At 34.2% G+C, this 72,089-nt stretch overlaps 2 protein-coding genes and 4 long non-coding RNA genes across 7 annotated transcripts; 3 read left to right on the top strand and 3 right to left on the bottom strand.

Annotated features, from left to right (window-relative positions):
- Positions 1 to 1,204: 1,204 nt before the first annotated feature.
- Positions 1,205 to 3,284, bottom strand: LOC124448217. Its single transcript, XM_046999213.1, has 7 exons — positions 3,232 to 3,284; positions 2,966 to 3,080; positions 2,438 to 2,618; positions 2,251 to 2,340; positions 2,063 to 2,139; positions 1,831 to 1,948; positions 1,205 to 1,581 (listed from the first exon to the last, which is right to left on the bottom strand). The coding sequence occupies exons 1-6, from the start codon at positions 3,282 to 3,284 to the stop codon at positions 1,856 to 1,858; spliced, it is 609 nt and encodes a 202-aa protein (XP_046855169.1). The 3' UTR covers positions 1,205 to 1,581; positions 1,831 to 1,855.
- Positions 3,285 to 31,831: 28,547 nt separating this feature from the next.
- Positions 31,832 to 32,347, top strand: LOC124448211. Its single transcript, XR_006948978.1, has 2 exons — positions 31,832 to 32,104; positions 32,231 to 32,347. It is a non-coding gene; the product is annotated as an uncharacterized LOC124448211 (long non-coding RNA).
- Positions 32,348 to 45,548: 13,201 nt separating this feature from the next.
- Positions 45,549 to 48,619, top strand: LOC124448214. Its single transcript, XR_006948981.1, has 3 exons — positions 45,549 to 45,574; positions 45,995 to 46,133; positions 48,592 to 48,619. It is a non-coding gene; the product is annotated as an uncharacterized LOC124448214 (long non-coding RNA).
- A 694-nt stretch (positions 48,620 to 49,313) lies between these two features.
- LOC124448206 lies at positions 49,314 to 50,133 on the top strand. Its single transcript, XR_006948973.1, has 3 exons — positions 49,314 to 49,343; positions 49,713 to 49,760; positions 50,049 to 50,133. It is a non-coding gene; the product is annotated as an uncharacterized LOC124448206 (long non-coding RNA).
- Positions 50,134 to 56,760: 6,627 nt separating this feature from the next.
- On the bottom strand, positions 56,761 to 60,651 carry LOC124448202. Of its 2 annotated transcripts, none has more exons than XR_006948968.1 (4): positions 60,516 to 60,651; positions 57,413 to 57,484; positions 57,266 to 57,331; positions 56,761 to 57,011 (listed from the first exon to the last, which is right to left on the bottom strand). It is a non-coding gene; the product is annotated as an uncharacterized LOC124448202 (long non-coding RNA). The 2 variants fall into 2 exon arrangements; XR_006948969.1 differs by having other exon boundaries at positions 60,524 to 60,651.
- Positions 60,652 to 70,275: 9,624 nt separating this feature from the next.
- LOC124448193 lies at positions 70,276 to 71,013 on the bottom strand. Its single transcript, XM_046999202.1, has one exon. It carries the CDS (start codon positions 71,011 to 71,013, stop codon positions 70,276 to 70,278), a length of 738 nt encoding a protein of 245 aa, XP_046855158.1.
- Positions 71,014 to 72,089: the final 1,076 nt, after the last annotated feature.

The raw sequence follows: 72,089 nt of genomic DNA, 5'->3' as shown, positions 1-72,089 counted from the left end.
ACACAACAGTTGTTACATATGTGTTTTGATGGACAAAAAATATTTTTTCAAAAACCCCCACTTTTTCATCACTATTATCCAGAGTACGTACGTTGGGCGGCTATTATCCACGAATATATAACATCAATTTTCACCATATACCACATTGTATAACTACCAAAAAATTACATATGACTGTTCAAAAAGTATTTATTCAACAAAAAGCTTTTTTCAACACCTTTATTATCCAGCGTACGTACGTTGGGCGGCTATTACCCATGTATATAAAACATCAATTTTCATCATATACTACATTGTATAACTACCAAAAAATTACATATGACTGTTCAACAAGTATTTATTCAACAATAATTGATATTTAGCTGTTTCTTATTTGACTTTTTTTATTTTCTATTAACTAGTTCTGTAAGATTTTTTACATAAATAGGAGACCCTCGATATAGGGCCAACCTCTGGGTTTCCTTTTTCTTAATAATTATGTTTTTACATGTTGTTCTGAAATAAAGTATTGTCAAATAAACTTTTTTAAAAGGATTTATAAGCGTACGTACGTTGGGCGGCTATTACACATGACTTCTTAACAACTTTTCAAGTACCCTTTACGTAAATTGATTTTATAATTAAAGGATTTTCAAGAGCTTGAAGTGCCTGCACAAACCTGTTATACATCATCGCTGGCGCTTTCTTTGTCGTCTTCACTTGTTTGATCGTCTTCAGAATCCACTTCTTCATATACAACCACTTCTTGACACCAGATCACTTTGAAGCATGTCAACATTCCCATGAAATAAATACTGTGGTTTGTCTTTGTTGATGTACAAAGAAAACCCCTTTTTTTAGATCTATTATCATGCTTTCAATTTGAAAGACCTTCCTGTGTAAAAATATCGCTTTACCATATTGAACATCAAATACGTTTTCATGATTAATATAACTATTCAAAAAATCAGTAATCTTGCCGTGCTGCTGAAAGTAGTGACTCCACGTATTTTCCATTTCTGACTTCAACAGGATTTGCTCTTTCTTGGATCGGTCAAGCAAATGGCATAAATCTATAGCCTTCCGTTTAACAGTAAATGGAACTGAACAATCTTCATCAGTAGGTGCAGCTAGATATTCACACCAAAAATCATTGTCGGGATCTTTAACAGCATCAAATGTTAATGCGGTATGTGAATGATTAGATTGTGAATCTTTTGCCTCGTTATAAGCTGCGATATCTTTATTGACATCCTTTGTTACTCGAGTAATTTGCTTCGAAAGTCTGGATGCCAACGCTTGACCATGTGAAAAACAGAACAAACATACAGAGAACATTACAAAGAAGGGAACATATAAAGTAATTTACAAGCATTGCAAGTGGTATGGAACATTTATGAGATACCTATAGTTACCACAGTATTTAGACTTAAGATTTAGGAGAAACCATCTTTAAACAACATTTTTCCTCATTCGAGACAAAACACGTTTTTCTTTCCTAGACCCAACCTTGCGTTTTGCATTTTCGTACTCTGAGTCAGTATTTTGCCAGTGTGCAGAAATTGAGTTTTCCCTTTCCATGATCTTCAACTGCTCGTCATTCTAAACAGTAAATACCAAATCATTACAAATATTAGGCACGGTCAGACAAGCACCTGCAAGTTGCATATACATCTCTACTTGTACGTACGTATAAAAACAAGAAATAATTTTTTGTTCGATATTCCAACTTATTATTCACAATGTTACGACGTACATTCATAGCTTCAAAATTTCCCAGTTCATTTTTCTAAATTCACACTGTTTAAGACTTTAATATCTCTAGAAACAAGTTGAACTTTTCGAACATACTTTTTCATCTGATTAAATCGAACAGTCAGTTCACTTGGATCAGTGCAACCATTCCATCGATGGTAAAGATCAGTGTACAAGTCCAGGTATATAACGTACTTGCATTTCCAATCTTCTTCTGTAAGTTGTAAAAAAAGTTTCCTGTGCGTAAAACATTTCCACATAATCAGCATCAATAATTATGTGTCAAATCTGTTCCTTAGCTACAAGCCGTTATTTCTGAATTACTAACCAGTCTCAATTTCACGACCAAAAAAGTCGATTCGTCCTTCTTCCACTCACGAATATCATCTATTGAAATCCTGTGAGCTTTAGATAATGAAAAAAAGAAAATCTACTGCTTTCATGTGAGTCGTAAATATTTCATATCCAAAATCGGAATCAAATATAATCACACAGCAAATACAAACATATACTCACACGGAAAACACCAGCATAACTTTTCAATATCTAATTTTGCAGTTTCTTTCACGTCAACAGCTCGCTTCATCCTTGCCATCAGCAAATTGCCACAAAAAGCAAAATTTAATTCATACCTGCTATTACATAATATGATGACATGTTAGCTGTGTATATTTTCAAACAAAGAAAGAAAAACTAGCTATACCTAAATTAATCTTCGTTTTCTTTCCATAATGTAAAAGAGCATAACTGAGGACATCAACTCTGTGACTTGGACGTATTTCTTTAGTCATTCTGCTAAATTTGCGAATGTAAGCCCACAATCTCTCCAACATCTCACCGTCAGTTAGGCCAAATCCTTCTTTACGACGGGGACTAAATTTAACCTTTTACAAGAAAGATTTAGTAAACAATTATTGAATTTTCATCATTTATCATCTACAATACCAATAGTTATGATAGCATAAAAACCCAGGTATCACCATCTGTTTATACGTATGAAAAATAAAAACAATAACAACTAACTTGGCATCGTCCAACATAGCCATAGCAGTGAAAAATTGGAATTGAAAATTGAAAAATGTTAACAATCGGATAGTCCAAATTCTTTTTGTAAAAAACAAAACAAAGAAAAACATGTGAAAGACTACCTTTTCAAAGAAAAAAAGTGTTGAGGGAAAGTTATTGACTAAGGAAACAGGTAACAAAGCAACTATTGTCAATTGAATATTACCTGTAAGTGTTTCACCAACATGCATGCAACATCATACAATATGTTTATTTTGAGTGAAGGATTATCAGCATTATCTTTCTCTAATTTTTGGAGAACATAAACTGCATAGCTCAACCTATAAAATATGTAGAATATTTTTTTAAATAATGCAACCACATGTATGCAAAAAGCTTCAGCACTTGCACAAAGCATTGAAAGTAGCAAACCAACTGAAAAAAATAAATTTACACCATCAAATGCATGCATCCTAACCACCTCTTTCAAACCAAGAACATTTAGGTAAAATAGACAAAAATGTGTGTAACAGACCTATCTCCATGTTTCAAATTTAAGAATTTTTTAGGAAATTCATGTCAACAGTCTCGTCCAAAGATTGCTGTTTCATCAAGAGCTTTGTAGTGACTCATTGATCAAACAGCATTCCCAGCAAGAAAACCATGACATTCTTATAAATATCAATATGCAACAAACAAAAAAGTATACAATAGTTTTATTTCCTAAAGCCCATGGCAAAAATTTATTGAAAATAAAAACTATGTGGTAGAAAATGGAAAAAAAATCAAATATTCAATAAAATAATGAAGGATAAAATCATGCAATGTATTTGAGTTCAATGATGCTATCAAAAAGGTGTTTGAGATAGCATTGCTAATGTTCTTTTTCCTAATTTTTCTTGTTAAACAAGTAATACGAATATACTCACTTTGGTACAAGCAGGACAGATATTTCCTTCATCAAGCTCAGGAATAACACAGCTCAACATGTTTAGTTTATGTGTGTAAATTCTGAAAAAAACAATGACACAAAGAAAGCAATTATGCACTCTTAAACAAATGACATAAACAAAGTACAGTGCAATATAATAATACTTGAGGAAAAATCCTTTCCCATCATAAACTTTAGCATTTTGATTTTCTCCAATTAAATACATCTCTTAAGATGAGATTCTTAGGCTATAAAACTTTCTACTAGACTACTGCAACTCTTAGACTACTGCAACTTTCCCAGCAATTCATACCTAGTACAGCAGTGTAATAAATCAGTGAACTACATGCAGTTACCTATATTCTTCAAAAGCATCTATAATGACAGGATACCTTTTTGGTGTTGCATAAGAAGGGAATATGTGGTTATGATTGGAACACAATAACTTTGTTCTTGTTCCAATACCATGATATTTCAATGTCGATCAGAACATTAAAGCGAAGGCTTCAGTCATACGGCTTGCAAAAAGTGGACCAAGCTGTCTCAGAAGACACCGTTCGGCAAATCATTGAGAACGAAATTAAGGGATCATCATCGACTCTTGGTTACAGGGGTATGTGGAATAAGTTAAGAACAAGTTACAATATAACAGTTCCTCGAGACACAGTTATGAGAATCCTAAAAGACGTCGACCCAGAAGCATCGGCACTCCGTAAAGCTAGAAAGTTGCTTCCGCGAACTTACGTATCTGATGGACCAAATGCAACCTGGCATGTAGATGGATACGATAATCTGAAGCCCTACGGTTTACCAATTCACGGTTGTGTTGAAGGGTTTTCTTGACGAATAATATGGCTAAAAGTTTGCAAAAACAATAACAATCCAGTTATTCCAGCTAATTTTTTTACGGTCAGTGGAGGAATTTAAGTTTCGCTCCATCCTAGTACAGACAGATTGAGGAACAGAGAATACTATTTTTGCAGCGATACAATGTAGCCTTGTTGGTGGTGAGCAAGGGCATCGTTATTCATCATCTCATGCTAATCAATGGATTGAGAACTGGTGGTCTCACTGTAGAAGAGGATTTTCTGGATGGGTTATCAATCATTTTAAACATCTTGTTCATAAAGCAAAGCTTGCATTGGGAAATCACTTGCAGATGGAATGTATTTGGTTTGTTTATTCAGAGTTTTTACAGTCAAAACGTAACAAGGTAAAGCAACAATGGAACACACATTTCATACAGCATTCCAGAGACAACTTGATTTCGGGTGTACCTGATGATCTTTTTTTTCTTCCTGAAAGCACTGGACATAGGAACTACACAATCACTGTTTCTGATAACAATGTTTGTGGTATATTGAACTCGAGAGACGTATACACAGAATCAGAATTTGCAATGGATGAAAATGATATAGAATTGATGGATTACTTCAGGTATGTCGTCAGAGAAGAATACTTAGAACATCTACCCTGTGATTAAAATCATGACAAAAATATGTATTTAATGATAATACAGGTAGCAAATGCCTGATTTGGCATTGTGTGAAATACAGTAATCTTTGCTTTGCTTTAATAAAACTTTATATGTAAATGTAGTCATCTCATCTTAACACAACTTCTCATTAGAAGTGGCTTTCGGATGTTTTTTCCAAGAGGTTCTTTTGTATAAACTTAAAAATCAAATTTTATGTAATAAACTCTGCAAAACGAATTTATCTATTGCTGAGCTGCAATTTAATTTTATGAAAAACTTCTCAAAGCACACTTCAAGCACAACTTATCAAACATTGTTGGTTCTTCCAAATCAGTCAAATAACCAGACATACTGTAATAAAGATATGTGAGCATAGCAGTAGAAAAAACACCCAGTTAACGACATTAAGTAACATAAAAAACTATGATTAACTTATCTGCCTTGTTTCATTACAAAGTAGGGTGTCTTTTTGTTTAACATAATGTCTGTTAACATCTAACAAATTCTATTGAGGAGGAATAGTACAAGCACCAACAGAGAATGTGGTGGATTCTCAGTGAAATTGTAGAAGGATTAGTTCACGTTCATTCACAGGTAGGGAAAAATGTTAACAATTTTCATTTAGCTTAATAGATATGTATAAGGACTTATTATTTGCAATTTTTATCAAATTTTTGCCAATAGGGTATTATGATTCAAGTAAACGCGTTTGAACATTTTTGGGTTTTTTTTTTGTTACATTTTTTAGGTGTTTTCTTTAGAAAGTCAACTAATGTCGAGGAAAAGAGTTTGGTCTTTGGATACATTGAAAAGCTCGTTTTGGACCTGTAAGTTCCTTTTCATTGAATAGCAGTGTCAAAAAGAAAGTTTTATCCTTCTCGAAATATGTATTTGTTAATATAATGATAGGCATGCTTGAAAACTGCCACTCAAGGCTTCCACTTGAAAATATGAAGATCGTAAGAAAAAACAAGCATTAAAGTGACGCAGAATTTATAGCTACTGTTTTTTAATGTCATATACTTTGTATAGATGTCTATATCCGGAGAGCCTTAACCAATGCTTAGCACAGCAGCTTCTTGGACATCGTTTTATCTCTCCAAATCCCATGTCATACGGTTTAGCAAATAACATCACTTCAAATAAGCTTGACGCTGAAAAAGATCAAGGGAGAAATCAAAATAGCTGTTATGATGGAGATGAGTATCCTTATTTGATGCCTATTCCTTTCGGCTACGCTGCGAGAAATTCAAGAGTTCGAAATGAATTTGAGGTGTTGCAAATGCTTAAAAAAAGGAGGGTTTGCTTCCGTTGTCAAGGTAACTTTTTATTACATACAACATCGTTTAAATAGATGGTAATTTGGTCATGTGAAGGAAATTTTGTACGTGATTTGAAAATGCTTTATATACGCTTAGGTACGTAATGAATTGGACGGCTGTCTCTATGCGATCAAAAGAATTGCTTTGATTCCGAAAAGTGTGCTGTTTAATCGCAAAATTCCTCGAGGAGAGAAGTTACTTCCTAGATTGAATCATGAAAATATTATAAGGTAAAAAAAAGTTTAGTATCCAAAATGATTCGAAATTTTATAACATAATGGTTCAAAGCGAGGCTCAATTTAGACGATACAAATTGCTTGGCTTATTAAATGTTATCTTTGTAGACACTATTATAACAAAGTACATAATCCCTTTTTTCCGTGAAGCCCATGGATGCGTTCGTTCATGATGAAAGAGTCATATTGTATAAGGAGGCTCTCGTTCATCACGAGAGAGTTATGAGAAAGTTACATTGCAAAAGGTAATGAGTAAAAAACGTATAAACATGCTTAGAGTTGGTTTAAATTATAAGTGAAAAAGGCAGAAGTTGTTTGAACATGTGCAGTATCCTTGGATGTTCTAGTTTCTTTTATGAGAAGAGTTCTTGTAAAGAAAAAAAGACAAATTTTGGAAACAAAAAATCCCGTTTTCGGTCCATGTTTCCGGAGACCCCGAGATAGTTTAGCACTAGAGCGTCTCATATTAATTAAGGAAACCAGATAATTCTGTCTGCTACAAAGTCGATGGATGGTTTGCTTGTGATACTTAAGAAACAGTAAATGAGAGAGTTAAATCAGAAAATATAAACCAATAAAAATTTTATGAAACATGTTTAATGTTGTCTTAAATTATAAGTGTCAGAAAAAGGCACAGTGTCAACATTGCTTGGTTTATTTTATGAGAAGAACTCTTGTTAAAAGAAGAAAAAGATAAAATTCGAAAGCAAAAAACCCCGTTTTCGGTCCATGCTTCCCGATACCCTTAAGCGTAAGGTACTAGAACGCCGCATGTTAACGTTTCGGTTGGAGGTTTCGGCCCCTCCACACTATCCTACTTGGGGATGCCATACGTAGCAAGCTTCCGCCCATCAGACCCCGAGATCGCCTGCGATAGGCTTTGCTCTGGTTACGCAGGGAGAGTGCGGTCGCGACCGAAGTCTGGGCCCCTAAGCCACTGCATACCTAATTGCACCCAACTTCCACTGCTAGTTGACATCTACTAGTTGAAGTTTCAGCTTTATATATATATACAAAAATTCAAAGGTTTGCAAAAGTTGTGGCATCATTAAAGTCACTACTGCGCATGCCCAGATTATTTCTTTCATAATTTGCGACTAAGTTATCTAATTGCCGCAAATGTAGTGCAAGTACATATAGTTAGTCATTGCCATGGCTATGAACAATTAGTCGAATGGACTACGCATGCTAGAGCGCATGCCCAGATGATTTCCATATTAAATTGTTACTAAGCATGCTGTTTACTTAAAAATCGGTGCTAGTAGATGCAGTTGGTCGTTGCTATGACCATGAACTTGGACAACTGGTCAAGTGGACTGCGCATGCGCAGAAAATTTTTCAGTAAATAAAGCTCTTAACTACTTTTTCACTACACTTTTTGCAGTTAAAAAGTAGTTAAATTTAACCCCGCGGTTAAGTCGGTTGTATAAAAAAGTAGTTAGTGCTAAATGCAGTTAAAAGGTAGTTAAAGTGGAGCATAGTTAACTTTTCAAAACACAGTTAAATATGGCGGCTTACCTTCTCAAAGACAATTATGGGCGAGATGTTGTTGATCAACAAGGTTTTACGTTGAGTTTTTTGTCACATATGTATCTTCCATGGCAAAGGCTTTTAGAATAAGAGCTTTATGGACAATGTACTACATTCGTCAGTGCTGTAAAACATCCCAAGTTTTGCTGACGAAAAATAGCCAACAATTTATCCACGTAACAAATCCTTTTTTACACAAGAGCAATTGCATTTTTGTATTATCTTTCTTGCGTCCGGTAGCTCTTTGCAACTCACAAGCGAGACTCTCAATTGAGATAGAGCCACTTCTTTAAGATTAGTGCACATAACTCGCTGACATTGTCTTACAAATACGTAAAATTCGTTCAATGACAAGAAAAACAAAGAATGTTATTCGAGCAATGAATCCTATAGCCTTGGATGTATCAAATATTCAAATTGCGGGTTTTTCCCTGTGCATTTTGCTTGATTGAATATCATATGCATCATATAAACTCTTTGCTCTATGGAAAATAAGCTAGATTATGTTAAAACAAATAGGTACTACAGTATAAATGGTGTTCTAAGTATACCAATGATAATACATATAGATACATGACCTTTACACCAGTTTTTATTCATGACTACTCTTTTGTGTATCAGCTGCATGAGATACAATGATTTTAGTTTCTTAAATACATAAAACATTTCATCAGCATGCATGGTGAAGGTCCATGTTGTTGATATATGTACATTATCCATTGCATATTGTTTATTATACAAGAAGAAAATATACATGACAGTCAATTAGTGGGTTTTATTGATATTTCATCAAGTATTTCCTAATGTAAAATTGTTATTTTCAATGTACATACAATCTTGCCTGCCAATAAAGATCTAGCTACTGATCTAGCTGTGAATATAAAATGTCACAAGCAGAGAAGACAGTTGCTGGATTACATGGCTACTAACTATGATGACTCAAAGAAATGTTTTCTAATAATAATTCTTCGCCTGTGAATTAAGTTCAACACAATGCACAAATAGACTTTATAAACTATTCCGACAAAAATATTTTTGAGAATAGATTTTAAATTAAATAAGTTGAGAGGAAATATTCTATGTACCTGGGGACACTCAAAATCTATAATAAACAAAATGGCATGAGTTTAACAGGATAGAAATGACAATGAAGACTAAAATGAATACAATATTTATTCTATATGCTTATGTTACATTTTAATGACAGAGGAAAGATATGTCATAACAGTCGGAGATTACATTGTAACTATGATGACCTTTAAGAAATGTTTGCTAACAAGTCTATCAATAAAAGTCTATGACTGTCTTCTTTTGCTCATACAATCATACCTGTGACTAAACAATGATTACAAAACAATCACTCACAAAACAATGATTAATTTTTGGTTAACAACATTTCTTCCAATGATTAGCAAAACAATATCTTTCTCTTTTATACACTATTACTGATAGTGTCAATGGCTGTTTAAAGCTATTCAAATACTTACCAAGATGCATACTACATATATTTCCTATGTAAAAATGTTTATTTTTAATGTACATACAATCTTGGCTGCCAATATTTTTCTAAGAGGCAGAAAGCTCTAGCTACTGTTTGATGATTTAAAAAGTAGAAAAAAAAATAAAACTCCCAAGCTTTAGACAAAAAGAGGCTAATAAATCACAAAGGCATGAATAAAAGTTCCATAGCTAAGGCTCATTAACAAATATACCCAATAGTTTTTATAACTCAGTTTTTGAAAGGTAGAATTAAGAACAAATAAGTATTTTGTGTATAGCTGTGAATATAACATGTCACAAGCCGATAAAAGACAGTTGCTGGATTACATGGTTACTAACTATGACAACTCAAAGAAATGTTTTCTAATAATAAAAAAGTCCATCACTGTCATCTTTTACAAATATGTGTGACTTATGTCTGTACAAACACATTTCTTTCAAGCATTTTACTCTGCTGTTATAAAGAGAAACGAAACGACTCTTTTCCTTTGTTACCCTCAATCTCTCAGTTTTAAATTCTGTAAAAGCGAGGCCATTCAATTATTTAAATACTTGCACATAGAACACAATATGAATCAATTTGAGAAGAGTTCATTGTTTCGTTTGCCCAAGTCCATTACATGTAATTGGTACATGAAAGAAAGCAGTCCTTGCCGAGATTCATATCATTCGTCAACATCGTACTGTATTACACAGAAGATAAGGGTCGATTTTCTTGAGAAAAGTCCAAAGTATATGCTACAATTTAATCCGGTTACCATGTCATCGTTAATCGTTTATTAAATTTTATTTTCGCATCATCAACATCCGTAAAAACGACAATAGTTTGCCATATTTTAAGATTTTTACAAAAGCCAAGAGATTTTTCTTGATTTTGAAGTCATTTTATAGTTCACTTGCCCGCCATTACAAAGCATAAATTGATTAAACTTTATGTCATTTAACGTAAACAACATTCCACGCAATTTCCACGCAAATTAACTACGCAGTTACTTAACTATTCGACTAACTACGTTTTGTGCAACGCAGTTAAGGAGTTAACTACGGTAGTTAGCGCTAACTATAGTTAAAGTTAACTACGTTTTTATACAACCGGCCCCAGAATTTATTGCTATGGTATTTTAAATCTATGATGAGGTGCTATAATGTATTCTGACTTAACCTTGATCTCCCACTGTGAAAAAAGTATCAAATGTTTTTGTTGTTTATTAACACATTTTCTTTTTTAATTTAGGTTCATAAAACCATCTTTTATTGCTACAAACACTTTATCTGACATCATTGAGAAATGGCAAACTTGTGATTCAAATATGGACAACTTTGTGTAAAGCTTAAGGTACCAAACACTTGTCTTTCATATCTGTGCATGCAAAGCAAAAAAAAGACTTTCTTTGGTGAACTTATTTGAATTGCACTTTGTTAATACTGATGTGTGCTACATGTTTGGCTTAAACAATTTTAACAACTTACAAGACATTTTAAGTCCAATAACTATGTATTTTTCATGTTAAGATATACGATTTGTCTTATCAGAATATGCTATAAAGATATTAAACTGTCCGAGGTGCCTTAGAATTTGTCAATAATTTTTCTGTACGTTTGATAATGCTATCGAACAAACTGACAAATCATCTAAATATAGAACTTACCCATTTGAGAAATATGTCTTACGAAAGCACAAGGAATATTATTGAAATTTCTAAACTGTCAACGGCGGTACTGTCGAAACAGCGAATTTATGTGGATGGCTGTTTATTAGACAATATTTCGAGCTCTTACCGATGGTTTTTATACACACGCACCTATAAAATCCTCGCTATATTTAGTCAGTTTATATGTTGGATTAATCAAAAATAAAACGTACCCTAGCGTTTGTAAGTAATTCGTAGCTAAGATGTGATTTGCATGATTTCCGAAATATTTTCTTGGAGAAAGATAACAAACTTAACAGGCATGATAGTAATATATCTGCGCTTACCCAGATACAAAAGCACAACGGAAGAAAGCATGCATATGTCACGTCTTTCATGTCACGTGTCTAAGATATGAATATTACAACTAATCAATTTCTTTTAACACTCCCACTTAATAGTCATCATTTCAATAAAACTTACAAATCATTATAATACAAACTGAAGTTCTATGATTGTTTTATTGACTTTAACTTCTCTCAATAGTTTATGAAAGTCTTAAAATTAAACTTTCGATATTCTTTTGGTCTTTGTATCACCTAGGATATTCTTTGTTCATCAATCCTTAACAGTAATATTGTTATTTTTGACTTGTTCTCACACATAATGATTTAACATATTATTTGTTTATAAGATTTCTGCTGAGCTTTATTGTATTGTTCATTCGTTGACTTCACGTAAAGTAGTAAAACAATCTTGTTTTTTTAGAACATTGCCAAGTAGTCTTCGTTGCCTAACTACTTCTTGACTGGCTGTGCTTATACTCTACTATATACTCTGCTTGAGTTGTTGATCTAGCTGCACTTTCTTGTCGTTTACTACTTTAACAAACTATACTTGAATCGTTAGTGGAACTTAGAAGACCATACTCTAACGTTCCTTGAAGATAACGTAGTACTCGTTTTACTCCATTTCGATGCTTAACTCTAGGATTTGACATAAACTTAGGTAACTAAGCCGGGTAACTCGGCCCTTATATAAAATGAATGCATTTCCCGGTGAATCGTTTATATGACACATCCGAGTAACTCGCCTTGCCGGGTAAGTCGGTTTGTGTAAGCGAGTTACCCGGCTAGGCGGGATGAATTTTTCCATATAAACGCATTTGCCGGGTAACTCGGCGAGGCGAGAAATTGGATCTGTTGGTACGCATGCGTACTAAGCCTTGTACTTGCAGCATTATTATACACAAACATACACATATCATAATTTTCAATTTTATATTCACCCATTCCATTTTTGCTGCGAAACTGTGAGGCTTTTTAAAATCTCGCGCCTTTACTCGAAGTTAGCCTAGCCAAACTTCATTTAAGAAAATTGAACGGAAGTACTTGCCGAGTTACCCGGTGCCATATAAACATATCACTTTTTTAAACCCGGTTGAGCGAGTTACTCGCCTAGCCGGGTAACTCGGCTCCATATAAACAGGCCCTAAATGAACTATTTAAATACATATAATTATATTATACGAACAGGGGCGGATCTAGGGGTGGGCACCATAGGCAAGTGCCTATGGTGAATTTACCAAAATATACTTCGACTTAGATTCGATACGAATTTATCGAATTATGAGACTATGAATAGCACTTTATCGCAGTCAAATCATCTGACTTTTGTTTAGAAATGTTGTTCAATTAAATGACGTAATTTTGATATGAATCGTAGTCCAGATGCGTATGATTATCTATAAAGCTCCGTGTCGTTAGGCAAAGCCATTGAACTAAATATAACTGGAAGGCTACCTTCTGATATATCGGTAACACACGAAATGAAGCCAAAATTTTGCGTGATCTGACCTCCAGACACGCGTTTCTGGTAGTCAAATCACGCGAGTTCGGCCTCGCGATGCGTGATTGGAAGGAGTGAGTAAAGAGTCTGAACGAATAAACTACATGTTTTGGCCAAGCTTTAGAAAGGAAAATTACTGAATTTATTTAGTTTTGCTGCGTTTTCTTTTGATATTAATACAGGAAATTTAAGTTTCTTGCCGACCAAATAATTTTTTACCCAGAAGGCTTACCGATGGCAAAGGATTGTGCTCGGATATTGGCGAAAACTTTCAAATGTAAAAATCCCAATGGGTAAGTGTTTATTCATTGTATTCATAAAGTGTTTACACAAGATTAGCTTATTGAGTCGGTGCCTGTCGCTTGTTTTGCCTTTATTTACGATCTCCCTCGTATATTTTTTACCGTAGTTGAAAAGACGCAGTGTGAAATATTTGTCTGCGATATGCTTTGTCAGTTGAGTGCTGTGATCGTCTTCGATAACAGCCTCGTTAACACCATCTTCGTGATCTCTGAATAGAGGAAAGGTCGATTCCAGATTAAAATGTTGGCAAACTGCAATAATCATACTGTTCTTCAACTTTGCCCTGTTACTAATATGCTGATTGTCGTTGCCTGTCACCGTTGCTTTGAAAACGTGTTCGCAGAACTCTATACAACGATACACCGCTGTGGATGGAATCTGTAAACCACCGTTGTTCACGAAGTTGACGAAAGCTGACGCTTTTCCAGCTTCATGATATTTTGTGGCAGTATAATCATGGTCATCTACGGATAACGATTTTGGTAAAGGACAAAGGCATCGTTTGCATTCTGGGCAAGATAAATTGTTGACTAACTTCGAAACTATGTATCCTGCAATATAAAATATAACGTTCGAAGTAAATTCGCTGTTGCCTTCTTGGAGATGTTGCACATTTTGAACATGCAAGCTATTGGACATGGATGGTATGGCATACTTTTTTAGTCGGCATTTGCCATTTTGTGAGGGGGGGACAATGTAGTCAGTTAGTTGAAAATGGTCACTGCATATACGATGTGCACTTTTTGCTGTCCATGGTACTTCAAGATGGTTTACTTGTTGAACAAAATGCTCCCATAATTTTATGGCTGCCTTGTTTTTCATGGGAAATCTGTAATACATATAAATATTCATGATCTAGTATTTTAAATATTATACTTCCAGTAATTTCACTACAAATCCTTGTCCAGTTAAATAAAGTTGTAAGCCCTGTACTAACAATATGATACCAGTTATATCTACTTTACACTTTTACTGTGAAAAAAGTATTATTTTATTGCAATTGTGACCAGCGAAACAAATAAATACTGTATATGACTAAACTGTCAAAATATAGAATTTATATATGTTAGTATTTATCTGAATTTTATTAAAATTTCATTTTTTGTAGTTGAAGCATGTTTAATCTTTCCAAATTGCAGTTTTGTTTGATGTCATTTTTTCAACTTATGTATTGGAATTTTACCTGTGAAAAGCAACAGTTTCTGCACCTATGTGGTGAGAAATAGCCCTGTTCCTGCACCCAATTATCACACATGTAAGTGGCATGTTTACTGAACAATCCTGAATACTTATCTTTGTCCTAAAGACGACAATTATGCAGTGAAAAATAACTTTTGTTTGCAAAATCAAGGAAATATACGCTCTAACGTTAAAAAAAGGACTGGGGTGAGAAGAAGCTATACTTGTTTTTCTTCGTAAATATTACTTTAAAACATAATTTTGCTAACGTTCTGTTATGTTAATGTCATTATTGGTTTATCGTTTTTTAAGAAATTTTTAAAACAATACCATGCAAATTTGCAAGATGTCAAAATCGCATTTGTCGAGGCTTGTTAAGTTTGTTTTTTTTTTCAAAAAAGGCACGATTGCTTGATTGATCTATTACCGTAATCAAACTTACTATAAATGACCTGGAAAATTTACATTTTTTGCAATTTACTTCCAGTTTTTTTTCATAGTTTTTGCAAAATCCGCTGTCAAAATGACTAAAACACTGACATATTTTGTTTTGGTCGTGTTTATCACAAGCGTGGAAAGACTGGGAACGATACTGTCGACTTAGGCTTCAAATTTCCGGGCGAAGGTAGCCTTCCAGTTATATTTAGTTCAATGGGCAAAGCAGCCATTTTGCCTAAGTCAAGAAGGCGATCTAGCCATTTGATTGGTTGTTAGCAATTTGCCTAAACAAGATGAATTTGCCTAACTTGACATCGTGTATAGGTATTCTGATTGGGCAATTTTTTGCAACCGTATGCTTTCATTGGTCAATTTTTTTTGCCTATCTTGAGCAATTCCAACCAATCATTGCTGTTGATAAGCATAGTTGAGCTAGGCAAATTAGGCAATTGAAAATTAACATACACTCGTATTGTTTCTGAACAGCCTCTGTGCTCAGTTTACGGTTTAGCACTGAATGACGTCATAATGTTTTGCCTATGGTATCCAAAATCCTAGGTCCGCCCCTGTATACGAAGAAGTTTTACCGCTACAAACCAATCTTTAATCCAATGTAAAACACGGTTATGTGCTATCCAAAACATTTGTCATTTGTTACTAATTGTTACAAAACAAGTACAGTCCAAAAGTCGTTTCTAAATAGGTGCATTAGACTCAAGAATGCATTACTAAACAATTTAAATGTATGGCAACAAGATCAGCCTTAGTCAATTCAGGGAAAAGCTATGAGTATGTTATAAATTATCCTTAGAAACAATACATGTTGACATTGACGGTTCAAGAACATGGAAAAGTATATTTCTATCTTGTAACAAGACACGTCAACTGTCCAGTGGAATATTGTGTTGTTTTTAATGTTTGTGACGTAATGTTGGCCTCCAAAAGCTGTAGTTGTTTTCTGTCATTTAGTTATCTATGTATTGTATTTATAGCAAGTTTAATTAATAAATAAAAAGTAAATAACATTGATTTCGTCATGTATATTCTCAAATAAGGCCGAATTTGTTGTTCGATTTTGAATGTTATGCGTATAGTTATTAAATCAAAATAATGTGAAAGTGCTGAAGAACATTCATCGGATGCAAAATTTTAAATCTTTTCCATTTGCCAAAATCCTTTAACGCTTGGCTGAATCCCGGCTACCCGGGATCATGTAAACAGCCCCTAAATTTTCTCGTATTGTAACTTAACACCAGTATATGTATACGAATTATGTATATATATATGTACAATCAACTGGCAACAGGGGCGGATCTAGGATTTTTCAAACATCAGTCATAAAACGTCGGAGGCGCTCCGCACCTGGGGGGTTCTGAGGCATTCTCCCCTGAGAAATTTTGAATTTCAGAGCCTTGAAAAATGCCATTTTCAGCGTTTTAGAGCAATACAAAATGTATTTTGTGGGCATCGTTCTTGCGTAAAAACAACACATTTTGCTTACGTTTTTTTAAAAAAAAATGAAGTGAACAATACTTGAATGTTTTGCCAAATATTTAGAATCATTATCATGCCAAATACATGGCTCACTAGCATGTCTAGGAACGTAAAGTTTATTTTACAATAATGCTATTCAAAAACAGATATAGTCTTTAAAAATTTCTACCAAGTTGTTAGGCATAGACCCCCCTAGAGATCCCCCTTTAAACCTCTATGTAATGAGTTAAGTTAGAAATTTGGTACTACAAGTGACAGTTCATAGATATAGAAAAGCTCAAACTTCAAGCCATGCAAGTTTATCGTAACCCTTTACCCATCTCCACATCAGTGCCAGCAAATTCACCTTTTGAGAAAAAACTCAAAATTTTTTTCTGCCAAAGATTAAGCAAAAATTATCAGAGTGAAAATTTGCAGTTAAGGACAGCTTAATGCCATAAATGTTTTTTAGGCATTTCACTAGACTATTATTTTCTGTAAGTATATGCAAGGTGTGCTATATAGCAATCACTAGTAGCATTGTATTTGCAAATACAAACAGAATGTAACCAACATGTCTTTAATTATATAATTACATGAATGTTAAAATTGGTTCATGTGTCATGCTTACTGGTTATGATAAATATCTTTTCATATGATCAAAGCTTGTTCAAATGTAAATCTGAAATAATTTAGTTTAGAAAGTATAATGATCATCAGAAAAATTACCTAGTGATCATGAAAAATACTTTGCTGTTTTGCCAAATTTCAAGGTTTATCTGCATACATAGAAAGACATTTTTACTTTATAGAAAATGCTTTTCATACATCAATAGCCCTTTGGAATTTATGGCAAACAATCTGGTATGAGCCATAGATTAACACACAGATTTACATCTCTACATGAGGTGTTCAGTTAGAAAAGGGGACAATATGTGACATAGGACAACATTTCATATGTGAAATACTCAGGTTTAATACCATTCTAGTTAAATTGTCAAAATAAAAAGGTTCATGGATCAGAAGACTCAAAATCACAGGTTATAGTAAACAGCTTCTCATGTAATCAATGTTATTTTTCTCAAATCTTAAACAATATGTAGTATAACTGTCCAATGATTGAATGATCAATGATCATAAACTGAAAAGCCCCAAACAATTGTTTATGATAAAGTAAATAATAGTATGGCGCCTTATGGCTACAGATTTTTTTCCATTGAACTATATTTGCAGGAATGTAGGATTTCGCTGCCATTTAACGGCCAAGATTCCCCAAACACTAAAGAAATCATAGCTAAAAGCCCTTAGGCAACAACAATTTTAGAAGGATCAATCTGCTTACCATACGCCACATTGACATAAATCGCATCATATTCTCGCATAAATTGACTTTGATATTTTACATTCATGCATACACTTGAGTTGTCCTTTACTTACGATTTTGGATGTAAATTTCTGCTGAGAAAACTCAAAACAATGTTGGCTTTCTTTTGAACATCAATGACTGAAATGTCGCTCGCGAGATCAACTTTGTCAAGCATTTACAATTTATCCATAAATTTTTCACCCTCTTGAAAAAATTCACAGTTTGGACAGCAGCATTCATGTCAATATATGAATTTGTAAAAGATTTCTATAAATTCCATCTGATTGTAGTTTAGTTTCTATCATGCTTATAAAAATTACTATGAAACGATCAAACATTCAATTCAGACAGTGAGCTTGACTATGTTAGTTCAGTTGGCTATCAGTCGAAATCCGTCAAACCAATCACAATGAAACAAAAATTCAAATGAACCAATTGTAAGATAGCAATTGGACTCCCTTGTACGTCCGGCCACCCCTCTTATCAGTCGAGACCATTCCAGACTGTCCACTGATCTGGCCATTGACCAATAAAATAAGCGTTTTTGGCGTTCATAGACTCCTTTATCCGTCGAACCAGTCAAGCCATCCCGCTTATCAGTCGGTTATTCCAGGTCAATTAAAATTCAACTGATCTGGTTACCAACGAGATATTCATTGGATTAGTCATTAGTTTTCAATAATAAATAAAGCTGGATTTTTATCACAAAGTAAATGCGATAATAAAGAAAGAATAATTAATGATTCTTAATTAATATGAATAGGTAATTTTTGAATTTCAAACATCAGTCGCGCGACGGATTTGACATACTCTAGATCCGCCCCTGACTGGCAACCTGTAAATATGTTATTCTTTCTGATGATGGTTTTAAATAAAACCAAAATATTGCAGCGGAATTGTCTTGTTTTATAACTTTGTGGTTATATTATGAGTTACGCTACTTGAGGTTACAAGATGACTTTTACGGATTATGCTTATTTTTAACTTATTGTTTCCAATTAGCTTTATGTGCCTCTTTCAACCATTTTATCATATATATAGTTGTCGAAACTCTTAGGCTCCATATTCAAGTCATTTATGTCTTAAACGTTGGAGCAGCTAGAACCAACATATTCAGTGTTTGTCTTCGATAAAAATGGCCCAGGTTTTAGTCACACTAATTTTTTCATCCTCTCTTAGCTTATGGACAGATTTTTGTGTTCACTATTCAATAAAAACACGATTCAATTAGCAAAAATTTCATTTTGTGGCAACTTATTAAAGTGCTATACTCACGTTTGCTGCTGTGGAGGTTTCAAATTAACGTACGTTTCTAAGGAGGAAACAAATGTTTCTGTTCGGTGTACTTTGCAAGATTTGCAGATGTTCAATTCAGAAATAAAAGATGTTTATTGTGGAAATATTAAAACTGAGGAGACCTTTGGGAGTACTCGAAAGCAGATCAGGGCAAAAACATCTTTTATAAAATAACAATAATGTAATAAAGATAAATTCAAAGCAAAGGTTTTAATATTTCCTCTAACATGTATTCATGATTGACTTGAAAATACTCTTTGATTGATTTAATTGATGAGGCTCAGCTATCAACCAATCAACGCAGGCGTTTTATTGCTTTTATTTTATATAATGGAAATTTGTCAGTTGTCATTCGGGGAAGAAAAGAATACGAACTTGATTTCTTTCACTATTATATTAAAGTAAAATGAATAAGATGTGTTTCGAGGAGAACACACTGAAAACTAAGATGGAAAACATTTTAACGTAATTTTTTATAATAGAATATAAGATTGCTAGTTGAATTTTCAGGCTTGCATTAGCTAGTTCTTGTGGGAAAGACCGCATTTAGTGCTCCTGTCGTTACGAATAATTTATGTGTGTAAAAGTTTTATCGTGGCTTGACATTCTTCACTTGCAGACTATTTAAGTTTATAAGATATGCTAGTTCTATATGTCAAGGAAATGCTAAATACAAATGAGAGGACATAATTTCGGAGAGTTTAGATCAAATGGGTGAACTACAAATGTAAAAACGACTGTCCATTTACTGAAATCCACTATTTTTATTTAAAATTTTTTTTTGCATGGTAGCAACAGTTGCTAGTAGCATAACTAATTATTTGCCAACCAATAAGATTCGTTCAATTTCATCAACATTCCTTCTATCTTAGCAACCTGCATTGTTTGACTGCGACTCTACGTCTGCTATGATAAAGAGCTTCACAAATTCTAAAAGCAATCGCATTGAAACAGATAGCATCATTTTTCTCCAGATTTTTTATGGGATATTGACAAATTTCTGACTTTAACAAGCTCTTCACTCCTCTCGACACAGGTACGTCTGATTTACACAAATTTTGCCATATATAAGTAGAGACGTTTGCTCAAAGAACAATTTTTTTTAATTGTTTGGTTTCTGATGTCTGATAAATGACTAACAAAGCGTTCAAAAATATACTGGCGATATTGCCAAAGTGATTCTTGTTGCTCTTATAATAACTACTAAGTTCGTCTATTCTTACAGGATAAGATTCGTACCGTTATAAATGTCACTATTTTCAGACATGGGATTTCTAGAGAAAAACTGCTGTTATGTGAGTCATAGCAGGTCCCTGTTAGTGTTAAATATTTTCTATCAACCGAAACTTGTACTTAACGCTGTAAGGGCCATATGTAGTGAAATGCATCATAATAAAACTACTCCATGCGGTCTGCGTTAAAGAACTCGAGATTGACAAACTTTTAGGCGGATACACATAATGTGTGTAGCATCGTGTTGTGACTCCCTTTGGGCCAGATGTTTTTGTCAATTAAGTTTCGTTTCGTGATTATTGCTCGCTCAAGCAAAGGCCGCTAAAGGCTTGAATTGTTCGACACGGCGGTTGCTACATGAAAAATGCAGACATGCAAACAAATAGAGAAAATTGAAGCTGTAAAGCAGCACATTTGTTTTGATGTAAAGGATGTCTTGTGTTTGGTTCATTTTAACCTTTTACTTTGTTCCCCATTCACTGATATATGTGCTTTAATTCCCCTAGTTATTACTGTATTGTAAATCTACATTATTTAGTCAATCTTAGCACAAATCGTCGAATAGAGCACTTCAAGTTATTGTAACAAAAAACAATAAAAATGGCTAGCAGAAGTTTTAGCTAAGTAAAGAACCGATTACATGAAGCACTTTCAGCCCAGGCCCATTATTGTATCCTATCAAAATAGCGTACGCGATTTCATGAAAACAATTCTATGTAATGTGCCAGATGCATCGCTAGATCCGTTACTTGTATCCATCACGTTGCAGTTAGGACGGCTTATAGCAAGTTTTTCTTTAAAGTCGATGAATCTTTTTTCTCTAGGTTTTTTCTGTGTCAATTTCTCGCAAAATTGACTGCACAGCATGTTTAGGAACTTATGTGGGTTTACTTGTGTTTAACTGACGTTTAAGCTAAACAGAACAATGTCTTTTAATCAAACATGTGCGTCAACGAACTCCTTAATTTATTTCTCAAGGTCATCATAGTTGTAGTCAATATTTCGCGTTTTTAGCTTAAAACTGGCCATTAACCTTTTAATTGTAGCAATGTTAAATGCTTAACATACTGTATGTCACGATGTTTTTTTGAAAACACACGAATTTCTTCATATATTAATACTTTAGTGAAATTAAAGAAGATAAGTGTTTCAATGTGAAAGTCTTCTCTTGCATTAGCTAGTTCTTGTGGGAACGACCGCATGTAGTGCTCCTGTCATTACGAATAATTTATGTGTGTAAAAGTTTTATCGTGACTTGGCATTATTCACTTGCAGACTATTTAAGTTTTATAAGATATGCTAATTCTATATGTCAAGGAAATGCTAAATACAAATGAGAGGACACAATTTCGGAGAGTTTAGATCAAATGGGTGAACTACAAATGTAAAAACAGCTGTCCATTTACTGAAATCCACTGTTTTTAATTAATTATTTTTCTTGCTTGGTAGCAACAAATGTTAGTAGCATAACTAATTATTTGCCAACCAATAAGATTCGTTCAATTTCATCAACATTCCTTTATCTTAGCAACCTGCAGTGTTTGACTGACTCTACGTCTGCTATGATAAAGAGCTTCACAAATTCTAAAAGCAATCGCATTGAAACAGAAAGCATCATTTTTCCAGACTTTTACGGTATTTTGACAAATTTCTGATTTAAACAAGCTCTTCACTCCTCTCGACACAGGTACGTCTGATTTAAACGAATTTTGCCATATATAAGTAGAGACATATCTTCAAAGAAAAAGTTTTTTAATTGTTTGGTTTCTGATGTTTGATAAACAACTAACAAAGCGTTCAAATATACACTGGCGATATTGCCAAAGTGATTCTTGTTGCTCTTATAATAGCTACTAAGTTCGTCTATTCTCACAGGATAAGATTCATACCGTTATAAATGTCATATTTTCAGACATGGGATTTCTAGAGAAAAACTGTTGTGATATGAGTCATAACAGGTCCCTGTTAGTGTTAAATATTTTCTATTAACCGAAACTTATACTTACCGCTCTAAAGGCCATGTAGTGAAATGCATCATAATAAACTACTCCATGCGGTCTGCGTCAAAGAACTCAAGATTGACAAACTTTTAGGCGGACACACATAATGTGTGTAGCATCGTGTTGTGACTCTTTGGCCAGATATTTTTTCAATTAAGTTTCGTTTCGTGATTATTGCTCGCGCAAACAATGGCCACCAACAGGATGAATTGTTCGCATGGCGGTTACTAAATGAAAAATACAGACATGCGAACAAATAGTGAAAAGGGAAGCTGTAAAGCAGCACATTTGTTTTGATGTAAAGGAAGTTTCTTGTTTGGTTCATTTTTAACCTTTTACTTTGTTCCCCATTCGCTGATATATGTGCTTTAATTCCCCTAGTTATTACTGTACTGTAAGTCTACATTATTTAATCAATCTTAGCACAAATATTCGAATAAAACACTTCAAGTTATTGTAACAAAAACAATAAAATGGCTGGCAGAAGTTTTAGCTAAGTAAAGGACCGATTACATAAAGCATTTCAGCCCTAGTTTTAGCCAGGCCATTATTGTATCCTATCAAAATAGCGTACGCGATTACATGAAAACAATTCTATGTAATGTGCCAGATACATCGCTAGATCCGTTACTTGTATCCATCACGTTGTAGTTAGGGCGGATTATAGCAAGTTCTTCTTTTACGTCGATGACCCTTTTTTCTCGAGGTTTTTTCTGTGTCAATTTCTCGCAAAGTTGTCTGCACAGCATGTTTAGGAACTTATGTGGGTTTACTTGTGTTTAAATGACGTTTAAGCTAAACGGAACAATATCTTTTAGTCAAACATGTGCGTCAACGAACTCCTTAGTTTATTTCTCAAGGTCATCATAGTTGTAGTCAATATTTCGCGTTTTTAGCTTAAAACTGGCCATTAACCTTTTAATTGTAGCAATGTTAAATGCTTAACATACTGTATGTCACGATGTTTTTTTGAAAACACACGAATTTCTTCATACATTAATACTTTAGAGAAATTAAAGAAGATAAGTGTTTCAATGTAAAACTGTTCTCTTGCATTAGCTAGTTCCTGTGGGAAAGACCGCATGTAGTGCTCCTGTCATTACGAATAATTTATGTGTGTAAAAGTTTTATCGTGACTTGGCATTATTCACTTGCAGACTATTTAAGTTTTATAAGATATGCTAATTCTATATGTCAAGGAAATGCTAAATACAAATGAGAGGACACAATTTCGGAGAGTTTAGATCAAATGGGTGAACTACAAATGTAAAAACAGCTGTCCATTTACTGAAATCCACTGTTTTTAATTAATTATTTTTCTTGCTTGGTAGCAACAAATGTTAGTAGCATAACTAATTATTTGCCAACCAATAAGATTCGTTCAATTTCATCAACATTCCTTTATCTTAGCAACCTGCAGTGTTTGACTGCGACTCTACGTCTGCTATGATAAAGAGCTTCACAATTCTAAAAGCAATCGCTTTGAAACAGAAAGCATCATTTTTCTCCAGACTTTTTACGGTATTTTGACAAATTTCTGATTTAAACAAGCTCTTCACTCCTCTCGACACAGGTACGTCTGATTTAAACGAATTTTGCCATATATAAGTAGAGACATATCTTCAAAGAAAAAGTTTTTTAATTGTTTGGTTTCTGATGTTTGATAAAACAACTAACAAAGCGTTCAAATATACACTGGCGATATTGCCAAAGTGATTCTTGTTGCTCTTATAATAGCTACTAAGTTCGTCTATTCTCACAGGATAAGATTCATACCGTTATAAATGTCATGATTTTCAGACATGGGATTTCTAGAGAAAAACTGTTGTGATATGAGTCATAACAGGTCCCTGTTAGTGTTAAATATTTTCTATTAACCGAAACTTATACTTAACCTTCTAAGGGCCTTATGTAGTGAAATGCATCATAGTAAACTACTCCATGCGGTCTGCGTCAAACAACTCAAGATTGACAAACTTTTAGGCGGACAAACATAATGTGTGTAGCATCGTGTTGTGACTTTCTTGGGGCCAGATATTTTTTCAATTAAGTTTCGTTTCGTGATTATTGCTCGCGCAAACAATGGCCACCAACAGGATGAGTTGTTCGCTATGTCGGTTACTAAATGAAAAATACAGACATGCGAACAAATAGTGAAAAGGGAAGCTGTAAAGAAGCACATTTGTTTTGATGTAAAGGATGTCTTTTGTTTGGTTCATTTTAACCTTTTACTTTGTTCCCCATTCACTGATATATGTGCTTTAATTCCCCTAGTTATTACTGTATTGTAAGTCTACATTATTAAATCAATCTTAGCACAAATATTCCAATAAAACACTTCAAGTTATTCTAGCAAAAAACAATAAAAATGGCTGGCAGAGGTTTTAGCTAAGTAGAGGACCAATTACATAAAGCAATTTCAGCCTGGGCTAAGTTTTAGCCAGGGCTCGTTATTGTATCCTATCAAAATAGCGTACGCGATTACATGAAAACAATTCTATGTAATGTGCCATCGCTAGATCCGTTACTTGTATCCATCACGTTGTAGTTAGGAGGGATTATAGCAAGTTCTTCTTTTACGTCGATGACCCTTTTTTCTCTAGGTTTTTTCTGTGTCAATTTCTCGCAAAGTTGACTGCACAGCATGTTTAGGAACTTATGTGGGTTTACTTGTGTTTAACTGACGTTTAAGCTAAACAGAACAATATCTTTTAATCAAACATGTGCGTCAACGAACTCCTTAATTTTCTTTCTCAAGGTCATCATAGTTGTAGTCATTATTTCGCGTTTTTTGCTTAAAACTGGCCATTAGCCTTTTAATTGTAGCAATGTTAAATGCTTAACATACTGTATGTCACGATGTTTTTTTGAAAACACACGAATTTCTTCATACATTAATACTTTAGAGGAATTCTAGAAGATAAGTGTTTCAAGGTAAAACTCTTCGTGCAACTAGTCTGAATCAGTGAACTCAATAATAAATTGGTAAAAATGAAATAAAAGAGTTCTGAATCCACCGAATCGAATCGTTTGATGCCATTTTGAATTTAATTTTTTGGCGGCCTATTATATATGTTTACAAACATATTGTATAATGTCTAGTATATTTCACTTCCACCGTGGAGTTTTGTTTATTGCCGTGACACTTGTGGGCCACCGTGCATAGCAATCTTAATAAATACATTGGCAATCTATTCATATCACACTTAACTTCCAGTACGTTAAATATCAAAACCTGAAAGTTTCAACCGTCGACCAGTAAAAGGTTTGTAATACAAAAGACAAAGAATTATCATGCGTGTTTACGATATGTAAATGTGACTTTTTTAAATTATTCACTAACTGTTAATTCATTTTGCGATTTGAAAAAAATTTTAGTCTCTTTCATTACCTACTGCACTCTAAGAATCGCTCTCTCTAATTTTTTTCAATCTACACATGCTTCAGTAGTTTTTCTATATACACATGTTTCAGTAGTTTTTCTATCTACACATGTTTCAGTAGTTTTCCTATCTCCTCATTCTTCAGTAATTGATCTATCTACACATGCTTTAGTAGATTGTCTATCTACACATGTTTCAGTAGTTTTTCTATCTACACATGCTTCAGTATTTGTTCTATCTACACATGCTTCAGTAGATTTTCTATCTACACATGCTTCAGTAGTTTTTCTATCTGCACATGCTTCAGTAGTTTTTCTATCTACACATGCTTCAGTAGTTGATCTATCTACACATGCTTCAGTAGTTTTTCAATCTACACGTGCTTCAGTATTTGTTCTATCTACACATGCTTCAGTCAGTTTTTCTATCTACATGCTTCAGTAGTTTTTCTATCTACATGTTTCAGATTTTCTATTCACATGCTTCAGTAGTTTTTTCACACATGCTTCAGTTTTTCATCTGCACATGCTTCAGTTTTTTCATCTACACATGCTTCAGTAGTTGATCTATCTACACATGCTTCAGTAGTTTTTCAATCTACACGTGCTTCAGTATTTGTTCTATCTACACATGCTTCAGTAGTTTTTCTATCTACACATGCTTCAGTAGTTTTCATTCACACATGCTTCAGTAGTTTTTCTATCACATGCTTCAGTAGTTTTTCTTATCTACACACATGCCTTCAGCAGTTTTTCATCTACACATGTTTTAGTAGTTGATCTATCTACACATGCTTCAGTAGTTTTTCTATCTACACATGCTTCAGTATTTGTTCTATTCACATGCTTCAGTAGATTTTCTATTCACACATGCTTCAGTAGTTTTTCTATCTGCACATGCTTCAGTAGTTTTTCTATCTACACATGCTTCAGTAGTTGATCTATCTACATGTTTAGTTTTTTCAATCTACATCGCTGCTTCAGTATTTGTTCTATCTACACATGCTTCAGTCGTTTTTCATCTACACATGCTTCAGTAGTTTTTCATCACATGCTTCAGTAGATTTTCTATCTACACATGCTTCAGTAGTTTTTCTATCTACACATGCTTCAGTAGTTTTTCTATCTGCACATGCTTCAGTAGTTTTTCTATCTACACATGCTTCAGTAGTTGATCTATCTACACATGCTTCAGTAGTTTTTCAATCTACACGTGCTTCAGTATTTGTTCTATCTTCACATGCTTCAGTCGTTTTTCTATCTACACATGCTTCAGTAGTTTTTCTATGTACACATGCTTCAGTAGTTTTTCTATCTACACATGCTTCAGTAGTTTTTCTATCTACACATGCTTCAGTAGTTTTTCTATCTACACATGCTTCAGTAGTTTTTCTATTTACACATGCTTCAGTAGTTTTTCTATCTACACATGCTTCAGTAGTTTTTCATCTACACATGCTTCAGTAGTTTTCTATCTGCACATGCTTCAGTAGTTTTTTATCACACATGCTTCAGTAGTTGATCTATCTACACATGCTTCAGTAGTTTTTCAATCTACACGTGCTTCAGTATTTGTTCTATCTACACATGCTTCAGTCGTTTTTCTATCTACACATGCTTCAGTAGTTTTTCTATCTACACATGCTTCAGTAGATTTTCTATCTACACATGCTTCAGTAGTTTTTCTATCTACACATGCTTCAGTAGTTTTTCTATCTGCACATGCTTCAGTAGTTTTTCTATCTACATGTTTCAGTAGTTGATCTCATTTACACATGCTTCAGTAGTTTTTCAATCTACACGTGTTTTATTTGTTCTATCTTCACATGCTTCAGTCGTTTTTCTATCTACACATGCTTCAGTAGTTTTTCTATGTACACATGCTTCAGTAGTTTTTCTATCTACACATGCTTCAGTAGTTTTTCTATCTACACATGCTTCAGTCGTTTTCATCACACATGCTCAGTAGTTTTTCTATTACACATGCTTCAGTAGATTTTCTATCTACATGCTTCAGTAGTTTTCTATCTACACATGCTTCAGTAGTTTTTCTATCTGCACATGTTTCAGTAGTTTTTCTATCACACATGCTTCAGTAGTTGATCTATACACATGTTTCAGTTTTTCAATCTACACGTGCTTCAGTATTTGTTCTATCTTCACATGCTTCAGTCGTTTTTCTATCTACACATGCTTCAGTAGTTTTTCTATGTACACATGCTTCAGTAGTTTTTCTATCTACACATGCTTCAGTAGTTTTTCTATCTACACATGCTTTAGTAGTTAATCTATCTACACATGCTTCAGTACATCATCCTTTATATTGACTATTCTTTCTGTCATATTTATCTTAATAACTTTAGAATTGTTGTCTATTCTTTAGGTTGCAAACCTCTGATTCCATTGTATTAAATTTGCACTTTCTTTGCAGCATACATCTTCTCTTTTTGAATGACTTTGAATTTATATAGTGTTCTACACACCTCACCAACTAGCAACATTTTAGAATTCTTGGAGATATTGTCAGTATTCACTTTTTTTAAACACAACAGTTGTTCCTAATTTACTCGTAGCTTGAACAGACAGCAAATTTCGCTTCAGTTTGGGAAGATAGAGCACATTTTCCATTCCTTTACGTTGATGTAACTTATTTAACCCAGTGTTCAAAGGATAAGTTTCTTTCCCATAAGACAATATGACACGTTCATCCTTATGATTTACTTCGTTGTCTTTCTAAACTCTTCATAGTGCGATAAATTGTTACGTTCACACTTCATATATTAAATTGCACCAGAATCAATTATGCAATAAAATCTATTCTGTTTACATTTGTGATAAACGCCACGTAATTCTTTTTTGGCAGAATGTTCTGACTTTTTTCCTTCGTAGTGAAAATAACAGATTAAATTGTTATTTCTTTGTAGAACATATCGTGTAAAGTGTCTTCATGAGTGATACATTCATTTATAAGAATGCTGGTTTTCATTTTTGTTTTTGCTGTAGTCCTTTTTTACCTTTCACCTTAAATGATCAGTGAGCACCGTGAGTCTTTTCATATTTTTTGGTGTTTAGTATTAGTTCTGCATCATTCAGTAACATTCCTTTAACGTTTTGCATCTTTGCATGTTTTGCAGTCAAAGTTACGTCGAATTCTTTGAAGGAAAAAAGCTTTTGTGTTTCGTAATTTACCTGCCTCGCCGGTATGAATCTGCGAAAAATCTCACGAAATTTATAACGTAAAGTGTCGTACGTTTAAAGAATATAATGTATCACAACTCGCTACGACAGTCAACTAGATTACCCTTGAAAAAAATGAAACTTTTCGTAACAAGTCCTGCCCAATTTTTTTATTGGTTAACAGTAATCAAATTTACTTCACGTCAAGCGAACTGAATTATTATGATGGTTTATTTTCTAACATGTGCCAGTTACATGGATATCTAAAATAAACTCGTAGCATTAGTCTATTCAAGACAAGGTTATTTCAGTATTGTAAATCATCTCTAGAAGCAAGTCACCACCTCCCTTTTTGCTAAAGGAACTATTTCCCTTCTCACTTTTTAAGCCATACCACTTTTTTCTTTATTAATTCCCCTTTGATCAACATTCACCTGACATATTAGGCAAATTGATGTTTTGAGATAGTCGCTTTTTCTTTGCTGTTTTATTTCTTACAAAACACGTTAAATTAAATAGTCTAACTTTGAATGCCACACATGTCAGTTAAGGTATGTAAGTTAAAGTGTGAACTAACGTGTCACGTAACAATCAACTGATGTATAGAAATACCGTAAAGTGCAGAGGTATCTCCAGCATTTCTAACTTGGATTTTCGACATTACAAACGATATTTGACATTGACGATCCAAAGACATAAAAATCTAGCACCAGCAATGTCTTTCTTCTAACAAGTCACATGTACTATCCAGTGGAATATCATGCTGTTTTTAATGTTTTGTTGAAAAGCTGCTATAATTGGCAAAAGCAGTAGCATTATCTCTGCCATTTAGTTGTTGTCTATGTCTCAATTTGTAATAATTGCATGCTTTTGGTGAAGTTGAATTAATAAACGAATAAATAAGTTTGATTTATTCATGTAAATTCTCGACTTTAACGAAGAGTGATATATTTTGTAGGTCGAACTTTCAAAATTGATGATTTTAACTGTCTTGTTGATACATCATATTCTTTTTTAGATGGAATCAAGAGAAAGCAGAAATCTACTTTATATTCAGCAAATAATCAATGTGGTACAAACGGAACTTGCTCAATTTTTCATCAAAGAATGGAACTCTCGTTACAAATTAACACATGGCGAATGGGACGATACCAAAAATAGTGGCAAAAAATTTTGCACTTTAGAATCCGGTAGGAAGTTGGATAAAAAACTACTGTTAAAATATCAAGATGGAGACACAAGTAGATGGGACTGCACAACATTATTCGATGCTATACTTTTTTCAAAATCGATTAGCAGACATCTTGATAAAAAAAAAAAGGATGCTGTTCATGCACTTCGTGGTGAAAGAAACAAAGACGCACATTGGTATGAAAGCGAATACTCAGATGATGATTTTGATGGAATAGTCAATATCATTGAAAAATCATTTCAAGATTTGAAATTTTCTCTCGATGAAATCAATAAAATAAAAAATCATCGTAACAGTTTTAATTCGTTCCAAGTGCTTCCTTCAAAACCCAATCATTTTATCGTTGAACGCACTAAATTACAAAATAAAATCATAAACGATCTTGAAAAATTAAGGAATGATAGCAATAACGAGCTAACATATTTCTACATCACTGGTAATCCTGGCAGTGGTAAATCTCAACTGGCGAGACAGGTTTGTGAAAAAATCACGTGTGATTGGGAAAATAGAACTTCGTTTGTAATGACCCTCGAAGGAAAAAATGTTGAATCTCTTTTAAAATCTTACTGTGACCTTGGATACCGTTTAAATTGTAACAAGTTTATGGTTGAAAAATTTAAAGATGAAAATTTTTCCGCCAAAGAGAAGGTCAAGAACCTTCGATCGTTAGTATCTGCTCGATTGAAATTCTGGCAAAATTGGTTGATTATTGTTGACAACGTTGTGCAACTGAGCGAAATTTCTTCGTTACTACCACAAGTAGGTGATCATATGTGGAAAAATGGACAACTAATAATAACTGTTCAGAATACAGATGCCGTACCTTACGATGGATTGTCCAGTAAACTTATTTCTATCAGTAAAGGACTGAATGACAGAGAATGTTGTCAATTGTTGAATTCTTACAACAAACATGAAAATGCTGATGATCAATTGTTAAATGAAGTATCGCTCGCACTGGATCGTCAACCGCTGGCTTTGACTGCTGCTGGTTATTATTTCAGTCGTGTAAACAAAGCAAACTGCTCATTTACTTGGAGACAATATTTAAAGAAAATATCTTCAGAAGAACAAGAAAACATGGACGTCACTTTTGTTAAATTTAACTCGGTATATCCTAGAAGTATGTTACAAGCTTCACTTTTAGCTGTCAAACAAAGTGCAGAAGAATCCTCGATATTGGCACTGGTTATTAGCTTTTTTTCTATGATATCATTTGATCCTTTGCCACGAGAAATTATGGTTTATTATGTTCAAAAAAATGATCCCAAACAAGCTGAGGAAGATATATGTCTTTGTTTAGACGAATGCTCATTGTTCTTGCATTCAGAAAATAATGACATTAGTCTACATCACATTGTTCACAAAGCAATTATTGTTTATCAATCTGAACATTCAAATGAAGAACATGAAATGGAAACTAACGTTGATCAAATATCTAAAGCACTTTACATGTTTAAAGAGAGAGACGACGAAATCAAATTAATGCCACATCTTGAAAAAATTGTTCAATTATTAAAGACCAACAAGACGAAAATCAACATGAACACTTTACAAGTTTTCCAATATTTTGTTGACAGATTAAGACATTTTGGAAAATACTACCTTTCTCTTGAACTATTGGATAAATTTAAATCAGAAGAATCTAGTTATAACAAAGCTTGGTATTTTAATATCCTCGGTCTTTTATACCGAGACACCGGGAAATATAGCGAAGCTAAAAATCATCATGAAAAAGCTCTGGAAATTCAAAAACAATCGTTAGATCCAAATTATGTTGATATCGCTGTGTCTTTAAACAATCTTGGAATGGTGTTTGATAAAACTGGAAACTACGACAAAGCTATAGAGGTTCACGAAAAAGCTCTGAAAATTCAAAAACATTTGTTAGGTCCAAATCATGTTGATGTCGCTGCGTCTTTAAACAATCTTGGTACCGTGTTTTTTATGACTGGAAACTATGACAAATCTAAAGAGTGTTACGAAAAAGCTCTGGAAATTCAAAAACAATCGTTAGGTCCAAATCATGTTGATGTCGCTGCGTCTTTAGGCAATCTTGGTGGGGTGTTTAAAAAGACTGGAAACTACGACAAAGCTATAGAATTTTACGAAAAAGCTCTGAAAATTCAAAAACAATCATTAGGTCCAAATCATGTTGATGTCGCTGCGTCTTTAAACAATCTTGGAATGGTGTTTGATGAAACTGGAAACTACGACAAAGCTATAGAATTTTGCGAAAAAGCTCTGGAACTTCAAAACAATCGTTAGGTCCAAATCATGTTGATGTCGCACGTCTTTAAACAATCTTGGTATGGTGTTTGATAAACTGGAAACTACGACAAAGCTATAGAGTTTTACGAAAAGCTCTGGAAATTCAAAACAATCGTTAGGTCCAAATCATGTTGATGTCGCTGGGTCTTTAAACAATCTTGGAATATTGTTTCATAAACTGGAAACTACGACAAAGCTATAGAGTTTCTCGAAAAGCTCTGGAAATTGAAACAATCGTTAGGTCAAATCATGTTGATGTCGCTGCGTCTTTAAACAATCTTGGTATGGTGTTTTAAAACTGGAAACTACGACAAAGCTAAAGAGTTCTGAAAAGCTCTGGAAATTGAAAACAATCGTTAGGTCCAAATCATGTTGATGTCGCTGCGTCTTTAAACAATCTTGAAATGTGTTTGATAAAACTGGAAACTACGACAAAGCTATAGAGTTTCACGAAAAGCTCTGGAAATTGAAAACAATCGTTAGGTCCAAATCATGTTGATGTCGCTGCGTCTTTAAACAATCTTGGAATGGTGTTTGATAAACTGGAAACTACGACAAAGCTATAGAGTTTTACGAAAAGCTCTGGAAATTCAAAAACAATCGTTAGGTCCAAATCATGTTGATGTCGCTGCGTCTTTAAACAATCTTGGAATGTGTTTATAAACTGGAAACTACGACAAAGCTATAGAGTTTTACGAAAAGCTCTGAAATTCAAAACAATCCTTAGGTCCAAATCATGTTGATGTTGCTTGGTCTTTAAACAGTCTTGGTAATGTGTATAATTATATTGGAAACTACGAAAAAGCTATAGAGTTTTACGAAAAAGGTCTGGAAATGAAAAAACAATCGTTAGGTCCAAATCATGTTGATGTCGCTGCGTCTTTAAACAATCTTGGAATGGTGTTTGATAAAACTGGAAACTACGACAAAGCTATAGAGTTTCACGAAAGCTCTGGAAATTCGAAAACAATCGTTAGGTCCAAATCATGTTGATGTCGCGTCTTTAAACAATCTTGAATGGTGTTTGATAAAACTGGAAACTACGACAAAGCTATAGAGTTTTGCGAAAAGCTCTGGAACTTCAAAACAATCGTTAGGTCCAAATCATGTTGATGTCGCTGCGTCTTTAAACAATCTTGGAATGGTGTTTGATAAACTGGAAACTACGACAAAGCTATAGAGGTTCACGAAAAGCTCTGAAATTCAAAACAATCGTTAGGTCCAAATCATGTTGATGTTGCTGGGTCCTAAACAATCTTGGTATGGTGTTACATAAACTGGAAACTACGACAAAGCTATAGAGTTTCACGAAAGCTCTGGAAATTCAAAACAATCGTTAGGTCCAAATCATGTTGATGTCGCTGCGTCTTTAAACAATCTTGAATGGTGTTTGATAAAACTGGAAACTACGACAAAGCTATAGAGGTTCACGAAAAATTCTGAAAATTCGAAAACAATCGTTAGGTCCAAATCATGTTGATGTGGCTGGGTCATTAAACAATCTTGGTATGGTGTTACATAAAACTGGAAACTACGACAAAGCTATAGAGTTTCACGAAAAAGCTCTGGAACTTCAAAAACAATCGTTAGGTCCAAATCATGTTGACGTCGCTACGTCTTTAAACAATCTTGGAATGGTGTTTGATCAAACTGGAAACTACGACAAAGCTATAGAGTTTTAGAAAAGCTCTGGAAATTCAAAAGAATCGTTAGTTCCAAATCATGTTGATGTCGCTGGGTCTTTAAACAATCTTAATATTGTTTCATAAAACTGGAAACGACAACAAAGCTATAGAGTTTCGAAAAGCTCTGGAAATTAAAACAATCGTTAGGTCAAATCATGTTGATGTCGCTGCGTCTTTAAACAATCTTGGTAATGGTGTTTTAAAGACTGGAACTACGACAAAGCTAAAGAGTTCCAAAAAGCTCTGGAAATTCGAAAACAGTCGTTAGGTCCAAATCATGTTGATGTCGCTGCGTCTTTAAACAATCTTGGAATGGTGTTTGATAAAACTGGAAACTACGACAAAGCTATAGAGTTTCACGAAAAAGCTCTGGAAATTCGAAAACAATCGTTAGGTCCAAATCATGTTGATGTCACTGCGTCTTTAAACAATCTTGGAATGGTGTTTGATAAAACTGGAAACTACGACAAAGCTATAGAGTTTACGAAAAGCTCTGGAACTTCAAAACAATCGTTAGGTCCAAATCATGTTGATGTCGCTACGTCTTTAAACAATCTTGAATGGTGTTTGATCAAACTGGAAACTACGACAAAGCTATAGAGTTTTAGAAAAGCTCTGGAAATTCAAAAGAATCGTTAGTTCCAAATCATGTTGATGTCGCTGGGTCTTTAAACAATCTTGGAATATTGTTTCATAAAACTGGAAACGACAACAAAGCTATAGAGTTTCTCGAAAAAGCTCTGGAAATTCGAAAACAATCGTTAGGTCAAACTCATGTTGATGTCGCTGCGTCTTTAAACAATCTTGGTACGGTGTTTTTAAAGACTGGAAACTACGACAAAGCTAAAGAGTTCCACGAAAAAGCTCTGGAAATTCGAAAACAATCGTTAGGTCCAAATCATGTTGATGTCGCTGCGTCTTTAAACAATCTTGGAATGGTGTTTGATAAAACTGGAAACTACGACAAAGCTATAGAGTTTCACGAAAAAGCTCTGGAAATTCGAAAACAATCGTTAGGTCCAAATCATGTTGATGTCACTGCGTCTTTAAACAATCTTGGAATGGTGTTTGATAAAACTGGAAACTACGACAAAGCTATAGAGTTTTACGAAAAAGCTCTGGAACTTCAAAAACAATCGTTAGGTCCAAATCATGTTGATGTCGCTACGTCTTTAAACAATCTTGGAATGGTGTTTGATCAAGCTGGAAACTACGACAAAGCTATAGAGTTTTAGAAAAGCTCTGGAAATTCAAAACAATCGTTAGTTCCAAATCATGTTGATGTCGCTGGGTCTTTAAACAATCTTGGAATATTGTTTCATAAAACTGGAAACGACAACAAAGCTATAGAGTTTCTCGAAAAAGCTCTGGAAATTCGAAAACAATCGTTAGGTCCAAACTCATGTTGATGTCGCTGCGTCTTTAAACAATCTTGGTAATGGTGTTTTAAAGACTGGAAACTACGACAAAGCTAAAGAGTTCCACGAAAAGCTCTGGAAATTGAAAACAGTCGTTAGGTCCAAATCATGTTGATGTCGCGTCTTTAAACAATCTTGGAATGGTGTTTGATAAAACTGGAAACTACGACAAAGCTATAGAGTTTCACGAAAAGCTCTGGAAATTCGAAAACAATCGTTAGGTCCAAATCATGTTGATGTCATGCGTCTTTAAACAATCTTGAATGGTGTTTGATAAAACTGGAAACTACGACAAAGCTATAGAGTTTTACGAAAAAGCTCTGGAACTTCAAAAACAATCGTTAGGTCCAAATCATGTTGATGTCGCTGCGTCTTTAAACAATCTTGGAATGGTGTTTTATAAAACTGGAAACTACGACAAAGCTATAGAGTTTTACGAAAAAGCTCTGAAAATTCAAAAACAATCCTTAGGTCCAAATCATGTTGATGTTGCTTGGTCTTTAAACAGTCTTGGTAATGTGTATAATTATATTGGAAACTACGAAAAAGCTATAGAGTTTCACGAAAAAGCTCTGGAAATTCGAAAACAATCGTTAGGTCCAAATCATGTTGATGTCACTGCGTCTTTAAACAATCTTGGAATGGTGTTTGATAAAACTGGAAACTACGACAAAGCTATAGAGTTTTACGAAAAAGCTCTGGAACTTCAAAAACAATCGTTAGGTCCAAATCATGTTGATGTCGCTGCGTCTTTAAACAATCTTGGAATGGTGTTTGATAAAACTGGAAACTACGACAAAGCTATAGAGGTTCACGAAAAAGCTCTGAAAATTCAAAAAAGTCGTTAGGTCCAAATCATGTTGATGTTGCTGGGTCCTTAAACAATCTTGGTATGGTGTTACATAAAACTGGAAACTACGACAAAGCTATAGAGTTTCACGAAAAAGCTCTGGAAATTCAAAAACAATCGTTAGGTCCAAATCATGTTGATGTCGCTGCGTCTTTAAACAATCTTGGAATGGTGTTTGATAAAACTGGAAACTACGACAAAGCTATAGAGGTTCACGAAAAAGCTCTGGAAATTCGAAAACAATCGCTAGGTCCAAATCATGTTGATGTGGCTGGGTCATTAAACAATCTTGGTATGGTGTTACATAAAACTGGAAACTACGACAAAGCTATAGAGTTTCACGAAAAAGCTCTGGAACTTCAAAAACAATCGTTAGGTCCAAATCATGTTGACGTCGCTACGTCTTTAAACAATCTTGGAATGGTGTTTGATCAAACTGGAAACTACGACAAAGCTATAGAGTTTTTAGAAAAAGCTCTGGAAATTCAAAAAGAATCGTTAGTTCCAAATCATGTTGATGTCGCTGCGTCTTTAAACAATCTTGGAATATTGTTTCATAAAACTGGAAACTACAACAAAGCTATAGAGTTTCTCGAAAAAGCTCTGGAAATTCGAAAACAATCGTTAGGTCAAACTCATGTTGATGTCGCTGCGTCTTTAAACAATCTTGGTACGGTGTTTTTAAAGACTGGAAACTACGACAAAGCTAAAGAGTTCCACGAAAAAGCTCTGGAAATTCGAAAACAATCGTTAGGTCCAAATCATGTTGATGTCGCTGCGTCTTTAAACAATCTTGGAATGGTGTTTGATAAAACTGGAAACTACGACAAAGCTATAGAGTTTCACGAAAAAGCTCTGGAAATTCGAAAACAATCGTTAGGTCCAAATCATGTTGATGTCGCTGCGTCTTTAAACAATCTTGGAATGGTGTTTGATAAAACTGGAAACTACGACAAAGCTATAGAGTTTTACGAAAAAGCTCTGGAAATTCAAAAACAATCGTTAGGTCCAAATCATGTTGATGTCGCTACGTCTTTAAACAATCTTGGAATGGTGTTTGATCAAGCTGGAAACTACGACAAAGCTATAGAGTTTTTAGAAAAAGCTCTGGAAATTCAAAAAGAATCGTTAGTTCCAAATCATGTTGATGTCGCTGGGTCTTTAAACAATCTTGGAATATTGTTTCATAAAACTGGAAACGACAACAAAGCTATAGAGTTTCTCGAAAAAGCTCTGGAAATTCGAAAACAATCGTTAGGTCAAACTCATGTTGATGTCGCTGCGTCTTTAAACAATCTTGGTAATGGTGTTTTAAAACTGGAAACTACGACAAAGCTAAAGAGTTCCACGAAAAAGCTCTGGAAATTCGAAAACAGTCGTTAGGTCCAAATCATGTTGATGTCGCTGCGTCTTTAAACAATCTTGGATGGTGTTTGATAAAACTGGAAACTACGACAAAGCTATAGAGTTTCACGAAAAGCTCTGGAAATTGAAAACAATCGTTAGGTCCAAATCATGTTGATGTCACTGCGTCTTTAAACAATCTTGGAATGGTGTTTGATAAAACTGGAAACTACGACAAAGCTATAGAGTTTTACGAAAAAGCTCTGGAACTTCAAAAACAATCGTTAGGTCCAAATCATGTTGATGTCGCTGCGTCTTTAAACAATCTTGGAATGGTGTTTTATAAAACTGGAAACTACGACAAAGCTATAGAGTTTTACGAAAAAGCTCTGAAAATTCAAAAACAATCCTTAGGTCCAAATCATGTTGATGTTGCTTGGTCTTTAAACAGTCTTGGTAATGTGTATAATAATATTGGAAACTACGAAAAAGCTATAGAGTTTTACGAAAAAGCTCTGGAAATGAAAAAACAATCGTTAGGTCCAAATCATGTTGATGTCGCTCAGTCTTTAAACAATCTTGGTAGTGTGTATTATAATACTGGAAACTACGACAAAGCTATAGAGTTTTACGAAAAAGCTCTGGAAATGAAAAAACAATCGTTAGGTCCAAATCATGTTAGTGTCGCTGTGTCTTTAAACAATCTTGGTTTGCTGTTTTATAAAACTGGAAATTACGACAAAGCTATAGAATTTCATGTAAAAGCTCTGGAAATTCGAAAACAATCGTTAGGTCCAAATCATGTTAGTGTCGCTACATCTTTAAACAATCTTGGTAATGTGTTTAAAAAAACTGGAAACTACGACAAAGCTATAGAGCTTCACAAAAAAGCTAAGGCAATTCGCAAAAAAAACGTTATGAACTACTCAGGTTGAGGTCGCTAAGTCTTTTAAACAATCTAGGTGTGATGTATTATGAAACTCGGGAATATGACAAAGCTTTACTATTACACTTTGGTAGCTACGTGTTTCAAAGAAAATTGTATCTTCCAAATTCTGTTAAGCCTATTTTTAACACATACACCATAGGAGCAAGGCTTCCACCTGCCAAGTCAACTCCCTCTCCCTCAGAAGGTATTTTGGTACTGAACAAAACAATTTCAGTTTGCACTTTATGAGGTAAAATGAACCTAAAGATGTAATGGTCTCTGTCTATGTATACTTTCACTGATATCTAGTTAATAAACTTACTCTACAGCCCAGGAATCATCTTAAGTAGAACTTAGAACTGCACATTCCCTGAATCTGACATTCTTCTTTAGACTTTATTTCTAATTGTTTTTATGTTATAACCAAGTAGTAATTTTTATTGTATGATTCACAAACGTACTAAAGTATATTGGGATGACAAAATTTTATGGCATAAAGTTTATTAAATAAATACTATCCTTTTAGTTTTTCATATTCTTTGATACATTCAGTAATTTTTTACCCAGCTCCATAAGCCTATGACCATATTCCAGGTTCCTATAATTTCAAAGGGGTACACCTTTCATACCATACATACCACCCCACCATGCTGCAGCCAATATTCCTGTACTGTCACTATCTCTACCATGAAACATAGAACAAGAACACAATTGAAACCATGAATCTTTTGCCATCATCAAAGCATCGTAAGCAATCATTGCTGCATCATGACCACTAGACCCACCCCCAACCTGCATAACTCACAGATTTATAAAAAGCATCACGTTCAGGTATTTTATGCATCACTGGAAACTTTGGTTCACTGTTTCCTTTGGTTAATTCCCAAAGTTCAAGATATGACTCCCAACTATTTTTAAAGTAGCCCAAGATTTCTTGTTTTCTTCTACATCACAACCAACCTTTTCAATGTATTTCCAAAATTTGGGTAAAACACTTAAAATCCTGCTCCCAATTTTTTGGAGGTATGTTCTGTATAGCATAGGCTGTAAATAAAGCTGCAGTAACAGCCTCGAGATAACCTATAATTAAATTCATTATCTTTAAAGATTGCTAATTTCATGTCAATTACATTATGACGACTCTATTTACATAATAGCAGCATTTTGATATGGATCATGGATTCAATGGCTGTAGTAGTGAAGATATAAAAGCAAGAACAGTAATGGCAATTCAAATAGCTTTTAGAAGAAAGAAATTTGGAAATGTGGAAAAGCGATAAAAAGGATAGATCAAAGATATGGTGATTAAAAGCGAGAATGTTTGAAGGATGGAGGATTTGAAATGTGGTTCTGGAAAATGATGGATTGCATAGACTTATGCAATCCTAAGGTCAACCATCTTTTATTTCATTTATAAATAGATATTAGATAAAAGGATATGAAACATTCATGGTAATGGCTTGTTGAAGTAAGTAATCGAAGGAAGAGTTGAAGGTAAAACATCTAAGAAAAGCAAAAGATTGAAAAGCTAAATTACTATAAAGTTTGTCAAAATGAAAAGAATTGCAGATAACAGGAAAACCTAGCAAACTGTATACTAAGAAACACTTGTTGTTAGACAAAACACTAGACATTAGTGACTTGATAATTAAGACATGATCTGAAATCTTTCCTTTATTATGAAAGGTGAATACCTGTGGGGTGATTATGAGTCATCCTTCCACTTTCAACAGCAATTTCAATTAACATTTCAATTTGATCTTCACAATGAAACATCAAATCTATACACATGGATCTCATAGCTGCACCACATCCTCCACCTCGTTCATTAAATGTTATAATGTAACCTTTTTCCTCAAGAGGTTGTAACATGAAACATGCCTTTGTTGTGGTCTGCCCAGGAGCTCTTTCCCACATATCCTCAGCACATGTCTTCTTCTACTTTGTAGCCATAATGCTCAATAACTCTTCCGTTGTTGCCCATTCAGAAACCAACGCTTCTGCTGTAGCAATGTGTAGTACAGTGTCGTCACTAACCCTCCATCCTTTAATGTCAATTTTATCAAGTCCTCCGAGTTTTTCTAGTTCTTCATGAATTTGAGTACCACTGTAACAGAATTCCCACAAACCATTCTTACAACTCAGAGCACCCCCCCCTTTCCACTGAGAACCATAACTGCTTCGTATTTCTGGGATAATTCGACCGTATTTTTATAAGCCATTTTTAATGTTTACATCAGGGTATTTTCATGAACGCTTAACATGGATTTTTGAAACCCGGAAAACACCAGGCTTACCTCAACTTATAAAAACAAAAATTTTTTCTTTGCTTTGTTTCAATATTGTTTCAAACTATTCTGTTTAGATTTAGACGAGAGCGTTGGGAGACTGGGACTGTTATTTTGTAATCCTTAATCTTTACACGATTCTATGATCTTCAATCTGATTAACATGTTGCTTGTTGCAAAGATACGTTAAGACAGGGGTCTCCAAACTCCGGCCCGCTGGCCAGATGTGGCCCGTTAGGCCTCTCGATCTGGCCCGCAGAGACACTTGAGAAAAAAATAATAATATCATTAAACAAAATAAACTTTGTGCATAAAAGAAAAAGAAAAGTGGATGATAGTAGACAAGAAGAGTGAAGTGTAAAATACTTCTTCATTGCTCTTTGACCAGCGGTATACGGTTAGTCGGCCCTCAATATGCTGGATGAAAGTTCATGTGGCCCTCTGGCTTTAAAGTTTGGAGACCCCTGCGTTAAGAGTTGATAAAACGTTTTCAGCGATAATATTGGAAAATATGGCGTTTGCATTGGTGAATTTTTACAACGAAAATACATGGGATATCATTCCATATTCTAACATCATTTTTGAGGATGAAAATATGTCGAAAGACAAAGATGAACTTAAAGGATTCAAAACATTAGTCATGTGGAGCGATGGAAAAACAAAGAAAAAAGGCAAGTCGAGGGAATTTTCTGCAGAGATAATAGAGGTTTCAGGTTAGTATTTTTAGTCTGTTGTATAATTTTTTGTAAAATTTCTAAAAGCTTGTATAATTCAGCCAAAAAGCTAATTGCTAGTGCATCGAGCTCTTTCTCTTTGTTATCATTTCTTTCATGAAGCATCTTAGCTCTGCTATATATCTGTAAATTTCTGTGTGAAAATCTATTTGTTTATTTCTCTGTCTTGTTTGTAGAAATAGTCATAGTTGATATGAAGGTTGCTGTTATCAATTCAACTTACTTTTTTTTTAGGAGGGAAACACTTTCTGATAAAAAGCCTTTACTCGAATGTTGTTCTTTTTTCTACATAGCAATAGTTCAGTTACAATTCTGACAATAAGGATGTGTCTATTTCCCAGATTTTAACTTGTTTGCACTTAAATACATGTAGTAATAAATTAGGCCAAACTTAGCATAAGGTTGTTTCCTTATAATTTCAGGCATGCTACTGCTTCTAATTGAAAATTATTATTTTTTAACAGTTGTTAAATAGTCATCCATTATTTTGTACAAACAGATAGTAAAGATTATTTGCTCAAGACAATGAGGAAAGAAGAAACTTTCTCTATAAATACTGGCAAAGGGTGTTGCAAAAGAATTCACAAAGGAAAGTTTACAATTGAAAGTGATAGTGAATCAGATGATGTGGTGAGTTGCCCGAAATATTACATTAACCACATTTTGTTTATATGGTGTTTACTGCATGTTTCTCAATTATTGCTGCCGTCATCTATAGTTAGCACTCATGTCACTAATGTGATGATGCATTCGTGGAAATATGTTAAAGGGGAACTCCACCCTCACATAATGTTGGTCTTAAAAGTTCCAGTTTTATGCAAAGGTTACTATATTTTGAAATTTTTACATCAGCCATTTCATTTTTGACAAAATCGCGTCTTCAAGTGCGCTATTTGAGCTGTTTTGAGGCTTAGCAGCGTAGGCACAGAAAGCGTCAGCGGAAATTATTATGACGTCATATTATCAGACCGATTTGGAGTTGTGTTTACAACAAAGTAAAATAATAACGCACAACCTAGCACAAAAAATAAAACAATCGCTTATAATGGCTTTTTTGGAAGAACCTCGGCCTAATTCACCAATCGATAGTAAAATGGAAGACAATCCAGCAAACTATATTCGGCCATATCAGTTTGAGCCCGAATGGCCTGCTGATTAACACGAAGAAGCTCACGAGTTTGAGGACAACGAAGATCAGGAATTTGTGTATATTGAGGGTTAATCTCGGCGCGACAATCTTGAATGGTGAGTAATAAAATGTTATATTATTCTAGACCATTGTTTCGATCTCGAAAGAACGTTTGCCGTTTTTGAAGTTGACCACGTCCATACACACATAATACTTCAGAGTTTAAAATTTTTATTGTAAGATACAATCTTTGTTGAAATTTTGACATTTACTTTTCAAGATCCTTTCTTTTAACATATTCAGGTGTCAATGTGGTAACTGCCAAATAATGGACAATAATGAGGAATGTTTATGCTGCAAAGAGATCTCCAAAATTTGTGACAAAAATGTAGAGGCAGTAGAAACGAATGAGACCACCGAAGGCCCTTTGTGCATTACACAACATCCTGGTTTTGAGCCTGTTTGTCTTAACAGGTGGGTTTTACAAACAGCTTAGTACCAGTACAAGCAGCAATATGAGGTAGCATATGATGGGTCCGAAGACAAACTGTACCACCATATTGCATATAGACAGTTTACAAGATGGTGCTGGGGTGTCTTGGGTAGAGAAGTAAGAGTCGTCTTGCGATCATGTTACTTGCATTAGAGAAACATTTCCTCCACGTGGTCCTGCAGAGGAATTTCAATTTGAAAGCTTCCACTATGCTGGTTTTGCTTTGTTAATATTTAAGAATGAATGTACAAAAGTTGTCTTCAGTGATTCAACATTATATTATATGGGCATGGCAAAACCTATTGCCATAGCTAACTTCACCACTGACTGATGTTCCTTTACAAGTACTTCTTTCCTGGGTGGACATGATTTAGAAATGTTCTTTGGAAGATTCTCGCCATGATGTACAAGTTCAATCTTCTCAGTTTTGCATGCATTCACAACCTCGGCAAGTAGTATATCAACGTACTGGTATTCTTTCTTTTCTTTCATTGCTTTTACAACCCATTGCTTCTTTGTTTTAGCAAAAATCATTTTGTAACGGTCTTGCCCTTTGTTTGTCCCTGACTTGATGACTGCTTTATCACGGTTAATATTGTTGTTGTGATCAAATGCTGCTAACTGAGTGCGGGCTACCATTCCAGGAAATGAAAAATGCTCTCGCTTTGGGCAGTATTTCAGTAAAAGGGAATGGTAAACCTCCAACTCTCCTGTGTGACAATATTCAGATAGCTTCCACAGGTCTTTTAGAACCCTCGTGTCACAAATCACCTTCTCTGCAGCAATATAAGCTTGTGAAGTAGGAGATAGCCACTTCTTCTGCTTGTTTGTCTTTCTGTTAATTGTTGGTAGCAACATTGATGAAAATATGTGTTTCCTCTCCAGAAATGCTTGTTGTTGGTTAAGGATAGACTTCCATTTTCCATCAATTCTTCTGCATTCTTGTTACAACTTGCAGAGCACCACCAAAGATGATTAGAAATGGACTTAATCCAATGGGTCAAGTCATCATTTCCCTTAATGTTAGCCTTTGTTATTTTTTTGTGACAGATTTAGACAAATGCCACACATCATATTGGTGATCAATATGAGGGTGTTTGTTTTTCATAGCACTGGCAATTTTTGTCTCAAATGTGACTTAAAAAAGGGAAATTATGTACAAATAATTAGGAAACTATAAGTTCATACATTACGTCAAGGAAACTACACCTAAATTCTATACACGAAAGGCTAATTTTACAATGGTTTTATGTAGGATTATTTTCTAACTATATTGAATCTAAATTACACAACCATGTTTTATTATTATTAATGTTATTCATGGCAATAGACTGGTTTCACATCAGTAGAAACTGTTGTTAAGATTGAATTCGGAGGACAAGCAAACGAAGCAAATGGCATTACAGCACAGTTTCCACACAAATCAACCTTCGTATTTTTTAAAAAATAATATTAATCGATATTTAAATTCTATATGTAGTGCGGAAACTGTGCGACAATGGCCTTTATGGATGTGAAACCGTTCTATTAAAACAGAATACAAATAACCAGCTCAATACTTGTATGTAAGCTATAAAAGTTGCTTGTGTATATACCTATGAATAAAAAATTCTGAAGTTTCGAAAAGAAACATTTTGTGATTAGGAGAAGCAATTTGACGCAAATTTGTTATGGCTGTGCAATGACTTTACATAGACCTTTGAGCAGAAATTGACGATATGACGTCAAATACAAGCCGCTGACATGTTTGTGCTCCCACGCACCGGATGCCCTAGCTGCAGCATTTCAACTCATTTTTTGTGAAAATATTGCATCAAACAAACAAAAAAATTGCCGCATATTTATTTTCACGGGACTGGCAAAGTTTTAAGACCAACTTATGTGAGGGTGGAGTTCCCCTTTAACTACTCCATAAGGTATTCATGATTCAAATGTTATTAGCTACTAATTCTATGTTCAAAGGTCTACATTGCTGAACAAGGCAATGAGCCTAAGAATTTAAATGAGAAGTAGTAGCTAATAACAAACTTTTCAAACAACATGTATAAAATTTTGTATTGTTCTTCTTGTTACCAGCAGGAGCACAGTATTCCTAAAAAGCTAAAGGCATCCAGGGCAAAGAAAACAGAGGCTTGCCGCTTAGCCAGTCTGCCTTCACTTATAAAAGAGTGATTAACCAATGTATGTACTATACACAATGATAACACTAATTATTCTTATCTCTAAATTATGCAATTCTATTTTTAATGAGGAATGCTAGGGAATTAAGGTCATTTTTCAGAATAAGATTTGGATGTTGTTTGGTTAAATGCTAAAAAAGTTAATACTTTATGATATGTTCCCGTTAATCATAAAATGCTGTTGATTTGAAATTAATTTCATGTTTCTAAGTGAAAAATCTTTTAAAATGCAAACATTGTACAGTATAAGGCTTGTATAGGGCAATCATACAAAATAATTTTCAATCAGTGTGGCTTGTGAAATTAAAAAATTGAGATTTATCATTATAAAATATTGTACTTGTTAGTAAAGTACACATAGTAGTTAGTACTTAAAATAAAATATTTTTAATTATTGCCTAAGTTCTTGTTGATGATTTAGGAGAGTCAGTCAGATGAAGGTAGTGCACTTTGCAATGATAAATGCAAGTATAAAAAAGAAGCCTCGGAACTCAAAGAGAGGGTAAAAATGCTGGAAAATCAGATCAAAAGACTTAATGAGAAAATTGACAATGGCAATGGTGAGCTTGAGGCAAATTTACTTCATTTGTATTTTCAAATCAATGCTTTCTCTGCTTTTTACTTTTGTCTTCCAAAATGGAGAATTTTGTAAATTGCTTGTTCTATTAAGTATATTTTGGATTTGAAATTTAGTATTTGGGTGAAAGACAACAACTCAATATTACGTAGTGTCATCAACCTTTAGAAGCTTATGATATATCGTTTTAAATTTATAGATTTAAGAACTTTATTAAAAAAGTTAAGGAGAAATGTGTGTACCTTGGAAGATTCTGCCAGGTCACTTCCACAAAGATCATTTCTGACGAGAACTTCCCTCAGTAAATCTCCGTCCACTCCATCCACCACATGTTTGTCACCCTTTGAAGGTTTGCCTGTGATGAAGAATAGATTCACCCTAGTTTTATCTGGGAGAAGTAGCTCTTACTCAAACCTTTCAAATCTTCTAGAAGAAAACCCTTCCCCCATACCAACAGCTGTGTTTGAGAGCTCTATCAATGGACTATCAAATGAAACCAACTAAACTTTGGAAGAAAGCCCTCTGGATTGCTTAAATGCAACAACTGAAGATACTTCTCTCCCCGAAATGATGCGTTTTGTCTGTACCTAGCTTTAAATGGTACTAAGCATTAGATTTGGTTGATAAACTAACATGCAGTTAAAACAGATCTATGTAACACTGACTCATCAAATGCACATAATTCAAGTTTTAATGTGCAGCAATCCTTTTTAAAATTATTTACGTTTGTTTTTAGAATCGTAACTGAGGGTTGCTTTTTCATGAACACTTTGAGTAAATAAAATAGCTCCATTTAATTGGAGATGGAACATTTGCAACTCCAGTAATATAACTTTCGCATGCTGTTATTCTTCAATTTATTTCAGGTCACTTTGGGACGAAATTTATTGTCAAAAAGCATGTCTTTAAAAGAATTGTTGCAAAGAAAGTTGGATCATATGTTGCTAACATAACGAATACAACCTTATCCCATGAACACATGGCTTCCCACAGCTACAAGGGCCAAAAAGGGAAAAAATGGTCAGGTCTAGCCTAGGCTTGATCCCACATACCCTACTTCTTTATTTCGTAAGTAGATATATGGTTATTTGAGTCTGAGTACCGTTGAAATAAAACTTTAAACATTTCAAGGACTTTTTCAGTATAAATATTTAGACTCTACATTTTCAAGCACGTTTGACCTGCCGTAAACGTCTATTTTTTACATGTTCAGCTATGCAGACATAGTATATTGTTCAAACATGCTCTGTTCCATGTCTTGTATGGGACAATAAATGGTAATAATGAAAATTTATGTTGAGTTTGAGTTACTCGCCATATCTCTTTTCGTAATATACTCTATACCTTCAGTAACAAGCATGAGTGAACTTAATGATCGAACTGATTTTTATTATCTTACAAAGCAGTATTTATAGTCTTTATTACAAATAACAAATATTATTATTGGTCGGTATAGTTCCTCTATTTTAGCTATATATGGTACGTAAGGAAATTTAACTAATGTCAATAACTGTTCCTTGGCTGTTAGCCGTGTGGGAACAGATACATTGGTAAACCAAACTACGCACAAACTATTTCCTTAACATGTTTCTGTGGTTTATGAGCATGACTCAACAATTTAATGTATCTTTTAATATTTTGAACTTACTGTTGTGAACTACTATGTTGTTTTGATACTTTGTGTTTGTATTGAAGACCTAGTCAAGTTTATTAGCTTTTGTCTTTGCTGACTTCCCACCTTATGATCCATCAGAAAATATCCTTTAGAGTTGAGATGGACATTATTCCTCTACCTTTTTTCTAGAGCATGCAACGAGTGTGAAGTATTCAAATATGTCACGCCAGGTTATAGAAGAAGATGTTGTAAAAACTATAAAGTTCAAAGTTAATAACGAGGAACAAGCATGGAAAAAACAACACGAATCCTGTAAAGAGTAACATTAGCTGTCTATACTATATTTTTCTATTAATTCTATCCATGCAACTTAATGATATTTTTCTATAAAGGAAGAAAATTGTTGAATGTATTTGTCTGGTTAAAATACAATGTATAATTAAAATATCGTGGATTTATGGTTTTATTTAATTCTGTATAAAATAATGTGTACTACTAGAACCTGTACAGGGAATTTGCTAAATTGTTTTTATGAAACCCTTAGTTAATGAACTACATTATAACATAGATTCATTAGAAAACTGTAGTTCACGGAAAAATATAGTTTTGAAAACTGTAGCCTTTGGGAACAAAACTATAAATTGTAAAACTTTAGTTTTCCCAAAACTTTAGTTTCTATAACTATAGTATCACCAAAACTATAGTTCTGAAAACTATAGTTTATTCATACAACTATATTTTGCGGAACTACAGTTTTTGTTCCAAAATACTACAGTTTTCAAAACTATAGTTTTTGACTTGAAAAACTATTGTTTATTTTTGTAAGGGTTGAACCAACTTTTTGCAAGTACCTTTTTAAAGCATAGACTGTAAATTAAGGGGCAGTAATAGCCTGTAGACAAACTAACGACAAAATCATTATCTTTAAAAGTTGTTCATTTCACATCTCTCACATTGTGATGAACTATTTACATAATAGCAACATTATGACACAGATTATGACAGCTGTAGTCATAATCTAACATAATCTTGTAAAATAACAAGTGCAAAACAATTATTTGTTGTTTTTAAGGTAACATTTATTAATGATTGATTTGAAAATTCTTTTTATTTGATTGATTTAATTGATTGAGCTCAAATGGGTTCCACTTTAACACAGTCACTGTTACCAGTTTTACCTTTAATTATGAGCTTTTTCTAGAATCACGTGATAGATGTATGTACTATTACATAACTCAAAAGCGATGCGCAGTTAATTATTTGTGAAACTTTTAAAGAACTGACAAACACATACAATTCTTGTTCATTGCTCTTTAGTTTCTACAATAAATACATTAATTAATTTGTATTGGCACTCCTCGGCCACCGTACATGTGTTTGGGAAACGCAAGAGTGGATAGGATATTGGCCATGTATCGACTGTTGAAACTCTCACCTTTCACCACTCAAAAGTTCATATGATATTTCTGAAGTCTAAGCTTTCCAGAACGTAACGAAGAAAACCTAAAAATTTATCCGAACAACATTTCCAACAACAATCAGCTGATCAAAAAACAAATAACTGCCATCTACAACAAGGTATGTATGTGTTGATATGTCTGTATATAAGGAAGTTAAATTGCTTATTATAGCAGTTATTTGTCGTTCGGTTCAGTCGTTATATTTGTAAAATATGTGTTATTATATAAATGCTTGACGAAGCAAATTTACTTGAAATTGCAATTGTAATCATGTAATCATTGAATAGTTAAATATTTAGGTCGTTTTAGAAGCAGAAATACAAATATTTTAATGATGAAATCGGTGTATCTTTGCATTAAAATATACAGCATCGCTTATTAAATTTAAGTTCCTAATTTTCAATGCAGCAAAATAGTTTTGCCAATCTTTGTACATTGTCACGACATAACATTGTTTTTCATAACAATCTATTCATACAACTTCCAGAACGTTAAATATCAAAACCTGAAAGTTTCAACCGTCGACCAGTTGAAGGTTTGTAAGACATAAAACAAAGAATTATCATGCGTGTTTAAGCAATGTATAAATGTGACTTTAAAATGTAAATTGTTCACCAAGTGTTAAGTCATTTATACACTTTTTATAAATTTAGTCTTACCCTACAACGAAGCAACGTATGAAGTGCAAAGGCTAAGTCTTCAATAATATATGTTCCACTGTAATGTTTTAAAAAACCTACAAAATAATAACTTCACCTTCTCCAAATCCCCCCTCTCAAGGTTCAAGCATCCCTTTCCTAATACCATAAATTTTATATTATAGATAACCCTTAGCAACTTGTAATGCTGTAGTTGTAGATCAATCAAACAAAGTTACAAATTCAAACAACAAGAAGTGCTTACTAAAAATCACTGTCATTTGAAGCCAGGTATGTTTACGATGACGTGTTTGTATGTTAAAGTAGTTAAATCACATTTATGCCTGATTAAACAAATTTATTTTAAAATTGAATTTTAATTTCAATTGAATTTTAATTTATAAACTACCAAAATGCTTTATAAACAACTCGATTGGTTAAAAAATTATCGTCAAAATATTCTTTAGAAACTTTAACCAACAGAATTATTGCTATGGTATTTTAACTATTGCTATGGTAATTATTGCTATGGTAATTATTGCTATGGCAACTTTGTGTAAGGCTTAAGATACCAAACACTTGTCTTTCATATCTGTGCATGCAAAGCGAAAAAAGACTTTCTTCAGTGAACTTATTTGAATTGCACTTTGTTTTAATACTGATGTGTGTTACATGTTTGACTTAAACTAGTTTAACAACTTACAAGAAGTTTTAAGTCCAAAAACTATGTATTTTTCCTGTTAAGATATACAATTTGTCTATTCAAAATATGCTATAAAGATATCAAACTTTGCTGTGGTGTAGCCTGAACGATATTTGAGGGGAAGGAGAATATTCATATATATTGGATGTGCTGTATAAAGTTGCTTTGAAATTTATTGTTTTTAGCGAATTATCATATGCATAATGCATTCATGAATATTTCCTCCCGCCAAATATCGTTCTGGCTGCGCATTGCAACTGTGATTATGTTGGTTATTTGTTGTTTAAACAATTTTCCATTGAATCGTTTGTTCTTACTGTCATGATATTGAATATTAACTCATGTTTTCAAAAAGAAATAATGAATGAACGTTTACCTAAATGTTACATTATTTAGTTGCTCTGAAATCTAATAAATTTGGCAGCCAAAATAACACCACTGTAATGGGTACATAAGTAAGATTTAAGTCACAAAATAGCTAAAAAAGTTATGAACTTCTTCCAAGATGCATTAGAATTTGTCAATAACTTTTCTGTAAGTTTCATAATGCTATCGAACAAACTGACAAATCATCTAAATATAGAACTTACCCATTTGAGAAATATGTCTAACGAAAGCAAAAGCAATATTACCGATCATTCTAAACTGTCAACGTTGGTATTGTCGAAACAGCAAATTTATGTGGATGGCTGTTTATCAGACAATATTTCGAGCAGTTACCAATGGTTTTTACATACATGCACCTATAAGATGCTCGCTGTATTTAGTCAGTTTATAAATGATTATTTGCTTTTCGATTTATCTCTATTCTTCTCGTAAAAATCTCAATGGTTTTTATTGATGGTACTGATTTTTGGTTTGATTTTTCAATTTGACATTGGTCCTTACTATGCAATGAATACAAATACACTAAATTCGCCATCTGTCTCAAACACCCCATGTGGTTGAGTGCACAGAGGTACAGTTTTCACAGATTTTGGTGTAGACTTGCAATGAACGGGAGCCGTAATTGTCTTTTGCTCAAAATTGTACGACTCCCTTCGATATTTTTAGCAGTTGAGAAACCTCATACCAAAGAGAATGTCCCGAATACTTCTCCTAAAGTAGAGGACTCCAAGATTCAATGAATACTTGGACAAAATTAAAGTCTACTTCCTAAATTCATTATCGTGTCATTAATCTTACCCTACCACATCATGTTTCGTTATTTTGCCTAACGACATTAAAACGCAAAATATCTGAAAATTCTTATGAAGTTTTTTATTTAAACGCATTGAAGGATTAGTTTTTGTCTTTATGAAAGGTGACAAGCTCCTAAAGGGCCAGTCAAAATAAAAAATTTTAGTCATGACGTCAATTGAAGAAATGTTAACATATTTAAATTCGTGTGTTTTAACTTCAACTTCAACGGTACTTTAGTCACTTTAACTTTATAGAAAGAAAGGTAAATTCTGTTTTTTTACTGAGTAAGTAAGTATTAGTTACTTGGAATAATCAATTAGTCTTAGTGTTCTTCTCGAATTTCAAATATGAAAGCTTTCACAGTAAAATGCTTTGATCACGATGTTATCCCTTTGATCGTTTGAAATTTCTTGTTGCATCGTTCAAACTCAACTGACTAAAGCTATTCGTGCAATGTAGGTGAATGTTCTACCATTTGGATACTCCAGCAGAAAATATATTACAATTTGCTCATTCTCAATATATCTGATTAAGAATTTAAAAACGCAAACTATCGTTGTATGCAGAGTTATTCATCATGAATTCTCATACATGTGTTTCGTATTTTCTTATATTGTAGATCCCACATGGATGGAGTTGTGAGAGTCCCTTTACCACCTGTGTCATTCACTTCTATTACTCTTACTAGTTTGTCAATACTTATGTGTCATGGTGATGCATGGCCAAGAATGTTTATCTGTAGTTTGGATTCTTTGTTGATGTCAATTGTTTGTTCATATAATGATGATGGGCCCCATTGTTATATGAACCCACTTAAAGGTGGTCAACTGATACTCACAGAAGATCAACTCTGCCCTAAGCATTCTTTGAGTGATGATATAACTGGAGTATTCAAGTGGCCCGTTTTCCTTCGCTCGAATTTACCATAAGAGTGCATTGTAAATTATATTCGATCGAAATGGCGGTTCATAATATACGAGCTACTTTATTGATTAATAATGATGATTACTTCGTGTATGAAATGGTATAAACATATTGAATGGACATCGCATAGCGGCATATGTACGTATGAACATTAACATTGAAGTGATTGGACTATTCTACAAAGATGGAAAACAAGCGAATGGAAAAACACGATCCATGTGTTGTGGTTTGTACGTTTAGTAGATAAGTGCTGTATGAGTAACTGCACGAGTAAGTTAAAAAAGGATCCTGATGGTCTATTTTTATAATTTGAACCTTAATTGTGAAAAACACTCAAACTAGGAAAAAATGTCAATAAAGATGTCACTTGCTTTGAGAAAAAAGCTGGCTTTCACTTGCTACTTTTTCTAATTACATCAAACGTTTATAAAGAAAATTCATTAAATTCTAAAATAAAAATGTTACAACAAATTTCTATGATATACACGTAAAAACTGCGCGGTGAAAAAAAAAGGAGACCTACAAATTCACCTGAATCAGACTGACCACGAAAACGTTTGGAAATCAGGTATTTAAGTTTTGTTCTTTTCGATGTATTTAAGTTTTGTTTTTGATCACTCATAATGCTGACATTTATAACGTGTTTTTTATAGAGTAGCGCTATGTTTCTACACCTACTAACTGGACAATGAATGAACCGAGCAAGTCGGACAGAAGCACTCTGAAGCAAGCGTCCTTATTGAAAGATTCGCACTTGCGACTTTTTTTATGCATGTTTTCACCAATATACCACATTTTCAAATTCAACCTTTTAAAATTTCCGTAAAATTAACTTTTCACAATTGTTAAATATTCTGACAAAACACACGAGTGAAAGCCAGCTATTAATGAAGGTCTTTAATGAAGCAATACAGAAATTTTAAATCTAATGAAATCTAGTAGACATCAAAAAAATTTTATGCAACACATGACGTCACTTTGGTCATTTCATTTTTCATTGTTATTGGCAGGTGAATGGTCAGGTAGTGCAGACTGAATAAAATTTTCACATGATTTATATATGGGCTGCTGTTTGTTTTCATTTTTCATCTATTTATTAAAATTTCTGTTAGCACTCCGCGCTCTTTCATTGTTTGTTCTCTACCAAGGTTTGCGTATCTTTTGTTCCAACACAAAATATTCACTGTGTTTAATAGGGTAGTCAGCCCACTTTTTGGTCGCTCTGTAAATTTGAATTTTTTATATGAACGACGTACGTTCCGACTACGCTGCATGTTAAAGTAGATCATCGGGATCATTGAAAACAACAAAAATATGAAATATCTGAAAACTACAAAAAATTGAGGAAATTTTTCTAAATTTTCGATCGTTTCTTTTATTGTAGTTTTTTTTACCAGATCTATAGGTTTTCCCTCCCATTTCGTTTTGTTTTAAAAAAAAACAGTGTCCACATTTTGGGCCAAGCGAAGCCATTTTTCATAACATTATTTATCGTAGTTATCATGAATATTCACGTTTCTTTTTCATTTCTTGGCATTTGGGTTCATCTCCCAAAACACTGCAATTTAACAAAATAGGTATGCTATGCGTACATATTGGTACCATGCAAGTGTAAGGCTACTGAATGAAGTAGATTTAATCAACATAGTTAAAATACATTTATATATTTAATATTATTTACGTCAAACTTGCTCAAGATTTGAAAATGTTCGTTACTTATATGACCTGGCACAAGCCAAATTTCCAAAGACGTCCTTAGTTCTTACCTTGAACATGAGTCATATTTTAACCTTATTTGCGTGAACATAATTTGCACTTTGAATAAAAATGGTTATTACTTGCCAAAATTTTTCTATCAGATAAACCATTGGAAGCTCAACTAAATATTTGCACCCAAGGTTTATGCATATCTTGTACGCTGATGACTTTGGAGACGTTTTCCAAACTTTTTAGTTTTTTTTATTCACCCTGTAGACTATATCTCAAAGCAATAAGCGCCGGGAACTTATCAAATATCGTTTGGTCAATCACAGTACCTATATTAACAAACGGATTAAGGGGCAAAGACCCCCACCCTCCAAGTCAACCCCACCCCTCAAATGATCAATGTCCTATCTAAATGAAACATTTACAGCCTGCACATCATTTCCTTATTCGTATTCTCTAAATAGAAAATAATAATGACTGTAGTAACCTTACAGTGCATATCCGAATATCTAACAAACAGATAAAATCTAAGGCGTTTATAACACATTATTGTGAAGTAAACAGATTCATATTGTACACAAATTTAAAAAGAAAATAAATCTTACAAACAAATCAGAAAAATTTATTATTGCACTCAAAATTAATAACGAACACATGTACTCTATCACTTAAATGGAAACAACAAACCTGTTTCCCATGTTCAAAAACCAAAAAAGTCTTTGTCTCTTGTGTATGTGTGGTGCAGCCACATTTTTGTTTCTCCTCGTCTACCTTCGCTTTCTTTGGACTTGAAACGTCGACTGCAGAAGGTGGTTGAAGTGCATTTGCAATCTGGCATTCTAACAAATCCAACTCACTAAATTCAGTCATGTCTTTAAGTGCACAGATTAAAATAAACCACGTTAAAACTACTGCATAAGGATATTAATCTTTTCATTTTTGAATTTTAATTACTTGTCTTACACTGAAACAATCATTACTATCTGACAATCACTTAAATGAAAACAAGGCATCTTAGGCCCCGTCCACACGTATCCGGATTCGTTCGTATCCGCAAATATTTTGTTGCGGTTACGCTTATCGTCCACACGTATCCAGCGAAAACGCCAGTGCTTTTTTTAAAGAATTTTCACTTGGTAGGCAAAACAGGTAAAATGGCAAAACAAAAAATGTGGCCTTGAGGTTTAGCAAATTTCAACATTCTACGGTCGTTTACAGCATAAAAACAACAAAGGTTTAGAAAAGAGAAATTTTGTAAAACTTTTTTTTTAACTTCAGCTTTGCTTCTGTATATCCGTAGATTTAGGAACCACAAAAAATTAACTTGTCAACTTTTGAAACTTAAATTTGCTTTTATTACTTTTATCAGAAACATTCTTTCTCTTCTCTCCTGTTTGTAAAGTCTCAATAATATGGCTTTCCATATTCATAGACATAGCCAAATTTTGCAGGACATATTCAATAAACAATCCTACACAAAATTCTAAAAACCAGAATTTGCCACAAAAGCGTCGCGAAAAATTATCGTTATCAACTTATCAATAAACCGTCGGGCGAAAACGTTAGGCTAGAAGTTTATTGGAGCACTACTTAAATTAGAAATGCTATGGAATTTATCGAGAAAACTCACAATAGTTTACTTCTGGTTACGTACGTGTATTTCTGTTTGTGTTTTGCTCCTGCGCATGCAAAATATAACCTTCTATAAAGTTAAGTAATGGAAGCTGTTGTTTTTATGCAGTAAACGACCGTAGCATGTTGAAATTTAGCAAACATGGAACTGATGGAAGGACGTTTGAAAACGTGAGACTCTATTGTTAGAGATTAGGCTTTAAATTCGTATTGGTGAAACATAGTGTGTCTTTGTCGTAGACTCGTAGAGCAACGCTTTGTTACTAACCAATGCTAACTCAGGGTTACGCATTAGCAACAATGAGATGGATGTTAGTAACGTTAGTAACGTCAAGTTTTGAAAAAGTAACAAATGTTTAATTTATGCACGCTGCATGATCAATAGACCACTTTGGCGGTTTTATTTGAATAAAAACACGTGCTCGCTAAGTGAAAAACTCGGACAAACATGGCGGAAGACATAACAATGACTAATTTGTTATATGAAATAGAAATATTTTTCGCTGTCTTGCAAATGTAGCGACCAATAAAACTTCTTCATAGTTGTTGTGCGTCAACGGATATACGATGTGAGTAAGCACAACAACTCGCTACAAGCTAACCACACAAGCCCGACCACAAAGCATGAAAGCACTATAACGCGCTTAGAAAGAACTAAGTCATCCCACTATTACGTGCAGGATATGACGGAGAACACTCCCTTTAGTTACTATATAAATGCACGACAAAATACAGAATAGGACAAGAGATGAATAGAGCATAGCAAAATTCAATGTAAACTCGTATGATTAAATATAATGCAATAATAATAACGATACGTGGCGGAGTAATTTTATAACAATGGTTACGACGAAGAGGTGCGCTTAGATCAATGCAGAGTAAACAATGTGTGCAAAGTTCTGTGCCATTTATTTCTTTCCATTGTGGCATCCTTGTTACTGAACCATTTATGTTCCATGAGAATGAAATCATTGGGATATTTCTCATATTTTTCAATATCCTAAAAAATGTTGTGAGATTGAAAAAGTAAGCACTCTTCCCTATGTTATTGCATTGAGTACATCTTTCCTATTATTAGGCTCTAACTTGAAGAAACATGTTTTCATAATTACCTTCAAAAAGTATTTAATAAAAAGTGATACAAAAACAGCACAGAGGTTTAAAGAGATTTCCTGCTGTGGGACCTACCAAATAATGCATATAGCAAGATTTATTTGCACAATATATTTTATTGGTGGTATGATAAGAACTCACTTTGACATATGATGAGAACGATGCTTTCTTTTGATGCTGTGCTTTTGAAAGGTGTAGTCCAAATATCTTCAGAATGAAAAGTAAAAATTCTAATCCAACAGTAACATAGCAATGCGAGTAGGCATAGTGCAATGGAAAAACAATTACTGTGAAATATATTCAAATGTAGATTTCTTGTCTTCTTTATCCCAAGTTAAAGAGTCCAGAACAAGGATATGCCTAAATATGAAATTGGTTACTATTGTAACATTACATGCTTTAAAGGAACACATGCAATACAGCAAATGTTGCTTTTCCTACCATGGTTAAATGATGGCCAAAAACCAGTGTAGGCTAAAATAATGGAATAAAAATTTTTTTACAAATTTTTTTGTAGCATCTTTTGCAAAAAATGTTGTGAGATTGAAAAAGTAAGCACTCTTCCCTATGTTATTGCATTGAGTACATCTTTCCTATTATTAGGCTCTAACTTGAAGAAACATGTTTTCATAATTACCTTCAAAAAGTATTTAATAAAAAGTGATACAAAAACAGCACAGAGGTTTAAAGAGATTTCCTGCTGTGGGACCTACCAAATAATGCATATAGCAAGATTTATTTGCACAATATATTTTATTAGGCTCTTATTTTATTTGCACAATATATTTTATTTGCACAATATATTTTATTGCAAATATATTTTATTTGCACAATATATTTTATTGGATTTTGCAAAAAAATTTTTGCAAAAGATGCTACATTTGTTGTCTAAAGCATTTTTACCTTCTGTTGATTGGCACAAACACATAATCTTTTTCAAGTAACTTTGCACTGAATAATTGTTCTGCAGCTTAGATTCTTTCTAGTCTACAAACATTAAATACAATGTATAAAAGTAGAATGTTTGAAAGATAAGTGCAATATCATTGTCAGTTACTGAAACCTGCTTGATGTTCGCACTTTCAGTTCTTGATCTCCCACAAGAACAGAATAGAATAAAGTGTCTACTAAGGGGTATTCACAGCAGTGATGACTAGAAATGAAATTATACAGTTCACTAGCATTAGTAAATTTACTTTGGTAGTGTAATCAACCTATTTGCTATTTTAAAATCAATCAATATTGCATAGAAAGAATATACCTCATTAATATAGACAAGATTGTGTCTGTGATAAGTCCCTTTGGTTGTAGACTGTCTATGACTTCTTGTTGCACATCAAAGCCAAAATAAGACAACTGACTTCATCGGCAAATCACTGTTTTCTGTCTCTAAGATGCTTACCGTATCATCTAAGGAAATTAAGAAAAAAATTGGGGAGCATAACAAAACATCCTGGCTCTTAATAAACCACTTGATACTTGATATGTGATACCTGTTTTGCATAAAAAAGCAGCCTCTTTTTCATCTTTGTTCACCAGATTTTGTTTATGAACATACTTTATTTTTGTGGAGCCTATCATAAGCAACATTGCTGCAAATTAGCTTCAAGTAAATTTGCTAAGGTAACACTCAAATTAAATGCTTACCATTTGTTCATTCAGAAGATACCTTGTTCAAAATGCAGAATTTTTTGAACATGTGTGGCACAACCTTGGTAAGCCAAAATTGTTTAAGCTTCAAAGAAATCCTTTGAAAGAACACTGGAGCATATGTCACTTGGTGGCAGAAAATTCCTCTCGTTGTCCAGACTACCAAATCACACTTTTTCAGTCCAGTAACATGCATGAGCACTTGAATTTGGTAAAAGTAACTGGACTTTTCTTGAAGAAAAAATTTGCCATTTTCCCATTTACCACCAATCTCAGGCTGCAAGAATGCCTCTTTGGGATCACGATATTTGTGGGTCCACGGACATTTATATTCCACTACAACACTATCGCCTTTAGGCATACACTTACAACTTGTAATGTTAACAGGACTAGCACCAAGAAAAGGTGTATCTTTTGAAATCACGAAGCCTTTTGAAATTAAACTAAGTTGTTTATGTTTATTTGCTTGAACACTATAGTAAGCTTTCCTAGCACTTTGTTCATGTTTCAGTCCCCAATCGAGTGGATTTTTAGGATCATCAACCAAATGTTTTCTCATTGTTGCGACATCTTTTTGTTCTGTTAGCAATTTTACGAGAGAAGAAACATCCGTCTCATGTTTCTCAATGGAAATCTGCCTTGTGTAAATATTCTTAACTTTTGAGGCAGTTATAAATCCTCTTTTATGGGTGTACCATTCAATACATTGAAATTGCTTTTTAATGACTGAAGCAATATCCTCAATCTCCTTATTTGAGAAGTGGAGACTTTCTAAGAAGCCATGTGCATTTGCTTGGTGATTGCTTTGCAGGTGTTGTATTATCTTTTTTTCCATTATTCCATGCTTGGATGATTCTTTATCTACTTCTTTATTCTTTTCCAGAATTTCATCCATGCCATACACTTCTTTCTTCAAAATGGATAGTATAGGTGGTTTCTTCTTTATTTCATCTATTGATTTTACTAGACTAACAAGTTGTTCATGTGAACAGGGTCCACTATCTGTAAATGGACGTGGGTCATAGTCAATGTATTGGTTGTATGCTTCATCTCTTTTTCTTTCCTTTCCTTGATCTTTAAGTCCCACTTTTTTTATTTGAAGATCTTCTAGCTTGCACGGTGCTGTATCAGGCCTTGATCTTTGAATCCATTTACACTCCTTACTTGTAACACTGTCCTCTCCTCTAGAATTAAGCAGATCATCAAGAGAATACAAAGCAGATGATACATGCTTACATCCACCATCTCTACCACAAAGACAACAACAATACGCATCAAGCACACTGCCGCGATTAGACCCGTTTCCTTCCAATATAAACCATAAATCGTAAACGTCTTTACCATCTTTAGTCATTTCTTTCATTGTAGGCTTAATCTTGCCTATATAAACATGGACCCCAGCATCTTGCCTGTATGCTGTTAGCAAAGACTCAACGTATCCATCGTAAAACAAACGATAGTTCTCGAACGACTTATAGGCTGCAAGACCCTGCTTGTCGTATTCCGATGAATGATATATAAGATGATTAAATATATTAAACAAGCCGAACGGGGGTGAATTTTTAAAATCATTTGAAACATTAATCGTAAATGGATCCGGCAGCTCAACGTCATGGATGGTCAAACGACAACTTAAATTTACTTGCTGCTCGGCTTTACTGACTTGCGGGATCAATGGAATGTTCATTTTTTCCACTGCACATGCAATGGCTACTAGTCCCGGCTTCAGATAACTACTTACGGTTATACCTCTACTCTGCAGGTAACTTTTTAATTCTGGCAGTTTCATAGCTTTGAATTTCTCTTCACGTAACCTTTCTTCCATTTTAGCGCTTATATTTTGTCCTATTCTATATTTTGTCCTATTCTATGTCTTGTCCTATTCTATATTTTGTCCTATTCTATATTTTGTCCTATTCTATATTTTGTCCTATTTTATATTTTGTCCTATTCTATATCTTGTCCTATTCTGTATTTTGTCGTGCATTTATGTAGTAACTAAAGGAGTGTTCTCAGTCATATCCTGCACGTAATAGTGGGATGACTTAGTTCTTTCTAAGCGCGTTATAGTGCTTTCATGCTTTGTGGTCGGGCTTGTGTGGTTAGCTTGTAGCGAGTTGTTGTGCTTACTCACATCGTATATCCGTTGACGCACAACAACTATGAAGAAGTTTTATTGGTCGCTACATTTGCAAGACAGCGAAATATATTTCTATTTCATATAGCAAATTAGTCATTGTTATGTCTTCCGCCATGTTTGTCCGAGTTTTTCACTTTGCGAGCACGTGTTTTTATTCAAATAAAACCGCCAAAGTGGTCTATTACAAACGTGTAATGAATGAGTTAGTGGTCAAGAACTACTTGTATAAGAGTTTGTATGCACTTCGTTTACCAGAAGTAATTTCAACTTGAAGGGGTAAAATGACCACGACAAACAACATGGTACATGAGCCATTTCTTTAATCTGGGACGAACCCTTAAATCGACACCTAACTAAAATTGCAATGTCAACATAGCTCTAACTTTCAAAAACAAAAAGAAATAACTTTTCTGAAGTTCTTGACATGTTTAGAAGGTTCACTTTAGGGGTGGTCATGGGAGAAAAAACTTTGTATAACATCAATATTTACTGAGAAAATTACTATGTACCATCTGTGGTCAAATATAAAGTTTGCATAAATTAACCAATATTCTTGGCAGAGATTGAATTTTCATATTTTCAAAAAAAAATCCCATGAGATGAAAAGGAGCATTTAACCACAGTATAGAAAACATACAGTATAGCCACTCCATTGAATATTTCGTGCTCCGCATATCTTATTACTCATGTGATTACCATATTGGCAGCCAGTAAATTGCATTGTGACCAATAGGATTGACGATGTGGCAAACGGCAGCCAGTAAACTAAGAGCCTGTTCACATTAACCGGGTAACAGGGATTTAGCGAGGCGTAAAATGATTTTAAGTCATTGAAAAGAGTTAAAGCTTTAAGTGCAAAATTTACAAAGGTTTTGTGAATTTCCAAAGTCATAGTACAGAGAAATTGCTCAAATAACATTTTTGTTGTGAAGTATTTAATTTTTTCCATTTGCCAAAATGTCTAAACGCTTCCCTGAATCCCGGCTACCGGGCTCGTGCGAACTGCCCCTTATTAAATATACAGCAGCCAGTTGCACAGCAAAGTGGTCCTACTGTATATTCCTATACTGTGATTTAACTCACTCTAAGCATTCATTTTTTGAAATCGTAAATGCGCTCGGTGGGTGTTTTTTCCTTTACTGGTACCACTAATCTTTTAAATTTGCCAACTGAGACTCAACTACAATGTGTTTCTCATCGTTACTACACATTTGAGATAAGCATTATCTTATTTTCATTACATTCTTTACTCTTGTGCCTGCAGTGTTTTTTTATCATAAGTTATTATAATTCCGTGTAGTTGGAGTTTGAAAATTATTCATAATTTACAATAGTTTATTAAATAACAAAGGATTTTTATAATATGAAATGACTTATGCAATAATCTATTTGTATGGAATTTTGATTAATGAAATAAAAGAAACATTTGCATTTTCGAAAATCGTGTCTTACGCATTAACATTCAAATCCTGTCTTAGATAGATGATTCTCAACTCCTGAGTTAAAACTTGTGAAATTTTATTACATTTAGCACTAGTTCTTTGGAGTTTGACTAATCTCAATGTTATTATGTACTCTGCATGAGGTACTTATTTATGTATTTTTATTTCTATGACAATAGATTTTAGTCAATGATGTATACTTAGTTATATAACTGAGATGTTCTACATAGACACACTATAGAAGAACATACAGTAGAGACACTCTATTCAAATTTTTCGTGCCACACGTATCTTTTTACACATGTGTTTACCATCGTGGCAGCCAGTCAATTGCCTTTTTTTGACCAATAGAAATGATGAAATGGCTACCGACAGCAAGTAATCTAATTAAATATTCAGCATCCAGTTGCACACGAAGTGGACCTACTGTTGTATATCCCTTTACTGTGACATAGATGTTATTAATGTTTCATAATACTCAGGGACGCCGGAACGGCAAAAGGGCAGGAGGGGCAAGCCTTTGTGGAAGGGCATATTAGTGAAATATACTAAACATAATCTAATAGTAATAAACAGCAAAGAGATGTGCTACATGCAATACACTGTACAGAAGCACATGTCCGCAGTGTTGGTCGATGAATATTAACGATAATATAAATATCAAACGATGTAACGTCACTAATTTACAATTTGTCATGTATTGTATTTTCCAAAATATTTAATTCTTCTTTCATTTCTCTGTGAAAACTCTTTGGCAATTACGTCTATTTCCACCATATCCATATGTTGCTTCTGAATGTTGGAGAACATAATATCATTCAGATGATTTCCTTCAGTGTTTGACCGCAGCCATGTTTTTGAGACGACGCATTACGCTGAATGTGCGTTCGCACGAGGCGGATGAGAGTGGCACTGTGTAGTATAGTATAATTAGTTTGTGGATCTCTGAGCACCTTTTCTTTGCTGACGGCATGGCATTGAATATCTCTGCTATTGTTGAAATACGCGTGACTTCTGTTATTTTTTTCTTCTGATCCGCGTTGTAAAGCCCAAAAATGGTAGGAAGATCATCAAGCTGCATTCTTAGAACATCTTTATCAATCAAAGAATTGCTTAATCCATCTAAAGATACTCCTCTTTCTTTCATAGAGTTAAGTAATAGTTCCTCGATACATTTGATCTGGAAAAGATCGTCTTGTTCAAATCGCGATCCTAGACCTGAGATGATTGCATCAATGGCTTGGTAGTACCAGCTTCGCATTGTTATATTCGCACTGTTGTAAACAGAGGCATTGTGACGTAAAGGCTTTCTGTTATTAACATTTCTTCATTATTCATCCATCTTGGAACTTTTCTTAGTCTAGTGCCAGTGCCAACATTTTCACTAGACTCCAGTTGAAACGACATCATAACACGAAAATCTTTCTTAGCGTCATCAAGTGTACGCTCAAACTCTTCTTCGCTTCTCATGTCATGAAGACGTTGCAGGACATGTCTTATTGAAAATAGAGCGTGCTCAGCCAAAATATCAACCGTTTGGAGCTCTTTAGAAAGCTTCTCGAGTAAAGCCAATAGCTTTCTTGTCACGTTTAAATTAAAGATGACGATTAAGGAAGACAGTTGTCGCCTTAATATTCCTCTAATCTTGCTTTTGTGTCTGCCAAAATGCTAGGATCTTCCTGCAATTTTTCAAGGGTTGCATGTAGTTCAGGCGATTTCTCGAAGATGACGTCAGCAGCCTTTACTCTTGTTGTCCATCTCAGTGTAGAAAGACTTTGGAGTCGTAGAACTTTGTAATCGTTTGTTCCTGTTTCATTTCTAAAATCTGCCTGTATTTCTTCGAACAATAAAATACGTTTTTGATGGGCACCTACGATCGCTAATGCTTTTGCTGAATCTTTTTTATATCTTTCTGCTCTTGGCATTGCGAAAAAGCGATAAGATGCAAAAAATCTCCCTTTCAAAGTCATCAGTGTTTAGGTGACTGAGCCATTTATGCCAGCAGATGTTTACCATTAAAAATGTTTTTACTATACGTCATGTTCCTGCCACTTTTTTGGATTTAATAATAATGAAAGGAATTTGCAAAGGTATTGTGATTTTTAGTTGTTTACATTTTAAAAATGACGTTTCACGGTTGTCGAAGAATCCGCTCCTCAGCTGGTTCACGAACACTCTTCGTTTTGAACCTTTTATTTTACAAGCCAAACAAGCTACAAGTACATCACTGGAGTATTCTTACGCTATCTATTAGAGTTAATTATTTACATGTTATTTATACTATCAGTAATTACATAAGTCGAGCTTTCCTTTACGTCATTAGCAGTACTCACTCTTTCATTGCGTTTCAAGTTCTCACGCGTTGCAACAAAAAAGAAGAACTAACTGAGCAAACAAAGAACTTACAAAATGTACTTAAAACAAAGAAATGTTAAAAGAAAACTAACATAGTTACGACAATTTTATTGCTAAGCTAAAAAGAATGCAATATCCCACAACGGTTAAGTAGTCTTTAACTTGGATCAAAAACAATAAATATTCAACCTGTAGGGCACTTTTTCCCCCCTGCCCATCTCCAGAAAAGGCAAGGGGGGGCGTTGCTCCCCTTGCCCCCCCCAGTTCCGGCGTCCCTGTTTATAGACATGTACTAGTCTAATGTCTTCGCCTGATTTCATAACGACAATTTTGCTTCTACTTTAGATCCGCATTTGAAACAAAACCTGTCCGTAAAACTTAGTTTATTGCCACAAGAAGGGCAAAACGCCGCTCCTTATCCAACATTTTGTTACGGAAATGACATGTCTTAAAAGTTTAGTGATTAATACTTCATGTTGGACAACAATTAGGTGTCTAAATTCTGATTAGAAAATATTTGCGGATTTGAAAAATCTTTTCGGATTTTCAAAGTATTTTCCGATTTAGAAATATGTTTTTAGATTTTCGATATAATTACAGACTGGAAATATATTTTTGGATTTAAAAAACATTTTGCGATTAAAAAAATATTTTCAGGGTGGCCCTTCACGGCTTCCGTACAAAATACCTAGAAAACGGTAATAAAATTAAACAGAAACAATAAAAATCTTAAGGCCGTATCTTTGCTTTAGATAACAATGAACTTTTAATGTTTAAAATTAAGTTGTACAAAATTCTTTGCCACTAGAGGCGTAACTAGAACGTTAATTGGGGGTGTATATTTATATATTCAGTTGTGCCATACTGATTTCTTTGGAAATTCAAATTAGTTTCAAAAGAAATCAGTAGGGCACAACGAAATATATGAATGTGCACCCCCGCAATTAACGTTCTAGTTACGCCTCTCTTTGCCACGTATCAACTCAAACGGCGCAAACATTTGACGCTTAACTTTTCAGAACGTTAAATTTATCTGAAAGATTGAATGTTCAAAGTTCGAACTGTCGACCAGTAAAAGGTTTGTAAGACAAAACATAAAGAATTATTATGTGTGATTACGACGTGTAAATGTGCCCATGGAAACATATAATTCTGTAATTGTACATTAATCAAAGTCAAACAAAGTTACAATTCCAAACAACAACAATTTGCTTACCAAAAACGAATCATTGCGATCTTAAGCAAGGTATGTTTACGTTGATGTGTTCGTTTAAAGGAAGTAAAAATGATTGTTAAAGTAACTATTAGTCCTTGGTCCACAAGGTCTGTTTGTAAAATATGTGTTATTTCATTTTTCACCTTATGGCTTGTGTTATTATTGAAGGAAATTTATGACTCAATTTTTACTTTAAAATTGCAAATGGACTCGTGCATGTCATCATTTAAGCCGTTTTAGAAGTAGAAATATTGATCAGAAAGTGTGTTTATTTTTGTCATAAACTAGTATCGCTTGTTCAATTCTGTTGGTCTACATTTTAAATGCGGACAAAGAATTTTGCTAAACTTTGTAAGCTTGCTGCAATTGTCTTTCGTCGATGCTAAGCTGTTGACTCTAAGGTTGATGTATGAAAATTCAAGCATTTATGCTCGTCATCTGGCCATCTTCTTCATTAGGCAATTTGTATCGCTTCTTTCATATTATACTCACTCCGAAAATCTTGGCATGTCTATTGCACATGACTTCTACCCATCTCTAAGCTTTGTTATAAACAAACTAGACATTAGTGTAGCAATTTTCTTCTTTGCCGTCAGCATAAAGCATTTATGCGTCTGCCAATTCGTTTTCGGGACTGTATACTATCCTACTGTACGCGCAGTCGACACACAATTCTCAATTTTACTCAATATAACTATTCTGCATTATAGATAATCTTAAACATTTCAAGATCCACCAACCAAAACGCATTGTTTTATTAATGTAAAGTAAAAACTTTCGTTTCACGTACAATTTATTAATTATATAGTTAATAGTTTACTTTAAAGTGCTTATATTACGAATTTTAGCCCCCTCTTTTTTATTAGCTAAATTGAAAGACCTTGTTTCAGTGATTTTAAATCTGCAATTATAATTGAAATTGGATTGGTGAAAGTGATTTTACGGACGTTCAAAGTCATGATTTTCAGCATTTTTTTTGCGAACTTTTTGATCGGTATGCTAATGACTTGTGACGTAGAAAGTTGAACACATATATCAACATGGCGTATTCTACTAGTAATCTTAATAAAAAACACGGAGGAAAACGCTGTGTTGCTGGCGGACCTAATCAAATTAGTTGCGACAATGATTCAAAAACCGAAGGAATGTCGTTGCATCTGTTTCCTAAAAAAGAAACAGAGCCGCAAAGACATAGAAAATGGGTAAATTTTGTGCGTAAACATAGACCGGGTTTTGAGCTTCCCTCTACCTCGTGTCTGTGTTCTGCGCATTTTGAAGATTCTTGTTTTGAAATTAATTTGAGCGTGCAAGTCAAGCTCAAAAGAAGGTTGAAGAAAGATGCTATCCCAACCATTGACGTGGCTGGGATTCCTGAACCATTACAGGACGAAATAACCGATCGAAAGCGGAGACAAGTAAGTTTACGCTTGTTTAGGTTAATCTTTCTTTTGTCATATGTAAATTCGATATAAGTTTTGTAGATTATTCGACATACTCTCCATAAGCCATCGCTGAAGGAAACATGTTCTCTCAATGAGGAAGTACCATCTACTAGTGATGGAGCTGAGCATGTTGAAGTATGCACTGGGGAAGCAAACGATTCGCCATTTGAACGGCTTGCTATTTTCCATTTTTACATTTATGCTATGATTTAATTCCATATATTTTTTCTTTTGTCTTTTTTCCCCGACTGACATTGAAGAAAAGATTTTCTTTCATTTAATTCTTTCAGCTTAACCTCTCAGTAGTTGCTCCAATTTGTTTTTATTGTTTACTCTTGTTTCAAACCATTAAACTGCATGTCAACTTATATAGTGCATCCATGTATCTCCTATATGGTTTCCATCTAGGCATATTTCCTGACCATTCCAAACTCAGCAAAGAAGGTCAACAGTCTCTACAGTGCACAAGTTAAAAGACTATTTCATCATCGCCCCTCTGATGGTATGTAACCTTTTGTGTTGCCACTTGGATATGCTTTCCGAATAAAGTGGTAAACACAAGCAGGTAAAGGCCGAGTATTCTCCCATCCCATAGACCCACAAAACCATCGCATCAACCATCTGTATGCCATATGTTGATGATAACATTGTTTCTCATACAATTTACAATCTTACATATTTAATGATTGTGATGCTTATCTCTCAATAGTGGCCCGACGTTTTCAAGGACAGCCTCATGAACTAAAGGCCCAAATTTGGCATGCTGTGTTATGCATGATATTTTCTCAATGCTGCCATCGAATGTCATTTTCTGCAAAGCTGGTCCTATTTCCTTACAGCATCTGTACTCTAATGCGGCTTCCAACATTGACAATTACACCTGAAACGTGGGAGCATTGTGGTTTATAAAGTAACTTTATGTATATTACAAACAGGAGAAAACAACAACTTACCATTCACCAAGTGGAATTACGCCATCACTTCGTTGTTCTAATGTCGCAGGGAGAATTCCATTGGGATCATCTGGAGTATGCACTTCATCACCATCTCCTGCGAGCGGTTCATCGTCATATGCGAAGTCGTTTAAATGCTCGACATAACCCACGGATTCCGAGCTCGAATCAGATACGCATTCAGACATCGAATTCGAATTATCTGAGAACTGATTTGAGGCCATACTTTCCGGAAAACTTGTTTTTTAATATTTTATTGAAAATACTGTCATTATTTGTTTTTAAGATAAGAAAAACGACAACAAAATCACCTCCTATAATATAATATTATATTGACGGAAACAGACGTGTTCAACTATCTACGTCACAAGTATCAATATGGCGTCGTAAAAAATTGGCAAATAGTACCCGACTTTGGAGGTAAAATTAAGGAACTTATATTTATCTGTTTAAGTCAAGCGACATGTCATAGTTCTTCAAATAATCCAAATTTTCAATTAAGCTCATAAAAAAGGGGGGCTAAAATTCGTAATATAAGCACTTTAAGTTATGCTGATGATTTATCTTAAATTGACAATTTTAGTAAACAATTCGTGGTTTCTTAAATATGTAATAAAGAATTTTTGCCATTGCAAACAATCTTCGTAGCCAATGGAAAACATAATTGTGCTATCCAGACAATTTTCAGTTGTTACAAATTATTGCAAAACAAGCATATTTCAAACGTCGCATTTAAATAGGTGCCCTGGACTCAAGAATGTTTTACCAAACAACTTAATGCATTACAAAATCATCAGCCTTAGTCCATTCAAAAGAAGGCTATGACAACTATCTTTGGAAACAATACGTGACGTTGATGATGCAAAACTTTTTAATCTAATCTATATGTTTAGCTTATAGCTAGACACGTCAACTGTCCAATGAAAGAAATAATTTGACTTTATATTTTATTGTGAGAGGGGGGGCTTTGCTGTAGCACGACTTTAAAATTTTCCAGCCAGCGACAGAAGAACCTGACTTTCAAAGTATTAACATAGGTTCCTATCAAATAACAATTATCAATTACTTATTTACATAAGTTCCGACACACTCCCCCCTTTGAGCCTTTAGGGTGAAACAAAACTTTTGTCCAACTTGCATCCACAGCTGTCGCCCTTCTGTGTTTCCTATGACTTTCTACACTGCTGCCCTTTTCTGAAACTTCTCCTCTCTCACTGCTTTCTTGTTTCTCTATTTCTACACATCTGTCTTTACTTACCTTTGCATCCATCTCTAGTGGATACAGTTTCTGAAGAGGCCTGCTTATGTGCAGTGGCCTTCCCTTGCTAACAACTTTGACTTCCGCTCCTCTGACTATATTATATTTTCCCAAACTGATGCTTTGGTATAATTTTGCTCATCAACCACTTTCGATTTACTAAATTCTGCCCTTCTTTCCTCTAAAATGCTTCTTTCTCTCATTTCTATTTCTTTCAAAACATTCTCATCATTACTTAGCCACTTCCTATGTCTAAATCTTCCCGCAGCCAATCGCTCACTTGCTGACTCATACAGCCTCAATACTTTTTTCTTGGATTGTTCATCGGACACTAGCTCATCGACATAAAAGCTATCTTTGAGTTTTGTAACAAATTACTTGTCTATCTCTATGAATGAGTCTAAATGATACTGCAGTGTTGCATTCAACAAAAATGGAGAGCAGTTAACCCCAAACACTACTCTACAAAAACGGTAATCTACAGGTTTCACCCTCTCATTGTTTACATCATCAACCCATAAAAATCTTAGGCAATCCCTGTCCAAAGTATCAACTTCTATATTCAAAAATGCCTTTTCAATATTTGCCACTAAAGCCACTCTCTTCTCTCTAAACCTTATCAAAATATGAAAGAGCTATGGTGCTAATTTGGGTCACACATGCAAGCAGTCATTGAGCAAGGAAGCCTTGGGTGACTATTTACACAACGCATCATAAACAACTCTTACCTTAGTTGTTTTCGCTTCCCTGCAAATAACCGCATGATGTGGTAAATAATGTATTTTATCAGCTTTCTCTAGTTCTATCACTGGTTCTATAATACCCTTCCTCGATTGATCTTTGATTGTCTTATCATACTCTTCTAAAATTTCTGGTTCCCTTTTCAGCCGTACTAACTGACCCTTGAATCTTCTCAAACCTATGTTGTAATTTGTATAGTCTAAAATATGTCCTTCTTTCCAAGGCAATTTGACACTGTATCTGTTATCATTAAACCCAATAGAATGTCTTAACGATTCATGAACTTCATCTTCTTCTGCTATTCCTAAAGTTTCAAAATCCCACAAACGGTTGACATTCTTATCTAAACATAAATTTTCTGAACTTTCATGTGCAATGAAGTTTACTTGAGTGTGCATGTTATCCAAATCATTTCTTGCTCTCATGGGGCCGGACAACACCCAACCTAACTTAGTAGACACAGCAACTGGTTCATCTACCTGTCCCCGAACAACATTGTCTTCCTGAAACCACCAATGATAATCTGCTCCAATCAAAACTTCAATATCTAAAACTTCCTTATCCTTGCAAACATCTGAAAACCACAGACCCTTTACATGTGAATAATCCATCTTTCTCAACTCTACATGTTCATTCCTAATTTGAGATATACAGTCTACCCTATATGCCTCGATGCTTACACTCTCTCCCATCGTAACTGACGACAACTCTAATTGAAATACCTCCCACAACTTACCTTTAGCCTTCTCTTGATCAAACAACTTGATTTCTATCCATTCCTTTTACTAGCCTGAATACCTGCTACCTGTATAATCTTTCTATTCACAAACGACTTGTGACTTCCTGAATCAGACAACACTCTGACCCTAACACGTCCCTTATTTCCCTTAATAAAAGCGTGATCCGTCTATAATGCTATCCTAAAATGAGATCCCAGAATGGTTGGTTTGAACATCACCTGTAAGAATCCCATTGACTTCACAAATTGACCTATGGTGTGCCTTCCAACATGCATTACATTTATCATTACTATTACAATTCTTACTGACATGTCCTTTCTTCAAACAAATAAAACATCTTCCGTACTTACGAATGAGTTGTTTTCTCTCAGCTACATTGGTTATTTTCTTACATTCCTCTGGATTGTGTTCCCCGAGACAATAAACGCATTTTCTTTTCGCTTTACCGTTCGTTGACACCTCGTTGCATCTCTCGTGCTTCGCGTGCAGTGTTAATGTTGACCCCATATGTCTTTGTCGCGACGTTTCTCGTTGTTTCTCCCCATCCTGTCTCTTGGTTTTCTCGCCGATCGGTGTGTGAGCTTCTCGAAGCTCCAACTCTTTAAGAATTGCATTCAACGCATCTTTCATAGACCATTTTCTTGAAATCGAATCTCTTGTTATTGTCAATGGAAAAGCGTCCGGCTACTTAGCATTGACTTCCGGTATTAGAATTGAAGAATATATGGCTTCGTCCACTCCTAAGGCCTTTAATCCCCGGTAGTTTGTCTCGCAGGTGTCCTATAACCGCCGAAGCTTGTCCATGTCTCTTTCGTCCGTTACGGGTTTTACGTTCACCAACTCCTGGATATGCGCTTTCTTCATATCGTTCTTTTCCCCGTATCTTCGTTTTAACAATCCTACAGCTTCGTGATAGTTCTCTGAAGTTATGGCAAATCCTGATATTGTCGATCTTGCAGGTTCGAGTAAAAGACTCCTTAAATACGCAAACTTGTCTACGTCAGCCAATCCGTCATTATTATTCACCG

This window comes from Xenia sp. Carnegie-2017, unplaced genomic scaffold (assembly GCF_021976095.1).
Source record: "Xenia sp. Carnegie-2017 unplaced genomic scaffold, XeniaSp_v1 HiC_scaffold_23, whole genome shotgun sequence".
Taxonomy (NCBI): domain Eukaryota; kingdom Metazoa; phylum Cnidaria; class Anthozoa; order Malacalcyonacea; family Xeniidae; genus Xenia; species Xenia sp. Carnegie-2017.
Note: the sequence above shows the minus strand (reverse complement) of the source record. Positions and strands in the feature narration are given on the sequence as shown.

Coding starts and splice junctions, on each gene's coding strand:
- LOC124448217 (XM_046999213.1), bottom strand. CDS start 3,284: ATGGAGATAGGTCTGTTACACACATTTTTGTCTATTTTACCTAAATGT. Junction 3,081..3,231: donor ATTTTACCTAAATGTTCTTG/GTTTGAAAGAGG, acceptor CATATTTTATAG/GTTGAGCTATGCAGTTTATG. Junction 2,140..2,250: donor GTTATGCTGGTGTTTTCCGT/GTGAGTATATGT, acceptor CATTATCTAAAG/CTCACAGGATTTCAATAGAT.
- LOC124448193 (XM_046999202.1), bottom strand. CDS start 71,013: ATGGGAGAGAGTGTAAGCATCGAGGCATATAGGGTAGACTGTATATCT.